Source organism: Narcine bancroftii, chromosome 3, assembly GCF_036971445.1.
Source record: "Narcine bancroftii isolate sNarBan1 chromosome 3, sNarBan1.hap1, whole genome shotgun sequence".
NCBI lineage: Eukaryota > Metazoa > Chordata > Chondrichthyes > Torpediniformes > Narcinidae > Narcine > Narcine bancroftii.
The window spans coordinates 363,136,069-363,208,157 of NC_091471.1; the positions used below are offsets into that span (position 1 = coordinate 363,136,069).

The following is a 72,089-nucleotide window of genomic DNA, read 5'->3' on the forward strand; positions in this document are numbered from 1 at the left end:
GACAGGGCAAAGGTGCTTCATGAAGTGATCTCCCAGTCTGCGTCCAGTTTATCCAATGTAGAGGAGACCACAACAGGAGCACTGGATGTAATAGATGACCCCTGCAGACTCGCAAGTGAAGTGTTGTGCCTACAACTCCTCCCTCACCACCTTTCAGAACCTCATCGATCTTTCCAAGTGAAGCAACTTGTGAATTTGCAGGGGTCATCTATCGCATCCAGTGCTCCAGTTGTGCTCTCTTCTACAGTGGAGAAATTGGACACAGACTGGGAGATTGCTTCAATGAGCATCTTGGCTCTGTATGCCGCAAGAGCGTGGATCTCCCAGTGACCACCTATTTCAATTCCCCACTCCATTCGCTTGCCAGCACGTCTCGTGCACTACTAGACTGAGACCACCCACAAATTGGAGGAACCACACCTCACATTCTGTCTGGGTACCCTCCCATCAGATGGCATTAACATCCCCTGCTCCAGTTTAATTAGTCCCCTCTCTCTCATCTTTCCCTGTCTCCTTTACTCTGCCTGTCTTGCCCTGCCTCCTTTCCTCCCACTTCCGCTCTCCCATCAATTTTCCCCCTTCCTCTCTCCAGTCCTCCTATCCATATCTAATTAACACCTTTTGTCGGATGGCCTGTACTCGTCTCCCAGTCCATTCTTTTGTTCTCCCTAGCCTTTCAATTCAGATGCCTGCCTGCTTCTCACCCATACCGTGAAGAAGGGCTCAGGCCCGAAAAATAGCCAATAGATCTTTTCCTCCTATGGACCCTGTGAGACCTGCTGAGTTTCTCCAGCATTTCTGTGTTTTCACTGGAGTTTTATGTCCAATTTTGCAGTGGGGGGGGGATCAACAGGAATCATTTAGGATCATTTTGTCAGTGGTGTAAATTGAAAAATTTCTTGTTCAAAAGGTGAGCCAGCCAAGAATACGGACTTCATGTCGCTTAAAGAAGGATCATATCTCAATCACGCATCAAGTGAGCAGGGCTGTGGTAACCGTGACTGAGTCACTGGAGACTGAAGCTGGTAAATATAAAAGTTATTTATTCATCATAAGGAGATCTCCTGGAGAATGTTGTTTCTCCTCCCTCTTGAACTCTTGTGAAATACTTTTTAAACGCAAAAGCAATAAATGATTAACTACAGTTTCAATGGCAATAATTACCTGGTTTAAATATTTGAGATAGCTTTTCAGATTACATCTGAATTACATCTTTACAATGGGATTTGCTGTTACATATTAGACTCAGTCTGCTGAGATTTAAGCCCATGCCTTCCTTTGACCTGGCTTCCAGTAATTGCATTAGACTGATGAAAATTACCCCAGTTTCTGGTACTCCCTGTATCCCCAAGTATAATGAAGTCCCAGAATTGTGTAATTCAAACATAGACCTGTTCTTTGTCGTATACAGTCTGCGCAAATGAGTCAAAATGGCCTATCTGTTAACGTATAACAGAAATGAGTTTTCCCCTTCCTATCTTTAGATTATAGCCTTGCCCAAAAGGGTAAATATTCCTTGCTCTTTACAGGTCATTAAAGGACATCATCGCATTTTCACTTCATCGTGTGCTGAAAGCTTCTGATGACTCTCTCAGGCCAAAGTGCAGTGATATAGGATGGAACTTGAGTCAATTTATAAGTCATTGAAATGTTTCTGTTCTTACACAATTTAATGCATTTGTATGTAAGGATTGATAAATAAGTGAGTAAGAGGGAGGAAATTCTGGAGCAGTGTAAATGTTTGTGAAAATCACATTTTCCCTTTTGATGCTTTGATTACACGTAACTTAGAGCAGATCCTTGGGAAGGTCTACTTCATGATGTCTAGTGCGCCAAAACAATTCATTGTTTAATTACATGGTGATAAAAATTCTTTTAGTCATCTCCAAAAAAAATTATGCGGTTGAACTTCATATTGACTTAATTCTCCACATTTCTGTGTGTGTTTAGCATTACTTGTTAATATTATATCCCCATTTTTCTGTTCACAACCAATTTTGTCAAACTCACTCAAATGGCATCACTCAGTGCCCAAAAGCAGCCCACAGTGAGATTTCCACCCCACAACCATCCTGAAAATAACAGAGGAACCAGCTTTTACTGAGGCAAAAGTTCAAAACAATGTAATTTAACGGCCAATCACCAAATGCACACACTCGCAGCTCATTCTGCACATGGTTTACATCTTGTTGCGATTATAACTGACTGACGATGCCCATTTGCCTAATTTAACACCACTCTTCATGAACAACATGGGGATGTGACAGGTGTCCATGGGAATCATTTCAGGCTCACAGGGACTGAGCACCTTATCCTCCCAGGTATCACATACTCTCTTAAGCCCCTTTTACATAGAACCCTCAAGCCAGCTTTCCTCTGGCTTTTATATGCTTCACTTACCTGGACGAAAGCAGAAAAGTTGGATTGGCGGGTTCATTTTGCTCCGTCTTTCCTCCGCCAAGGGACCTAGTGTCAGAGGTGGAGCAAAGTCGCACCGCCTCCTGTGTAAACCGCAGAAACCAACTCGAAAGGGGGATGGCAGATGAGTTTGCAACGATGTCCTCAGCCTGAGACCGAAGCGGACAAATTTTAAAATGAACTATCTGCGAACTTGGCAGCTAACCCATTGCGAGCCCAGGAACGAACTGGTTCTTACGAGCAAGGCTCATCCAGTATGTCTGCGAACTGGATGATAGAATTCGTACCTGCTGTTCAGCCTCCATTATTGTGTTCAGAGCGATTTCACTTCCTGCCACGTAAGTTCTATATCACAGCAGAGGGTGGCGCTGCTGTGCTTCACGTCCTGGCCCTTTTGCCCTGGGAAGCTCCCTCGCCACTTAAAGGACTCAGTGATCCACTTTCAGCATGAACACTGAATCCATCTTTCCAATCCCCCTTTAACATAGATTGTGAGTTGGACAATAAGGCGGTTTCTCTATGTAAAAGCCCCTATAATGTGCATAGTTTTCACTTGAATGTCACCTCATGCAACCTGGTACAAGCTCATGCGCATGGCTTTCATATTCAACTCTCTCTAATTCTCAAGATGAAGATGCTTTTGTCAGGATCACTCCAACAACCAGCTGCTAATATATACTACAGATCATAACTTGCTGGTCTCTGCTCTTTTTGGGAGGTCATTGATGGACTGGGCTCAACCAAGTCAGATTTCATAGAACCCTAGAGGTCAGTACAGGCCCTTCAACCCTCGATGTTGTGCTAACCCATATGCTCCTTTTTTAAAAAAAGCACTGAACCCTCCCTACCCCGTAACCCTCTATTTTTCTTTCATCCATGTTTAAAGGGGTTTTCAATAGAAAAGTCGCGTAATTGCCCTACTCGCGTTGTGTGTAAAAGTGGGAGAAAAAGGGTGGATTCAGTGTTTGCGCTGAAAGCTGAAAAGTCAGATCGCTCAGTCCTTTTACATAGCCGAGATTAGCGAGCCGGCTTCGCAGGGCAAAAGGGGTGGGACGTGTTGTGCAGCAGGGCCGTCCTCTACCGTGAGGCACACTTCTGCATTGCTGCAGACTTTTCAAAAGGAGCTTAAATATTAAAGCAAGAGTTTTACTGTACGTCTTATATTGCTTCCCAATCAACAAATAAATCACAGTATTTAAGCCTTTACTTTCCTCTGTTTGAATAGGGTAGGATCCACACTCAGTATCAGAATGGACAGTGATTTTCCAGTGAAGTAAATTGCCAACAGAAGCAAAGCAAACTAGCCTATAAATCTTGTTTAAAATTATCTGTACACTAATTGCTACAAATGCCTTGCTCTGTACCTCCTGAGATCAACCCAATAATAACATAAAGCAATACATAATAACAATGAATATTGGCGCAGGGGAGATGAAGATTCCTTCAGACCATTGGTAATGCATTTGGTTCATTTTGGTTTGGGTTTGATAAAGTTTTGTGAAAATATATTCAAGGAACAAACTTATAAGAAGATAAAGTGAGCTCAGTCAAAAAAGTTTATTACAAGGAGAGTGTAGACCATTTGGGTATATTTTGATGCGATTATTACTCTGTCGCGGTGATCAGTCTCCCAGACGAAAGCCTCATTGTCACATTCAACTAGTGCCTAGCTCTGTGCTCACGTCAGCACCACATATACAACTAGTGTCCAAGAGTCTCTTAAATGCCCCTAACGTTTCAGCCTCTACCACAACCACTGGCAAGGCCTTCTGGGCACCCACAACTCTGTAAAAGGCCCACCCCCCCCCCCCCACTAAACTTCCTCCCTTCACTTTGTCCAGATGTCTTCTTAAGCAGTGCCATGTGATCAGGCAAACTCTGATCACGTGGTTTAAAGGAGGAAAAACCCAACACCCAACCCCAACCAACCAATTTTCCCCTGCAGCCGCTGCAACCATGTCTGCCTGTCCCGCATCGGACTTGTCAGCCACAAACAAGCCTGCAGCTGACGTGGACTTTTTACCCCCTCCATAAATCTTCGTCCGCGAAGCCAAGCCAAAGAAAGAAAGCTCAATGAGGAAAGCACAGGATTTAAGTTGTGACTTAGTGGAAGTGCAGAGAAACGGCCTCATAGACTTTTTCGGTTTCTACTATCTCTTCCTTCCCAGTTCTCCTGTCTTCTTTCCTCCAGCTCTCCATCCCCTCCCCCTGCTCCCTTATCACCTCCTGCCTTGGGACTGTGTTCTTGCCCCTGCCCCTCCCTCCCCCACCACCATTTTGTTCAGAGCCTACCCACATTTTGTTCATACCTTGATGAAGGGCTCATCCCCGAAACATTGGTTCTGTATCTTTGCTCCATAAAGGACACTGTTTGACCTGCTGAGTTTCTTCAGCTTTGTGTTTTTATTACTGCCATCAAATGCCTTTTAGTGCAGCCACTTACAATTAAAGAGTAATCTCCAGTAGCTGGAAGAGTACTGGTGATAATGGTGTGTGTGTGTGTGTGTGTGTGTGTGTGTGTGTGTGTGTGTGTGTGTGTGAGTGTGTGTGTGTCCCCGATCGAGTGATAGCTGCATGGCTCAATATCAACAGCTCAATGAGATGAATTGTAGTGTCTCAGTAGTATCCACTATTTCTGAGATGGCATTGTGTTACTAAATCATGAAAACACTTTTCAAAACTGTGCTGTGCAATATTGCAGTCTCTTTTAGAGTTTTTGAAACAGAGTAAGACCTGCAATCATATTTTAATGTTTAACAACTAGCAAATATCTCATCTATAGGCTGTGTTACATTGCTTGCCAGCCCCTAGGAATTCTCCTGCATATGGAAATTGCATTATCTGATTCCATGGTAAAAGTGCTAAGATACTTTAAACAAATTCTCAGTCAAGAAAAGAATGATGTGTGAACTGAACCACATTTAATTCAGGTGAATGGATCTTTGTCTCAGCTCATAACAAAGTGAATATTCTTTTTAGCAGTACAGTGAATGTGGCAGATTGGGTGACATCAAGTAAGCCAAGTCATCTCAATTAACATGGCACTCTCACGTGTCCCTTCCACCATTCCAAAAGCAACAAAGTAAATGCGGCAGGCAACTTTCTGATGGCAGTGACTTCTGATGAAGCTGAGCCAATGAACGTTTGGTTAGGAATCATTCATCAGATATGGAGCTATGTAGATAGCAGTTATTAATTCAGATGAAATTCAGTCTTCAAAAAAAAAGAGCTGTTCAAATGTAAATTGCAAGCAGTAAATGGTTTTGAAATTTAAAGGACAGTTTTGTAAACAAGATGGTCCTGTCCACAGAGCACAAACTCTTGGTCTGCAACAGGAGTTCAGCTCAAGAGATACGGTTTGCAAACTGACATGACCATGAGACATTTTCATATGCATCAGCCAAATAGAAGAGAATCAGGCTGTGTTAATTGGTGTACATCAATCCAAACTATATATTACGACTGATATCAGACCAGATTTAGTTAGTCACTTGTAAAACATGGTCATAGGGCTCAGTCTATCAATAATTGGATTATTTTTCTGCCCTTGCAACACTAATTTTCAATGACTGGATTCTCTTCGCCCAGAGCTTTTGGACTGTCCATGTGCAATACTTTGCCCCAGCCAATGTATACGGACATTCAGAGGTGCCTTGTCAGTTGCAGTGTGCTCCCGTTGTCAATGTGTTTTCAATGAGACCACTTGTCAAACACAGAGATTGAAGTGAACAATGTTGCTGCAGTTATTGAAATTATATTGAATCACCTATTATCTTTTTACAAACTCAATGTAATTTGAGTAGAGTGACTCCACTAAGAGGGTGTCCAAGAGAATGCCAATTCTCAGCTTCAGTCTCCATTGACTTAGTCACAACACTTTCAGATTCTGAGGTTCCTATCAAATTGACAGAATTTGAAAAACCATTGATTTCTCAATTACTGTCTTAACATACAGTACCTAGAAGATTACTGTCACAGAACACCACATCTGATATGATAACTTTGTTCCTTCTCTGCATTGTTCCTGCATTGGGAACTCAGGAACTTAGGATGGTCTCATTGGACTGTGAAAATTGTTCAGAAGCATGTGCTTGCATAGCCCCGTATTGTGCATATGGCACCAAGCCACAAAATGACCCTCCAATTGGCAAGCCAATGTTAACTGGTGGGTAAACATGCCACTTTCACCGAGTTAACCATTCACCCAGTAGGGCTGCTTTGGTAGATCTGAGGCTTTTGGAACCTGCTTTAATTGGATCCAGTGAATTAGTTTCAATGCTGCAACTTACAAAGAGCTTCAGCAGCTTTGAACGTCATGCTGTATAACTCCATCTTGGATTGGATTAGTGTTGCATCATCAGCGAGAAATGGGGAAAGAATAACAACCTGTCTCATGATGAAGGAGATGATCATGGGCTTCACGAGGACCAGGAAAAATCACCCTCCACTACACAGTGGAGTGGAGAGCACCAAGTTCCTTGGAGTTCACTTAACTAGTGACCTATTGAGGACACACAACATCTCACTTGTCAGGAAGGCTCTATTTCCTGAGAAGACTGAAGCGGGTAAGGTTACTGGCCAGCATTATGTCAACCTTCATCCTGGCCGGCTGCATCACAATGTGGCACGGTTGCTGCAGAGAAATGGATCGGAGATCAATCCATAGCACCATAAGAATGGCAGAGAGGATCACTGGAGTCTCCCCCCTCAGTTGACATGATCTACCTGAATTGTTGTCTGAAGAGGGCATGCAAAATCATTGAGGATCCCTTCCACCCTGCACACAGCACCTTTCAGCTGCTCCCGTCGGGAAAGAGATCCAGGAGGATCAGAGCCAGCACCCACCAGGCTGAGGAACAGCTTCTTCCCACGGGCAGTGAGAACGCTGAACGACCAAAGGAACTGCTCACATTAACCATCCGAGACTCCCATATTCATGAAACAAAATCTATGAATTTGTATATATGAAGACTTGTCCTGCATATGTGTTGTGGTTATGTCTGGTTGTTTTGCACTGAGGACCAGAGAACAGCGTTTCGTCAGGTTGTGCCTGTCCAATCAGATGACAATGAACTTGCCTTGAACTCTTGATGAATAGTTTCTTCAAAAACAGATCTCCCTTTGACCAATGCTTAAAGATGGACTTTTATGGTTCTGATGCATTTTCCGTTTTGCTTAGGCCCTGATTATGCATGGATTGGTTTGTCTCATCCAAATACAGAGCCATCTTTAGTGGCCTCAGGTTTCGCGGATACCCTGAGAAACTGGCGGTCTCCCTACAGATGCTGTGAAACATTTGTGGTAAGGACTGCGCCAACGAAGATTGTGAGATAATCAGCTGTCAATAGCCAACTGACTGACAGTCACTATCTTGAATTTTTCCGCTGTTGGATTTAGCACCATGTAAATGACCTTGGTGGAGTGATGGGAAAAATCTGGTTGAAAAATGTGCCCTTATTTAAATCATGCAGAAAATGTGGATTTTACAATTTCAGGCTTGTTTATTTTTGGAGTCATCCAAATCACTCCCAATTCTGAAATCCTTGACCTCCCTCTCAGCCCCTGCAGCTTGTCCGTCCTATCCTATAGCCCAGAACTATTCATGGAGAAAAGAGATGAATGCTGTAAGGGACAGGCATTAAAAAACAGAACAGGGTTAAACAGGAAAGTCTGCATACGCTTTATCACCACCAGCCTACTGTAGGGGGCGATCTCTGTACCTGCAGGAAGACCACTGAAGGGGCTGACTCCACCTGGCCGACTGTCAATCAGCCAACCTGACTATAGACCTGAACCAGCCTCTCCTGAGCCAGATGCACGGGAAGCCACCAAGGCACGAACTGGTGTTCAGACTTTTACTGGAATAAAGCCTGTTGTGCAGTCTTTTAAGTTTTGTGCTTGCTCGCTGCTACCTCAGCGCATCAAAACACTGTGTAATAGTAGCACAATGTACAAAAGTATGTAGAAACCCAGCAGATCACGCAGCATCTATAGGAAGCATGCTTAGTCCACTGCTCTACTCATTCTACGCCTGTGACTGTGTGGCCAGGCACAATTCAAATGCTACCTACAAGTTTACTGATGACACCACAGTTGTCGGCAGAATCACAATGAGGAAGTGCACAGGAGGGAGATAGATCAGCTCGTTGAGTGGTGTTACGACAATTGCCTTGCACTCAACGTTAGCAAAACCAAGGAGACGATTATGGGCTTCAGGAGTAAATCAGGGGAACACGAACCAGTCCTCATTGAGGGGTTAGCAGGGGAGAGGGTCAAGAACTTTAAGTTCCTGGGTATCAACATCTCCGAGGATCTGTCCTGGGGCCTCCATGTTGATGCAATCACGAAGAAGGCTCTTGAGAAGGAATACTTTGTGAAGAGTTTGAGGAGATTTGATATGTTGCCAAAGACTCTTGAAAACGTCATTGGAGAGCATTCTGTCTGGTTGCAACATTGTCTGGTACAGAGGTGCCAATGCTCAGGACAGGAAAACACTCCAGAGTGTTGTAAACTCGGCCTGTGATATCACAGGCACCGGTCTTCACTCCATCAAGAACATCTACAAGAAGTGGTGTCTTAAGAAAGCAGCCTCTATCCTTAAGGACGCCCACCACCCAGGTCATGCCCTCTTCACTCTGCTACCATTGAGAAAGAGCACTCGGCGGAATAAGGACGGCTTCTTCCCCTCTGCCATCAGATTTCTGAATGAACAATGAACCACAGACATTTCCTCACTTTGTCTTTTTCTTTAACTTGCAGTATTTTGTAATGTGGTTTTATATAAATATTTGCCCAGTGACGCTGCTGCAAAACAACGAATTCTATGGCATGTTCATGACGATAAATTCTGATTCTGAAGTAAAGCCCTTGACGGAAGGCCCAGGCCTGAAATGTTGGTTACTCTTTACTTCCTATAGATATCATGTGACCTATAACCATATAACCATTTACGGAGCAGAAACAGGCCATGTTGGCCTTTCGAGTCCGCGCCGGTTCACTGATTTTGTGCGCCCTCTTCAGGCATTGGTCCCGGTAGATCTTCATTCAATAACGATGGACAAATTCCTTCTTCAGCTCCCTGAGCAGCGCTCTCTCCTGCTCCAGAGTCACCTCTGCACGCTGGCGGTCCCTCTCTCCTTCCTCCCACTCAAGTGCGGACATCATGCTATGCAGCTCCTTGGATATTCATTCAAATATGGCACTTGACCTGCTGAGTTTCTCCAGCATTTTTCTGTATTGCATTAAAAAAAGAACAGTGGTCGTTAAGGTAAAACACTCCGCAGGCAGGGTTTCAGTGTTTTTTAAAAAAAAGTATAAAAAGTGCTTCCGCCATTTAAATTGTCTTATCCCTGCCAGTTATAGAAAGGAAACATTTTCACTAATTTTGCCTCTCTTTAATGTAACTCAATGACAATGTCTTGAAGTTCATCCCTTTTTCATGGATCGCTGTAGGTCAAGCTACCAAAGGGGGTTCTGTACCCACAAATCTCTAGACTGGTGTGGACAGATGTCTTCTATCAGCAGGAAGCTGTGCTGTTGTTCATTGATCGCTCATCTCGTATTGGCTATTGTCCTCAGAAGCTGTGCTGGTTCTCATTGATCTTTTGGTAAGTGTGGGCCTGTGTCTTTTCTCGGGTTAGGCACCAGAAGTCATTCTGTGCACGTGGACTTCTATACGACAGTGTTCTTGGTCAGGTGAAGAATCAAAAACTGTGCGTGAGTTTAAAGTTAAACAAATTGTAATACAAATAGAAATAAGTTAGGGTTCAGTAACTGCCAGGAGACCACTTGGCCAAGCACATCTGCCATCTCTGAAAGAATTATTCTCAAAGCCATTCTTTTTTCTTTATCAGCCCCATTCAGAGCTGATATTCGCACCTTCTTGGTATTTTTCGATGCTGGCACAAAAAACCCTCTCTCTTCTTATTAATTATATCGACATGACTCTTTAGTGCCATCAGAGATAGGATGATAAATTGAGGTTCCGCTCCCAATCGACCACTGTCCGTTTCTTCTTTTTGAGGGTAAGTGGCAAAAGAATCAAAGGGAGTTGAAAGGTATGTGAAAGAAAAGGGTACAGGATGGTGAGAAATATGAGGAGTAATTGTCTGCAAAGAGCAGAAGGGCTGAATGGCCTCTTTCCATGTAAGTAAAAGAATCCTTTGTGAGAATCTGAAAAATGGAGTATTTTTGGGGATACCACTAGAAGTCATTAGCTCCCAACCAATGTAAACATAACTGGTTATATATAATTCTAACAATAATTATGACAGGTTCGAGTTCATGCAAGAGTCCGTTGTTTCCTGGCTTACAGCAATGACTACATTTGGAAAGTACTTAACTGATTTTGAACTATATAAATGCAAGATTTCAGATCTTTTTCAGTTTTTTGACCAGGAGGAATAGATTTCCCTAAATTGCATTAATAAAAATGTTCTCATTTTGAGCACAGCTATTAAATCTTGTCACAACCTTCTGTACTAAATTTCATTCTATTTCGCTGCCCTTGCTTCTGTTTGTGGAAATTCTGCGGGATGTCACTTGAAGTTAAGTGTGGAGGCTGCATTCTGAAACTGTTAATAACCGGTTTTTTGCCTTTTACTGTGCTCTCGAATCGCAAGAGGGTTTTGGTAACATTATCATTTCAAAAGGGGACCCATTTTTTGGTTGCTCTTGTTAAATACACAATCTAGCACATTTAAACAAATAATTGTGCAGTCAGATTTAGATGTTTACAATGTGTAAGGAAGCCATCCAAACCAAGGTGCCTATGCATGATCTCTGCAGCAGCAGGTACAGATATCTTACTCTCTGCTTTTAACCCTCCACTATGATCTACTCTCTGCTTATCTACTGGTAAAAGGATGAAGTAATGTCAAAGTAATCATTGCTCCCATTTCCGCTCTCTCATCTTTCTCATTCTCTCACTTTTTCAATTGGTAATCTTTCAATTAGAACACATTTAAAGGGATAAGTTCATTCCATCAAACCCCACTCTTGTGCTTAAATAGAAATCATTAAAATTTGTGAATCATAATTGCATTCTTGGATGTCCTCAAACCTCCCCACATTCCTCGGGAAAAAACTTGTTTGATTTTTTTTAATCTGAGAAGAGGGTACTAAAGGAAATGCTGCTCAAAATCTCTGGAGCAAGCTTCTAATTTTACACTAAAATTGCAGAGCATAACATCTGGTACAGATATGCTACAGTTTAAAACATACCTCCTAATCTTAGTGTCCCTTTATCAGACTCTTTATCGAAACTAGTCTATGCATAATTATTATGATTAGTAATTTCCTCTGGATGTGTCCCCCAATTAACTCAATCTGTAAATGCATAAAATACAGAGGTGGCCTTCCTTATTTGGACTTTGCCTGCATAATATTTGTTCCTGTTCAATGAATCCAGTCAATCTGAAAGAAGAATGCAGCCTATGAGCCAAATACAACAGAACGACCCTGCAGAGAATTTGTTGCATTGCACATTCAATTTAAAAGTCAACAAGTGACACATGGTGAATCGCTAAAAGAAAACATATGAATTACATGGTTCATCTTCTGCAAAACATAGAGGAGGAAATGATTTCTACGCAAGTATTGATGACTAGAGTGGACAGACTCTATTTTTTGTAACCTTCAGAGCATTGCTGCCATTCTCCTAATTAGCATCAACGCTGGTTGACCTGCCACGCCCCCTGCTTGCTGGCCTGCATAGGCGCTGGCAGAGGCAAGGTCCTGATCTTAAAATTCTAATCCAATCCCAGTTTTCCAATACCTCCATGGTGAAATAATCTCCCTAACTGGAATCACAGTTGTATAGCCCTTTGGGATACCTGTCCAATTCTGATCCGTTGAGACGCCCTGCATATATTTCTCTGCTGATATTTATACCAATATCCTAAATCACCATCTCTTCTTCTCTCTTTCATTCTTATAGCATACCTCTTTGACCAAGCTTTTTGATACCTATGCTAGTATCTCTTAATATGGGTCCACATCAACATCCTGGACTCGGTGATAGGTGCAAGTTGAAGATTCCTGTGCCCCAAGGCTCTGCTGTTACTTATTTCACAGAGAGAGAGAGAGAGAGAGAGAGAGACAGAGAGAGAGAGACAGAGAGAGAGAGACAGAGAGAGAGAGAGACAGAGAGAGAGAGACAGAGAGAGAGAGACAGAGAGAGAGAGACAGAGAGAGAGAGACAGAGAGAGAGACAGAGAGAGAGAGACAGAGAGAGAGAGACAGAGAGAGAGAGACAGAGAGAGACAGAGAGAGAGAGACAGAGAGAGAGAGACAGAGAGAGAGAGACAGAGAGAGAGACAGAGAGAGAGAGACAGAGAGAGAGAGACAGAGAGAGAGAGAGACAGAGAGAGAGAGACAGAGAGAGAGAGACAGAGAGAGAGAGACAGAGAGAGAGAGACAGAGAGAGAGAGACAGAGAGAGAGAGACAGAGAGAGAGAGACAGAGAGAGAGACAGAGAGAGAGAGACAGAGAGAGAGAGACAGAGAGAGAGACAGAGAGAGAGAGACAGAGAGAGAGAGACAGAGAGAGAGAGACAGAGAGAGAGAGACAGAGAGAGAGAGACAGAGAGAGAGAGAGACAGAGAGAGAGAGACAGAGAGAGAGAGACAGAGAGAGAGAGACAGAGAGAGAGAGACAGAGAGAGAGACAGAGAGAGAGAGACAGAGAGAGAGAGACAGAGAGAGAGAGACAGAGAGAGAGAGACAGAGAGAGAGAGACAAAGAGAGAGAGACAGAGAGAGAGAGACAGAGAGAGAGACAGAGAGAGAGAGACAGAGAGAGAGAGACAGAGAGAGAGAGAGAGAGAGAGAGACAGAGACAGAGAGAGAATCAGTTTGGTGAGAAAAGCATCAGTGAAGCCTTTTCTGCACCTCTGCCTTGCTGACTGGTTGGTTTAAATGCATTGCAGATGCAAGAACCTGCAGAGATAAATATGGATACAGCATTGAGTATGAGAGTAAGGGAGTCATAAGCCCCTTTTCCACTGTCATCTCATCCCAGGAATTAACGGGGAATTAATCGGTTAAGGGTCCAATGGAAAAGGAAAGCATGGCGGCATCAAATCCTGCTGGGGATTGACAGCCTCTACCCTTACTGACGCAGGCATGCTGATTAAACCAGTGGAAAAAGGACAACTTCCATCCATTCGAAGGTAGATTCTCTGATCCACAGGGATGAATGGGTTCAATGGAAAAGCTGTCAGTGTCCCAGTTAAAGGTGGCCCATTGGAAACAGCACAAACAGCTTCCTAACCCGGGACACTGCACAGGCAATTAACTGGGATGCCAGTGGAAAAAGCTATATAAAACTTTGGAGAGGCCGCTCTTCGAATCTTGTGTGTATTTCTGGTCACCCCATTACAGAAAGCATGAGGAGGCTTTGGAAAGGATATAGAAGAGATTTCATGTTTTTTTTAAAAATGTAGACATAGTGCATGGTGACAGGCCCTTCCTGCCCAATCAAGGTGTTGCCTGGATGAGAGAGGATGAGTTATGAGGAGTGGTTGGACAAACAGGGGTAGTTTCTCTGGAACGTTGGCTGAGGGAAGATCTGATAGTTTATAAAATTAAGGTAGGCAGTCAGAATCTTTTTCCAAGGATAAAAATGTCGCACAATGTCATTTGCATTTAGAATGAGTAGGGGGGAAATTTTCAAGGAGATGTGCGGAGAAAATTTTACATAGAGATTGACAGGTGCTGGGATTGGATCACCGAGGGCAGTGGTGGAGGAGGCTTCCAGACAGACACTGGTATACAGGGAATAGAGGTACACTGTTCATATCTTTAGCAGGCAGCAAAGATTTAGTTTAATTTTGGAATCATGTTCAGTGCAGGCATGAGGGCCAAAGAACCTGTTTCAATGCTGTACTGCAGGGTGAAAGTAAGAGCCACATACAATAAACTTTAGATGTTTGAGAACTGCCAGACATGAAAAAATATTACATACACGTTTTTTACTCTTACATGCACATTTTGTTACAAAACTTTTATATAGATTAAAAAAAATACATGAGCATAATAATATTTATTCATGTATGTTATTTTTTAAACTGCTAATTTTTATTCATTTCAATAATCAAATAGTACACATACCATGTTCAGGGAGTCAGGAGCTTGGATAGGCAGGCGGGTGTCCGGGACCGGATGGTGAGTCTGCGTTCGTGGCATCGGGAGCTCAGGAGGGTGGGCTGGTGACCGGGGCCGGATGCTAGGTCCGCAGTCAGGGCATCAGGGGCTCATATGGCCTAAGCCAACAAATTTCCGTGAGTCGCAAGTTATATGTCAAAGAGACGCACGGTTTGGCCACCCCTGTTCTACTAAATTATGTTCAAATTAGCTTACATTGCAAAGCTGTTGAAATAATCCACAAAATTCCTTGATCCCTTTATGAAGACAGTTACCACATTGTTGTTATTTTATCATATGTATAATTATACATGTATTTTTTAATGTTCCAAATATCTCCAAAAACTAAACCCAGAACAACATCAAAATCATTACCACAGGATTCTTCTGAATTATTTAGCTAACTAAACAGGACAGAGCCTTGTTGAAAACATGAAATAGTCGAACAATATAGATCTGCACTGCAATGTTGTCTGTACCACCAAGTGACTCATGCAGTGTTTGAACAAAGTACATTTCCATTCTACATACAAATGGACAAAATTCTTTGTGGAAAATGATTTAAATGTGAAATTGTTGAGGGAGAAACCTGCTAGTAGAATCAGAGGTCATGTTTTGAATCACCAGGCCACTGGCAGGCCTCCTGTACCATTCATCAGTGCAATCAGATGAGTTATTTTGGAACAGCAAAGGATTCATCTACAAAATGTGGTGGGAAATGAGAATTAGAGCCTCATGCAAGTCTTTTACAATATTACTGTTTATACTTTGACTATATTACTGTTTGGAGACCTAATAAGGTACAATGAGTATGGGATGCCCTTCTGTATCTGGCTGATGTGGCCACTTACCTTAAAAGATGCTTGATTGTGTAAGCATTGTGTCTGAGATGAGATACACTATATATGCAATTGTTTATCATTTGTTCCCAGGCTTTACCAGCGGAAGTATATATTATCTAATCAAAGGTCAAATAAAACTTTGTCATATGTACTTAATTAGTATGATTAAGATAAAATATTTTTCTGTATTAAATGCTGGAAATTGAAGCGTACAAGTAATCGGTAGCTCGGTTATTGTAGAGGTCAGCCCAACGCTGTTAAAGTGCCGGTGACCTGGGTTCAAATCTGGCACTCTCTGTAAGGGAGTTTGTACGTTCTCCCTGTACCTGCGTGGGTTTCCTCTGGGTGCTCTAGTTTCCACTCACCCTTCAAGATGTATGAGGGTGGGAGGTGGGATTGAAGGTTAATTGGGTGGATTTGGCTGGCACGACCTGTTACCGTGCTGCATGTCTAAATTTTAAAAAAAAATTATCTTATTTCTGACTTGAAGGATACAATAATGTCAAGTATGTAAACCAGTTGATATCTTTAATGTTTATAGAGTGCGTTTTAAAGGGGTCCCATAGTTCAGATTACAACATGAAAATGGCAGATTCCGAACAAATGACCATCCATCTACAAATTTGTTGACGATATCACAGTTGTGGGCTGTATAAAAAAGGGGAGATGAGTCATCATACAGGCTGAATGGTGAACCAACAAACCATCTCACAGTCAATGTCACCAAAACTAAGGAGCTGATTGTTGACTTCAGGAAGGGAAAGCCAGAGGTGTACGATCCAATGATCATTGGGAGATCAGAGGTGGAGAGGGTGAGCAAATTTAAATTCTTGGGAGTCACTATCTCGGAGGATCTTTCCTGAATCCAACACAAAAATGGCATTGTGAACAAAGTATGCTAGTGCCTCTACTTCCCCAGGAATTGGCAGAGATTTTGTATGACCTCAGAAACCCTGGCAAATTTCTACAGAGGTGTGGTGGGAAGTGTGCTGACCTGCAGCATCACAGACTGGCATGGGGACACCAATACCCCTGAGCATAAAGCCCTGCAAAAGGTAGTGGACACAGCCCATGATAAGGCAATCACAGGCAAAACCCTCCCCACCATCGAGAACATCTATGGGGAACGGTCCCATTGGAGAGCAGCAGCAATCATTAAGGAACGACACCACATGTGCTTTTTTCTTGCTGCTACCATCAGGAAGGAGATATCGGTGCCACAAGACTCGCACCACCAGGTTCAGGAACAGCTGCTACTCCTCCACCATCAGACTCCTCAACAACAAACTCAATCAAGGACTTATTTAAGGACTCTAACTTATGCACTTTATTGATTTTTTTTTCCTCTATCCCTGTATTGCAAAGTCAGCATATTTACATTTCTTTATTTGTTGAGTATGTGTATGTTGAGTCATTTTTTGTTTGCACTGCCATTAAGTGGTAATTCTGCCTCGCCCACAGGAAAAATCTCAGGGTGGTATGTATGTACTCTGACAATAAATCTTAAATCTATTAACATTTAATATTAATTTCTGCAGATTGTCCTACAATTTTCACCTACACATCCATTATATCATACATCTAGAAATCACATAGTGTACTGAGACTGAGTTCATCCTTTAATATTCCCACAGTGTAGAACTGTCCACTTCATCTGCTTCTGCCCGAAGTGTGCCTGCCTGGTTTCCTCGCACATATTTTTCATTCTTTCCCTTGATAGCTAGTCGACCATGATCTCTAAATTCTAAGTAAAAGTCTTCAGGAACGATACTGTCAGTGCGGATTGTACCAGTACTGGATATGTACCAGAATTTGCCATCAGACCCTATGACAAAAGAACAAAGTTCAGATTTGTTATGGGATAGAACCTGTTGTAAAGTCAACAAGCATCCATCACACTTTACTTCATTGTTGATCAATGAAAAATTTTCTCCAGGAACCTATTGATACATGGACAGGTATCTGTAATCAAACATTTTACATTCAATTTTCTTTACCCTTTTATTGCTTATTATTCAAGGTTTCCTCATGCTATTTATATTTATATATCCATCCTTTTACATTTAATATCTCCTTTTTCTTCATCATGACATGATCATTTAATTTATACTCTTGCTATATCATTTGTATCTATATGGCTGCAGCAAGTAAGACCCTAACCCTAATGTACATATGTACTTGGTATAGAATTGGGTGGAAAGAACAGTGGATTAAAGCATAATAATAAATGTATATAAATTCCCCCACTTCATTGACCTTACTTGTTCCAGTATTTGAAGGGAATGGTTCTCCCCACTATCTAATGCATGAAGTATTTTGTTTATCTAGAATGAACCTCACAAGGGTGTTTGTTGGATCAGCGCAATTTTGTCCTCAGCAGTGAACCCCTCCCTGGAGACGGGAAATGTAAACACAGTAACATGGGGTGTGCAGAAAAGGTCAGCCCTCAAAATTGTGGCAAACAATTTTCACAGGCAGTTAAACTTCAAGATCTGACTTAGCCACCTATCAATTGTCCAAAGCCTGGAATATTTCTGAATGTTGGGTTTTAGGTTTTTGGTCAATGTATTCCCTTTTAATTGGGAATATTCCTTGGGCACAAAATTCCCCATGACATTATTACTGTAATTACTACCATTAAATTAACGAAGACGGGCCTCTTCATATTCCAACAAGAACATCATATTTATATATGAATTTTTTTAAAAAGTCCACAGAAGTCTGAAATAAAAACAGAAATGATGGAAATGCTCATCAGATGAAGCAGCATCTGTGGAGAGAGAGTTAATGTTTCAGTTCACGTTCAAGTTTATTATCATCTGACTGAATCTATACAACCAGACAAAACTAGATTTCTCCAGGAGGGTGCACACACACACTCACAGTACACTGCACATAATGATCACATATATACCTAAAGACAATTTAAATTAAAAATATATAAATATTTTGGGATGATTTACTCGACTTCAGGATGCTGTTTGTCAATCTCACAGCCTGTGGGTAGAAGCTATTTCCCAGCCTGGCAGGCCTGATTTTGATCCTCCTTTACTTCCTTCTTGATGGTAGTGGGTCATAGATAGTGTGTGTCTGAGGAAGGGCCTTTGACCTCAATCATTAACTCTGTGTCTCTTTCCACAGATTCTGCCTGAAATACTGACCATTTCCCACAATTTCTTGTTTTATGTCACAATTAAGATTTTTATTTATGTTTATTTGTCATGAAATACCTACTGTGATGAGAAGGGTTCCATCTCATGTCCTCAGGCTTTTACAAACATATCATACACATTGACTAATTTTGAAATAAAATTAAAGCCACAAATATACAGCAGCTGGATATGGCAACAGGTTTTACAAAGCAAGCTCTACCAAACAACAGTGAAGTGACTGATTGACTGATCCATTATTGGTTGAGGACGAAGTGGTGGCCATTACACTGGAAAGCTTCTTCCCTACTTTATTGTTAGTCTTACGATGGTGGTTTAATTTTTGGCTGACATAAAACTTTGTGGGAGAATGGGGGCTTCAGTATCATACCCAAAATGGAACTCTTTTAATCTATCTTGAATTTAAAGCTGTAGGCAGAGCTTGAAATTTATTCAAAAACATGCTCAGAGAATCCAGGTGCTCACCCTTAATATGATAGGCTCCATTTTCATATTCTAACTGAAAGACATCATAAGCTGAACGATTGGCATCAAGTGTGCTGGAGCTTTTGTGGTAAGAGACAAATCCATGATCTCCTCGTAGCACCAGGATAGGTCTATTAATCAGTCTCAATGTAAACTCTTCATCTTCACCTAATGTCACAGACAAGATAAATTCAGTATATTGTAGTAAAATATTATTAATTTGTGGAGGTTTCTAAATTGTAGAGTTGAACAGATTTACTTTCAGTATAGTTTTTTAACAAAGCTGTCAACAGGAATTTCTTGGAGAAATATATTTCTCATTGAACAATTAAAGCTAAATGTGTTCAAGCATGAGACTTGGAACATGCCTTTGATATCCTTAGAGTGTACACCTTGAATTCCCTGCAGAGAAACATCTGATACATTTTATATTGTACTCAATAAATACAAAATAACATATTGTTCAAAATTTGTGTTTCTTGATCACTTCACTTGCTTATAGATGGTTTAGCATAAGTTACTTGCTGAAAGATTTTGGTTAATGAGGCTCTTGTCTATATTGCTTTGAAAAGCAAAAAAATTAAGCTGAAGACATTGAGACAATTTATAAAAAGGAGCATTTAGCCATCCATGAAACCACTTATTGATTGTGACCATTGAAAAATTGTATGTCAGTTGGCTGTGGTCCATGCATGTTGTTGCTACCAGAAAATAATTCCTTCCAGATTCCTCACTCTGGATGATGTACAGTTTGCTGTCCTCCATATATGGAGTTTGAACTGTTTTCTCACTGAAATATGCGTTCTCCATTAGGATAGAATATCAAGCAGTATTTTAAAGAAAGGCCTATATTTATGTACTGCCTTTCAGATGCCATTGAGAACGTCCCAAACCATATGTCACCCAATGAATCTTTTAAAAATCATGTAATATAAAAGGCTGTTGTAAACTTGCACATGGTAAGCTCTAACAAACAGCAATAACTGGATGATCCACTTTTATGATGTCAATTTGTTGTCCGGCACACTGTATCACAGAATCTTTTACATCCATTTGAGAGAGGACATGGACCTTCAGTTTAATGACTCATGAAAAAGAGAGCATTTCTGACACTGTGACTCTCCCTTACTACTCCACTAGAGTGGTATAAATTATTTTATTCCTAAGTCTTAGCACATTTTTTAATGTGGAATTCTAAATGTAGTCCTGAACTTAGTGGCGTTATCAGTCAAATTGCACCATATAACCAAATTTGTTTGCATATTCATGAATTCTAACCTACGATTTGATTTGAGGCAATTAACCTGATCAAGTTATACATTGTCAGAATAGATTGACTTTGGAATTGATGTTCATAATTAGTGAAAATTACATAATGAATCCCATTCCTACATTTCTCATAGTTTAAAGTCTCTCTTTGCTTGACTCACCAACTGAATCACTCACTGATGCAAGCTGTCCATTTTTCTTTGTACAGATGTATTTGCCATTGTTGGCCTTGAGTGCAATTCTTCTCCCACGCCACACCATTTCAAACATACAGTTGGCATCTCTGGAATGGAAAACATTAAAATCTGTTAAAGTAGCTGTGTGTATCGCTGACATTAATCCCTCTCCAGATCCTTGTGTTTGGGCAATTGCTTTATATGGGGAACTGAAGCTGAAATATACATGGTGAGACACCAAAGTGTGGAGGCGCTGTGATCGAAGTAAAAACACAAATACACAGGAGGAACTCAGAAGGACAAAACTGCTGGAGGAATTCATAAACTGTTGTGTTTTTATAGACATTTCTCTGCCTGTTTTTTGAAGTTATCCTGCTGCACAGATGCTGTTTTATTCTGTTACAACCTCAAATTATAGTCTTAAGCAATATCTTCCCATCAAAATATGTAATTGAAGGAGAACAACGTGATCCAGGTAAGTAAGGGGTAATGCACTGAAGGAATGGAAATGTTCGGATCCGAAATGCCAGTAAAATGAAAAAAAAAATAGAAATGGTCCTGGCAACACAAAAATGCATCATTATAGTGGGTACTGAAATAATACGACAATAACTCCGAAATTATGTTTTTGGGCGATGGAATAAATAATAAGATTGCTATTCACCTTTTCCAATCTTTCATTTTGTTGCCCTTGTGATTTTCATTTCTATGTAATGAGTTGCTGCAAAAGTCACCATGCAGAGCCTAATATTCTTTTTATTCTTTGCTCTACTTCCCCTGACCTATTGTATTACCTACTTAGCCCATCACCTCTCCCTTCACCCCAATGGACTCACTATTCCTCCCATCCTTTGCCTGCTGAAACATGATGATCTTCATTTCTCCTCACCAGTTTTTCTGACATCAAACTGCATTGTACCAGAAATTGATGGCTCACACCTTTGATTTTACTAGTCCTTTCCATGACATGGTCAGCAGTGGTTCAGCCAGCTCATCTTTTAACCCACTGTTAAATGCTTTACTGCCACAAACTATGGTTGGACTCTGCTCCTCATACATCCCTTTTTGTTCATTCCATCTTTGGGGGGGCTGTCATTGAATCACAACATTTCTGATCAATTCTCATCTTCATTTACTCAGACTCTTCCTTTGCTTTCAGAGTTTCTCCAGCATTATAACAGATGTCTAAATCGATTTCCTGAGAGTAAGATAACTCACACTTCAGTAGCCGTGGATTGGATCCCTCCATGAGCTACCAATGTCCAGAAGTTTCCTGTGTGTGTTCGTAAGATGCACTTCTTAGTCTCTTTATCAATTTCCATCTGATATGTTTCCTGATGTGTTTCTTCATCTTGGTTGGCTGAGATATTCATACCTAGAAAAAAAACAACCCAATTAGATTAAAATAGGAGTAAAACACAAAAGTCTGAAGATGCTGTGATTGAATTGAAGGAAAAACACAACACTGGAGAAACTCAGCAGGTCAAACAGCATATTTTATATAGCAAAGATAAAGATACATAACCAACATTTTTAGCCTGAGCCCTTCACCAAGAGGCCCAAAACGTTGGTTATGTATCTTTATCTTTGCTATATAAAATACACTGTTTGACCTGCTGAGTTTCTCCAGCATTGTGTTTATAGATTAAAGTCACATCTCTTCGAAGTTTCCTGAATATCTACTGGATCACAATAATATGATAATGACTAAGAAAAGAGTATGATCTTGGATGAATTAAAACTGAATGAAGACTGTTCTCAATAAAGCATCCCAAACTAAACTGATGACTGACCATTTCTACCCTCTAGCAGCTCAATGTTTGCACAAAAGCTTACGGAGACTGGAACGAAAATTCCAGTACTATCAAATTCAATAATTAATTCTTAAAATAACTTGTTTGCACCTTTTTAAAGTGAATGCAAAGCGAAAAAAACTTTGGTTTGAAATTACATATTCCAGCTCCTGATCCTACAAACATTTCCCCCCTCTTTATAAGATGCGCCCCTCTTGGTTTTCCAAACATCTTTGAAATGTGAACTTGTGAAGATGCACCCCTCTTTGTAAGATACACCCCTCTTGGTTTTCCAAACATCTTTGAAATGTAAAACTTGTGAAGATAAGATGCGCCCCTCTTGGTTTTCCAAAATCTTTGAAATGTAAACTTGTGAGGATAAGATGCGCCCCTCTTGGTTTTCCAAACATCTTTGAAATGTGAACTTGTGATGATGCGCCCCTCTTTATAAGATGCGCCCCTCTTGGTTTTCCAAACATCTTTGAAATGTAAAACTTGTGAAGATAAGATGCGCCCCTCTTGGTTTTCCAAACATCTTTGAAATGTGAACTTGTGAAGATGCACCCCTCTTGGTTTTCCAAACATCTTTGAAATGTAAAACTTGTGAAGATAAGATGTGCCCCTCTTGGTTTTCCAAAATCTTTGAAATGTAAACTTGTGAGGATAAGATGCGCCCCTCTTGGTTTTCCAAACATCTTTGAAATGTGAACTTGTGATGATGCGCCCCTCTTTATAAGATGCGCCCCTCTTGGTTTTCCAAACATCTTTGAAATGTAAAACTTGTGAAGATAAGATGTGCCCCTCTTGGTTTTCCAAACATCTTTGAAATGTGAACTTGTGAAGATGCACCCCTCTTTATAAGATGTACCCCTCTTGGTTTTCCAAACATCTTTGAAATGTAAAACTTGTGAAGATAAGATGCGCCCCTCTTGGTTTTCCAAACATCTTTGAAATGTGAACTTGTGAAGATGCACCCCTCTTTATAAGATGCACCCCTCTTGGTTTTCCAAACATCTTTGAAATGTAAAACTTGTGAAGATAAGATGCGCCCCTCTTGGTTTTCCAAACATCTTTGAAATGTGAACTTGTGAAGATGCACCCCTCTTTATAAGATGCACCCCTCTTTATAAGATGCACCCGTCTTGGTTTTCCAAACATCTTTGAAATGTGAACTTGTGAAGATGCGCCCCTCTTTATAAGATGCACCCTTCTTGGTTTTCCAAACATCTTTGAAATGTAAAACTTGTGAAGATAAGATGTGCCCCCTTTATAAGATGCGCCCCTCTTGGTTTTCCAAACATCTTTGAAATGTAAAACTTGTGAAGATAAGATGCGCCCCTCTTGGTTTTCCAAACATCTTTGAAATGTAAAACTTGTGAAGATAAGATGCACCCCTTTTGGTTTTCCAAAATCTTTGAAATGTAAACTTGTGAGGGTAAGATGTGCCCCTCTTTATAAGATGCGCCCCTCTTGGTTTTCCAAACATCTTTGAAATGTAAACTTGTGAAGATGACCATAAGTGTATCTGACCAAAAAAAACCACTAATACTTGATTTAAGTAATCGTTTTTTTTTAATATTACTCATTATATAGACCAGACATTCTCAACCTTTTATTGATTATGCCACCGTGAGGTTTCTGCTCAAAGTTTATGGGGCCCCTTCCCTGTGAAGCAGAGGTTTTGATTTCTTCTGCATTTCTCCTATGGGCTACATAAAAGAAAGGGAAAAAAATTGTTACGTTAAAAAGAAAACAAAGCTTTTACTTAAATAGGCTGTGGCCATTAGGAGGGCAGTAGGCCCCCTGTTGAAAATGGCTGATATAGACAATCATTGAAAAAAATGATTTTGATACGCTCTGAGTAATATTTATGATTTAATTTTTGTAAATGCTTCTACCTTGAGAAACCTGATTCAGCTCTTTGTTCCTGCAGTAGAAATCTCTGGTGTAGATTTTCCTTCACTGACTCGATAATGAGCACCCTCAGAAGATACTTTGAACATTCACAGATGGCTGAACTGGTTAACTCAGCAGTAGTCATGGCAGCAAATTGGAAGCATTAAAGGAATTGTTGGAGGAACTCAGCTGCTCAAACAGCATCTATGGTGGGAGGAGGTGGGAGTGTTATTAGCCCTTTACAAATTGCAGCACCTGGACCCTGGGTGCAATTACTGGGGCAAAGGTGATCTCAGGGGGATCTACTCATTAAATTGCCAATCCGGTGATTTAAGGGGGATCTTGCCCCACAGTGACGCAGCACGCACTCACTGGAAAAATTCCCGCATGTTCAGATGCTGGCTGCGCATGACACGCGCTCGCGGAATAAGTGAGTTGGCCATTTTCACTTTCAAATCGGCCGTGGATGAGTCCTAAGTAAGCTTAACTGGGTTCCCTGACTACCTCTGAGATAGGAGGGGAGTCCCGGTTGGGTTCTGATGGAGATGGCCTGATTTGACCCTTTCAAACTGCCACATAACTGGACCGCTAACCGTGCAAATTGCCCATTTTAGACGGAAGTTTGAAAGGGCTTAGATTCAGCATTTCAGATCAAGACTTGCTTCAGGACTGATTGGAGAGGGAAGATAGCAAATATAAAGAGGCCAGGGGCTAGTGTCTCACCCCAACTGCTATCCTCTTTACATTGAGTCACTCCTGGTCCAAAATATTGACAATTCATTTTCCTCCACAGATGCTGCCTGATTTCATTTGAATTCGTCTTGCAATTTGTTTTTTCACTCTGTATTTTTGCATCTGCAATTTCTTGGTGAAGCAAATTATGAACTAGAGTCTGGATACAAGGTCATTATGAAACAATATCAGTAAGCAATAAACACATTATTTTTCACTTAAAGGTTTTTTTTATAATTTTTTAATTTTCACACTGTGAACCATATCAACCAAAATATGTACAAAAGTATCTCATTAAATTTACACAGTGGTCTTTTCTCCCCTTTCCCTACCCCTTTCCCTCCCTCTCCTCTACCCAGCCCCCTCCAATATTTTTCTCTTAAAGGTTGAGGTGATCCGTAACATTAATGAACCATTCCTTCCATTCCACTACAGCCAGAACATCTTCAGCAAGGGGGTTTTCCCCACCCCACTATCATCCTGATCTCCTCATGGGCCAAATGAAAGAGACCTGGATAAACTAAAATGGATTTATTTGGGATGGAGAAACACAATAACTACAGATGCTGGAATCGTAAGCAAACATTGAGAGATGGGAGGGGTTCAATGGGTCAAGCAATGCTCATGGAGAGAGTAGGCAGTCAATGTTTCAGGATGGGACCATTTTCCAGATTTGAATTGGGCTGGGTGACTTTGCAGGAATTCCAAACCCATAACCATTCGTCACTAAGAATCCTACCTTCCATTTCTGCATCTAATGGACAGGAGCCTGGCAATCATTCCCAACATTCACTCTTCTGGTGAAGCTTTGGACCTGGAAAGCCGTTGCTATTTCAATATCTGCACTCATCTCAAATAATGAAAAAAAAAGCTGATGTTCTCTGGCATTAAACACTGAACAATCTCTCTATGAGAGTTTATATTACAGGGTCAGGAACATAACAATTTGTTCCAACAATAGTCAAAGAGAATCTGCATTTGGTCACCTTATGCTACAATTATAATAGCATAGGAGGCCATTCAGCCCATCAGGTCCATGCCAATTTCCATTCCCCTCACTACATTTTCCTGTACTCCTTGCCCACCAACTCCTTTTATTTCTTTTTGGCCAATTTTACCAATTCATTCAGTTTACCTACCAGCACATCATTTGAAATGTAGGAGGAAACTAGATCACTCAGGGGAAACCCACGTGTTTGGAATCACTGATTAATTGTGACTCAGTATGATCAATGTAAATTTATACTCTACTAAATTACACCTCGTATGCTATAAAAAAAACATTCACAGCTTTCTATAAAATTATTTTGAACATTGTGTTGGCAAAGATACGTTTGGGGGAAAATCATGAAATCTAGTGATTATGGACAAAGTGAGAGGGACTTTCTGAATTTAAATGAATCTTTAAAACAAATAAAAGATTGAATTTTTTCTTGAGGGAAGTACAATGGCCAACGCTGCATTAGCTCCATGTGCTGACCGGCTGCATCAAAGTCTAGCACCCCTGAACATTTCTTTGGCTTGGCTTCGCGGACGAAGATTTATGGAGGGGGTAAAAAGTCCACGTCAGCTGCAGGCTCGTTTGTGGCTGACCAGTCCGATGCGGAACATAAAGCTTTGTAAAAGGTAGTGGACGCAGCACAGGACATCACAGGCAAAACCCTCCCCACCATCGAGAACATTGACAGGGAACGCTGCTGTTGGAGAACGGCAGCAATCATCAAGGATCCTCACAACCCAGCATGCGCTCTGTTCTTGCTGCTACCATCAGGAAAGAGGTAAAGGCGCCACAAGACTCGCACCACCAGTTTTCCTCCACCATCAGACTCCTCAACAACAAACTCAATTAGGGACATATTTAAGGACTCTTAGTTTTGTACTGTACTGATTTTAAAAAAAAATCTCTGTATTGCACAGTCAGTTTGTTTACATTTATTTCTTTTACATGTGTACATTGAGTACCGTTTTTATTTTGCACTATTGATAAGTGGTCATTCTCAGGGTTGTATGTGATGTATGTATCACATGTATCGTGTATGTATCTGACAATAAATTTGAAATCTAACTTTTTGTTCTAATTTTAATTTCATAAATTTCAGGTGGGAAATGTGGTATCATCGCTTTCCTGCTGCAGATAATGTTCAGTTTATGTCAATTGTTCCAGGTTGTTCAACAAGTGTGATGAAATGAATGGAAGAATCTGCCAGGCAATTTACCCAAGTTCAGACATGACCTGTGCTCAGGTAACTGGTCTTAGCTGGTCTGGGCCTAGAGCTTATAATATTGGTTTCATTGCTCCCCTTCAGTTTTGGATCAATGATAGCACTTCACCCGAGTTAGAAAGTCTTTTGGCACAATTCCATTCAGCAGACTTCTTCAAGACATCATCTAAACCAGCCATTCTTAATGGGGGGCCAAACACACATTTAAGGGGGCCATGGAGTGAAATCATTACATTTTTAATGTTTTTTTTAATGTAGTTGGTAGGAGAGAAGTATGGAAGAAACCAACTAAATGATTGCATCATAGGGAAGGGGGCAAATAACCTTTGAGCAGAGTTCTAAGGGGACCAAGGTCAAAGAAAGGTTGAGAATGGCTGATCTCGACTGATGTTTGAATGTTGAAGGGGTGCTGCACTATTGGTAACATTTTAAACTTAACTCCTGCTATGTGCTTATAAAGATTCCCTGGAAATATTTGGGAAAGGAAAGGAAGGGGCTAGAATGTCAAATGTGAGGAGGAGCTTACTAACCCTTCCACCTCCCACATACCTTACAGCTGATTGTCTGGCACATGTCAGTAACACTGACATGTCAGTGTCAAGTGTTGGAAGACAAATTCTGCCTGTGGAATTGTAGCCCAGAAATGATCAAACCCACAAAGAAAGAAGAGGAAAAAAATTAGGGGTAGAAACAAAAATATAAAACAACTGGACAGTGAACAAGCCGAGCTATGAAATGCCAGCTCCCACTGACACATTGCACATTTTGGTTCAATGCCTATCTTAACCTTACGTTATTCATGCATTGACAAAGAAGGAGGCCATGTTTCCTGTTGGGTACAGGAGAATTCTCATCAGCCCCATTCCTTATCCACTTATTTCCCTCCATTCATGCAATTTATTCTCTCTCAGCAGCTCTTTGATTCTGTTTGCAATTCGCCTATGCTTAAGTAAAACAATGAACCCTACCAGCATATCTATGGGTTGTGGGAGGAAACCAGAGCAGCCAGAGGAAATCAGTGTGACCACAGAGTGAATGTGCAAACTGCACAGATACCTCCTGAGGTCAACATCAAACTCAATCTCCAGAACTGTAAGGCACTAGTACTAACTTCTGCATTTTTTGATGGCTAATTATCTGATCCAAACTATTTTTTTTAAGAAGCTATCTGAAGACGATAGGCTTACAAATTTGTTCTGTTCTGAGATCCACTCCTTCCTGATTGTTCCCACAGTAATGATCAGTGCAGACTTACATTCTTTGCTGTGTCTCAGATCAGTGAAGTCTCAAGGAAGAAAGTACAAGACTTTTTTTGTGGGAACATATAGGGATCAGATCCAATAATTGGCAATTAAAAAGAATGTGGCATCTGATATTGTTTCTAATCTAACAGTGTAGATTAAGTTCAGACACAATTCCAGTCATTTACAACTCAAAAAATCATTGCTATGTTTTTGTGAAAAGTGGTATTCAACAACATAATGAGGTGTTACTAAGCAGTCAGCAACAAAAATAATTTGTCTTTTTTACATGTATGTTGCAGAAATGGAAGGATAGAAATACTAAAATGAACCAGAAGCTAAACAGTGGTCCTTAGGTTGGACTTGCTCCAATGAGTTCAACATATTAATACAAAAGGGCCTGTTATTAAGATACCTGTTGAATAGACCTGGTCGTGTCTAATTTTGAAAACGTTGTTCAGCTGCAACAGAAGATGTTGATACATTTGGTGTAGTTTTAGTAATTTGTGTTGTCACCAGCTGTGATTCTGAATTTAGATCAGGAGTATTTTGTTGATTGTTAACAATAAATGCTCGTTTTTTTTTCCCATCTTGTGCCTCCTGCTGTGCTATCTTTATAAAGTCATTGTCCATTTGGATAGCAATGCAAGTGAGAAATATGCATGAACATTGTTATTCCAAACTATTCTCCTGACAATTATTTTCAGTGTAGGACTTGTCCACACTTTGATCTCTTCTACCCATCTTCCACCCACACCCCTCTCACAACTACATCCCCTTTGCCATCTGGATATGAAGTGACAGTTGCCATAGTGCATTCTCCTTCAGTTTCATGGTGACCCCCCCCCCCCCCCCCACCCTCGCCTGGATACTGGAGAGCCTACCCTTTTTCTTCAGCAATGCTTTCTCAATGGCTGCCAAAATCCTAATCTGATTCTCCTTTGGTAATGAAACCAGACAGGAGGAAATTCACCCTAACTCTCATTTTTGGTTCCTGACAAATTTTTGCTAAGTTAATGAACCACGTTTTTAAAAAAATTCTCTTTTTTTAAAACAATAATCTGAACCAAATTTGGCTAGATAGGTCTTGAGTGAATTACAGTAGGCTGCATGCAGTGACCATACTACAGCAAATAGAGAGGTTATTCCCTGGTTAAGTGAGCTTGAGACTACATTGCAGTAAGCAACTGAAATTCTTGCCAATAATTTATACTATCCTCTACTTACTGCATTTCAAATGAAGAAATTAGTCTGGTGTAATTGGGAGAAGCTGTTATAGCTGTCATCCAATCTTTAGATAGAGTGTTTTCTCATGAGAGTTTCCTCGGTGTAAAAGAGATGTCCATCGAGAAACACAAAACTGAAGATGCTGGAATCTTGAGCAAATAATCAGAAGCTGGAGGACTCAGCAGGGACAGGCAACATCCGTGGATGGAAATGGCCAGTCAGCATTTTGGGTCAGAGCCCTTTATCGAGACAAAAGAAGGAAGGAGTGATATCAAGAGAGGAAAGAAAGGAAAGAGATAGAGGCTAAGGCATGATAGGGTGTTGGACAGAAGGTGGGATGGAGAGATAGAGATCTCTGGGGGGAAAAGGTTTTTTTTACACACGAACAACCTTTATTGCATATTGCTAGTGGGAGTGGGGAGCAGAAAGGAGGAGTAGCTGTTGCTACTCTAACAGTTCAATCCCTTATCTCCTCCTAACCGCTCTCCTGCTTCTCCGTTCCCTTTCCCCCTTTGATATCACCCCTTCCTACTTTAGTCATGATAAAGGATCCCAACCTGAAACGTTGATGGACTACTTCTACCGAAGGATGTCGTTGAGTTCCTCTAGCTGTTAATATCTGCTTATGCTATGTTTCTCAATGTCACTCCACTTCCTGGTCATAGGCTGAAACATTTTTATCCATAACTACTTTCATTAGAATAATAAAGATGGGTATATTTCAGTGGTTCTCAACCTTTTCTCCCCACTCGCATATCACCTTAGGATCCCATAGATACTCTGTAGTTAGTAAGGGATTTATCACTGACAAAAGGCAAAGGAGGAAAAACCCAACACCCAACCCCAACCCACCAATTTTCCCCTGCAACCGCTGCAACCGTGTCTGCCTGTCCCGCATCGGACTTGTCAGCCACAAACGAGCCTGCAGCTGACGTGGACATTTACCCCCTCCGTAAATCTTCGTCCGCGAAGCCAAGCCAAAGAAAGAAAAAAATATGAAGGAAAAATAGGTTGATAACCACTGGTATATTTTCTTTCAACTGAATTGTCTAAAGGTTAAGTAGAGGTAGAGTGAGTGGTTAATGAGGTAAGAGATGTTAATCCACGCACTAATACCATTAGTTGGAAGAGGTCTCTTACGTATACCTACATATGCGTATAAGCCCATTACCTTTGGACAGAATTTGATGTGCAATGCAAAATTATAATCACCTTTGTCATGGGGCTGGATTAGTCCTTTCTTATATTAGGCCCACTGACTGTAGTTGGCCTGCAAATCAGTGTGCTATTGGAGAAAGCGTTTTACATTGGAAATCTCTTTAATAATCACTGGCTGGTAAATCTGTAAGCTCATTCTCCCTTCTCACACAGAAGAAGAGCTCGAGCTCACTATATGCAATGTGTAATAAAATCACAGTCAAAAGCACAGAGGCATTACCGGAAGAAAAAACAAAGACCTGGCAATTGAACGGTTAGACAGATAACCATAGATGGTTCCACATCAGGAAGTTATAATTTATGGGTGGGATATGGAGGGGACCAGTAACGTGTGCCCTTTATGCAGAGATTGAGAACAATGGTATGTAAAAGCGACTTGAGTAACAAGTGGCTTTTACCATAAAACCCAGAGCAAACAACCCTGTTGCTTGGAAACAACATGATAAACATAACCTGTTATCCAAGATATTACACTTCAGGGTTGATTAGTGTAATCTGCCCCAAATCCGTGACTGTATGCATCTCCTCCTCCTATCCCTAACAAAATCCTGTCTTTATACCTGCTGAGAACCCAGCTGAGTGTTGACAGAACTCGTTATCTCTTGGCGGGCAGATTTGCCTATAGTTAAACTCACAAATTCAGCAATTTGCAATTGGAGCTCTAAGTCCCTTAGACTGCAGAAGTGAATGACCTTGACCATGAAACTATAATCCTGAATATTTCTTTCAGGAATCTCAAAGGTTGTTTTAGTTATTATTGAAGCTAAGGATAAGAATTGAGCTGAATGAAAAGAAAAAAAACCAAACATTGCAACGGGAATATGGAGTAATAAAGCAACCAGGAGTAATTTGGTCAGGAGACAGGAACTATGTGGGCATATGGGAATTACTATAATCTTATGCGCTCCTTGACTCAGATTTTCAGTCTGCAGAGGAGTCAAGTTATCTGAAAAGGACAGGAAAATGGTCAATGTCAGATTAGCCATGATCTTATTGAAAAGCAGAACAAATTCAAGTGTCCTAATGGTGTATTCCTTCTCCCATTTATTATGTTCATATAGTCAAAGAATAGTATTCCAATAATACAGAAATCTCCCACCCAAATTGGGGTATTTAAATTAGATTATTAGAATAGTTATTGAGTATTTTGTGAAGAATATGCTTGTATCCTGGCAGGTAAATAGAGTTAAGGTACATTGAATTGTGGAGAGTGAAGGGAGCTATCAAAGAATACAACAATTATAGATATGGTCAGATAGGATTAATCTGGACAAGTGTAAGATGTTGCTCTTTGGGAGATTAAATGTGAGGATAAATTATATACTTGATGGCATGACTCTTAAAAGCACTGATGTGCAGAGGGGATCAGGAGGTCCAGATCCATAGCTCCACGAAAAATGGTTACGCAAGTAAATAGGGTGGTAAAGAAGGGTCATGGCATGCTTGCCTTCACTGGTCGGGCATTGTGTATAAGAGTAAAGAAGTCATTTTGCAGCTATATGAAACTTTGGTTAGGCCGCATTTGGAATATTGAGTCCAGTTCTAGTTGCCTCATTCCAGGAAGAATGAGTTCAGAAGAGATGTACAAGGATGCTGCCTGGATTAGAGTGTATGAACAATGGAGAAAGTTTGGACAAACTTGCACATCGTTTACTCTGAAGTGTCAAAGGCCAAGACCTGATTGAAGTTTATAAAATTATGAGAGGCAAAGGTAGGTTACACAATCAGAATCTTTTTCCCAGGGTAAAACTATTTCATACTGGAAGACCTGCATTTAAAGTGAATGAAGGAAAAGTCAAGGAGATGTGCATGGCAGGTTTTACAGAGAGGAGTGGATGCCTAGAACAGACTGCCAAGGATAGTAGAGGCTTTGAGATGAATTGCAGGGAATCAAGGAATAGGTATTGTGTGCAAGCTGCAGAGATTTAGTTTAATTTGGGCATAATGTTTGGCACGGACATCATGGGTCGAAGGACTCTATACCAGCCATGTCTAATGGGGCTAATGATCTAATGCAGCGCCAGTGAGCTGGGCTCGAATCTGGCCCTGTGTGTGAGGAATTTATACATTCTCACCGTGTCCATGTGGGCTTTCCCTGACTGCTCCGGTTTCCTCCCCTCCTCCAAACTGTACGGGGTTGTAGGTTAATTGAGTGTAATTGGGTAGCATGGGTTTCATTGATCAAGTTGTAAATAAAATTTGCAATTTAAATTTAACTTAGTTGCTGAACCCTACTTCAGGAAAGCGAACAGTTTTCATCAAGTAGTTAAACTGATAAATTATTCAGTGTAAGGTGAACCAGGAGGATGTTGGTGTGTATGAAGGACTGTTTCTGCTCACATGGACTTTTAGCCCTGGTTTATAATATTTTCTCAGTTAACGTTTCAGGAGTATAGGGAAGAATTCGGCCATGTTTACAGAAAAACTCATTTGTTTTGTTATGCTTCACTGTTTTATTAAAATAATCAGAAAGAAAATTGAGCTCTGAAATTTTAGCACATTGGACTAGACATTAGTGTGAGGAATCCAGACATGCAATAGACTCAAAAATAATTTTGTCCTTGGTATTTTATCAATAGCATAAACTGGTGAAAATATTGCAGGGATCAGATGAACACTAAGATTTTGCATGTTGAACATTGCTAACCATTGAGTCATAGACATAGAACACAGAAACAGGTCTTTTCGGCCCATCTCTTTGATACTGACTGTGAAGCTTAATCCCATTAGGTTCGTGTGCCTTTACATACTTCCTATCCACGTACCTGTCTAAACGTTGTTTAAACATTGTACTTTTATTTGCCTTTATGACCTCCTCTGCCAGTTTGTTCCCTATATTCATTACCCTCTGTGCAGAAAACCTAACCTTTACATTTCTTTTAAATTTCTTCCTGCTTGCCCTAATCTGACTCTCTATCCTAATCTAGCCTCCTCATAATTTTATAATTGTCCAGAAAGTCACCCATCAGTCTCATATATTGTAATGACAATAAACCAAGCCTATCTGATTTCTCCATGTGCGGGTACCTGCATTTCAGTGAATCTCTTTTGGGATGTCTCTATCACTACCACATTCTTCCTGTGGTGCAGCAGCCAGAAGTCTACACAATACTCTCAGTGCACATTTTCTCACACTTATCTAAAATAAATTCAATCTGCCACCACTGTGTCTGACTTTTCAGTTGATCTAGGTCCAGCTGTATCCTCAGTAATACTGGAAGAACTCAGCAGGTCTTGCATCATCCATAGGAAGGAAAGATATTACCAACGTTTCAGGCCTTCTTCAAGGTATGAGTGAAAAGCAGGCAAGCACCTGAATTAAAAGGATGAGGAGAAGGGAAGAATGGGCAGGAGAAGTTAATTAGATAAGGTTGGGACACAGGAGGAGAAATGGTGAGAATTGACTGGGAGTTGTTTTTGGAAGCAGACCTGGAGGAGGATGACAGAGGGATGAGGGCATGTCGGCAAGGGAACGGGGCAGGGAATTGAAATGGATTGCTTCACTCGGAAGGATTGTTTGGGGCTCAAATGGTGGCGAGGGACTAGGTGTAGGCTCAAGTGGAGTTAGTATGAGAGAGTATTACTGTCTACTTAAAATCTTAGAACTTTTCTGCACCTCATTCTTAGGATCAGGGTAACTTTAATGAATTATAATGTGTTTCATGAATGGAAAGGTTCTTCAAAACCTGGTAGCAATTTTGAAAGGGAAAACACCATTTTTACATATTCCTAAAAAAATATAATTTTTAAACAGAAGTTTTTGAAGTTTAATCAGAGGGGCTTTAAAAGTTATCAGGCAGGTGCAGCAATAAATGATTAATGCAGAGAAGCAAATGATTGTCATTTGCATTTGTAAAAATACCTTTTTATTTATATGTAAAGTACCAACCAAAATTTAACCCTAATATTTAGGAAGATGTTGGAGCAGCTGATGAAAGAGGTTAACCATTAAGGACTGTCTTAAAGAAGGAAAGGGAGACAGAATTTCAGAGGTTAGGGCTTTGGTAGCTGAAGACGTCTCCAAGCAGTTAATGACAGGGACGATAAAGGGGCCAGAATAAGAGGAACACACAGATTTCAAAGGTCTGGAAGAGGTTACAAAGACAGGAAGTGTGATGACATCAGCTATCTGAAAATAGACCAATGTATGACTTATCACGGAGCTCGCCTAGGCAAGACTTTATGGCTGAAGTGCTTTGGTGTGTTACAAAATTTACTGAAGGATTTTCACTGAGCTTAAGTCTGTGGAGAGTGGCCAGTTTATAGCACGTTTTAATCGTCACATCATGGGATGATAAAGGCAGCAGTAATTGTTTCACCAATAGAAAGTTATGGAGGTAGGAATATGTACTCCGCCAGGACAATCGAGATTGATAACTGTGACAATCCTTATGGAATGTGTTGCTCTCGGAAATTATGTTTCTGCTACACTATATGAAACTATAATACTATTTTTAAAAAATCCCCATCTATTACTTTTTAATTGGTTATTATTTTCCTAACTTAGCTGGATCATCTGATCATATACTCATTACAAATCTTAGTAAATAATATATTGTTAATGAATGAATCAGATTGTCAGAAAAAAGAATTCCTGTTATTGAATGCCCTGATTACAGACTGATGAGGAACTTTGTTCAGGGTGGCATTTAGGGAAAAAAAAACCACATGAGGGCAATTCATAGGGCAGAATATGGAAGGTGGGCTTCAATAGTAAAACAAGCTATTAACATGCCTGCTGCATTTATAATGCAGTTTTTTAGGAAAGTTTGCTCCAAGATCCTAGCACAATTCTCCATTTGTCAATATCACATGGAATACTTTAGATAAAAATAATTGAACTTGAAATGACTCCACCTAACTGTGATGTCTTCAGAAATGTTTTTGAGTTTTTCTGAAACACAAAGTTGATGCTTTTCTCCCGACATATTTCTTCAGTAAATACTAATTTTTGCAGTGAGGTTGTCATTGAATTCATGGCACTAATACAGTAAAACCACTGTTATCTGGATTCAAGCAACCAGCAGCCTCAAGCAACGTCAAAAAAAGTGGCAGACAATAAATAGGTTAAAATTGGCACATTTCACTGTTAATTCACCAATCATGCAACAAGCCATCTCAGCCAACTGGAAAATCTGGCATCTACCAATCCCCAAGGTGCAAGATACCAGGGATTTTACTGCAATATGTTCTTTATAATGTGGAATTATATTCCACATTATTCCGTTTCAACCTTGTCAAAGTAATGCAGTGAAAGATCTTACCTTGTCTGATTGATACCAACCGGTTGTTGGAGGCTCGTAAAATCACTTGGGGATGACTCTGCTCCAAATCAAAAAGATCATCCTTGCCAGGTTTGGAATTTCTTCCAGATCTCAGAGTACCGCTTGGCCCCATTGCACTCAGATATTTCCCCTCATGATCCTTGAAGGCGATTTTCCCAGCTTTAAATTCCAAAGTATAGCTGGTGCCCGGGTCTTGCTTCTTTGTTAGCTTTCCATCATTACGCAGAAACCTATTGTCGCAGGTCTGGATACTGTACTTCTTCTCTTGATAGATCAAGGTGATGAGAGCATCCACCCCCCAAGGAATGTTTCCATCAGTGGAAAGCTTGTCTTCTTGCACTGAGAGATGGGCATATCTTTTCCGACTTATACTTAAAAGGTTGGCTTGAGGGTGGCTGTCCAGATGAATTGACCATAGTTCCGACTCGGTAATAGTCTGGGCAAAACACGAGAGATGGTCTTCAGTTCCACCAAAGTACCGCTTGTGGGGTTCAGATTGCAGAGTCCACCTGCCGTCAGCATGTGCAATCACTATGAACCTACAATCCACATCAGGTTTCTCTGTCTCACATGACACACCGCCATCCTTATTAGCCAACAGGTAGCGCCCAAGATGACTCTTGAAAAAGACTACGGAATTGTTGCCATCATCTTGTTCCAATGTCCAAATTTGTTTCTTCTTTAGGCTGACACCAGATGCATTGACTTTGAAACCAAATGCCTCTGCTGTCAAGTACTTATTGTTGCAATTGATTAATCCAAATTGGATCTTTAGAGCCTGCTGTGTTCCGTTAGTGGGCATTTCTTTTCCTTCTCGCCAGGGAACTTTAAAAAATGTCTTCCAGTGGGAGCTCAGAAGCACAAACAATACAGACACTTTTTGTTGATCTGTTCCTTGCAGACTTAAAGAACACTAAATAGCCAAAATATCCCAATCCAAGAGAAGCATTCGGTGACGTCAGCTTAAATGCCCAGTCATCTAACCTCTTAGCTCTTCCACAATCTTCTATAAAGCCTATAATAATTCACCAAAAGGTACCTCAGCAAATAATTTAAATATCATCAAGCTTTCCACTTCAAGATTTGCTTTTGTATAATTAATATTTTTGTGCAAAATAAGTGCTTGTCAACTGCTGGAAGCTGTTCTAATTGTTCACGCTGAGGATTACAACTCACGGATTTTAATAAACTGCCAGTGTTCTGTAATTAATAGCAGAGCCTGATGGAGCAACAGAGGGAGTTTAGGTCAAACAATGGTCCTTTATACGTTTCCTTCCCTCGAGTCAAACTAGAAACATTTCTTCATTCTTAATGCTGTTGATTGCAGAGTCTTTTCTTCTTTTCAGATCCTCTTTGGATACCAGCTTCTCCAGCCTCATAAATACATCTCTCAAACCCTGCTCACCAGCTACCGGTCCCTCTGAATTATTGCGCAGTCTTTTAGGTGTAAAGCCGAATGAAACGCGATAGCATTCCCCGCAGTAGAGATGTCTCGGTGTCCTCTTTCTCTTTGGTTGGAGTGTAGAGTTGCTCAGTTCTCTGATTCTTTATCTTGGGGTCACCTACAGCCGTTTCCAGTTATACAGTGTAATCTTCTTTGCAATTATCCCAGAGCCTCGATTTCTCAGTTTTAATCCTTTCATCTGGCACGGATCCAAAACACATACCTCCATCTGCCCTTCATTTTCCTTTCCTGGTTAAAAAAAAAAGAGGCTCGTTCTAAAATAAGGGAAGATAAAACAGATATTCAATTAAAGAGCAGATAAATGAGTGTCTCATTGTATCGAGTCCTTTCAGCTATTCGTCTGGGGCAAATGCCTAAACCTTCAATTTTCACTTATATCAAAGCAGTTTCTCTGCCAGCCTTTGAAGAGTGACAAGACACTGTTTGTTTCTGAGTTAACTCAGTTACAAATCTGTGACCAAATCAGACTCATTTCCATTTCCCTAAAATAATCAACAGGCATGCCAAGATTTATATGCAAACAGAAAATATTTTCTTCTTTATCCCAAAATAATGGGAATCCATGAAAGAAAAACTAGAAGTAAAATATTTATTTTCCTTTTAGTAATAATACAGCCATTTTCTGTTTTTCAAGAATGCTCCATACCACCGTGTCATTCTACTGTTGTTCATACAGTATCAGCAAAGTCTTAAGAGATATTCCATCCATCTGAAAACTGACATAATCTTTTAAAGAGGAGTCAACAATCAAAAACAGAGACCGATACAGTCACCGTTCTGATCTGAAAAAGGGCAAGTGGTCCTTCACGTGTTGAGTATCGCTGCTCCACATTGATTAGCAGATTTTGCTCAGGTATTTGACAAATGACTGTAAAATGGTTCACGTTTAATTTATTTAATTAGTGGCTTCCAACCACCCACAGAAACTAAAACTGTAGTCTGCAGATTTGATAATGCTGATGTTAATCTGTCTTCAGCCTGTATTGTGGTTAGAGCACTACTTGCGGGTGTAGTGGGTGGGTGGATCGTTTCCTAGTTCAAGGAGAGGGTTGAAATGTCACTGCTCATCATCTGTTGTATCCAACAACTCATTTTGCTTTGGTTGTTACATATTTTAAATTTGATTTACTAAAGTTTCAAAACATCCCGCTTTTAAAATAAAACCCAATTTTTCCATGCAAGCATGCTGCATGAATGTTCTGTACATCTTTCCTGAAGCCACTGAGTGGAGACCTTTCATCAAGTGTGCTGAGCGGCTGTATCACTGTATCTATTTAAAATTCTTTATTTGTTTACCTGTTTTCTTGCATTATCAATAAGGGATAATTCTGCCTCTCCCACAGGAAAAAGAATGTCATATATGAACTCTGACAAATCTGAAATCTGATCTTCTCATACTTGTTTTCATTTAGAGAAGTGATTTTCAAACATTTTCTTTCCACTCACATACCACCTTAAGTCTTCTTCTTTGGCTTGGCTTCGCGGACGAAGATTTATGGAGGGGGTAAATGTCCACGTCAGCTGCAGGCTCGTTTGTGGCTGACAAGTCCGATGCGGGACAGGCAGACACGGTTGCAGCGGTTGCAGGGGAAAATTGGTTGGTTGGGGTTGGGTGTTGGGTTTTTCCTCCTTTGCCTTTTGGGCTCTGCGGTCTTCTTCAAAGGAGGTTGCTGCCCGCCAAACTGTGAGGCGCCAAGATGCACGGTTTGAGGCGAGATCAGCCCACTGGCAGTGGTCAATGTGGCAGGCACCAAGAGATTTCTTTAGGCAGTCCTTGTACCTTTTCTTTGGTGCACCTCTGTCACGGTGGCCAGTGGAGAGCTCGTCATATAACACGATCTTGGGAAGGCGATGGTCCTCCATTCTGGAGACGTAACCTACCCAGCGCAGCTGGATCTTCAGCAGCGTGGACTCGATGCTGTCGACCTCTGCCATCTCGAGTACTTCAACATTAGGGATGAAAGCGCTCCAATGGATGTTGAGGATGGAGCGGAGACAACGCTGGTGGAAGCGTTCTAGGAGCCGTAGGTGATTCCAGTAGAGGACCCATGATTCGGAGCCGAACAGGAGTGTGGGTATGACAACGGCTCTGTATACGCTTATCTTTGTGAGGTTTTTCAGTTGGTTGTTTTTCCAGACTCTTTTGTGTCGTCTTCCAAAGGCGCTATTTGCCTTGGCGAGTCTGTTGTCTATCTCGTTGTCGATCCTTGCATCCGATGAAATGGTGCAGCCGAGATAGGTAAACTGGTTGACCGTTTTGAGTTTTGTGTGCCCGATGGAGATGTGGGGGGGCTGGTAGTCATGGTGGGGAGCTGGCTGATGGAGGACCTCAGTTTTCTTCAGGCTGACTTCCAGGCCAAACATTTTGGCAGTTTCCGCAAAACAGGACGTCAAGCGCTGAAGAGCTGGCTCTGAATGGGCACCTTAAGTAATCCCTTACTAATCGCAGAGGACTTGTGACATGTGAGTGGAAAGAAAAAGTTTGTAAACCATTGATTTATAGGGACTCAGCCCTCCCTATCTCCATAATTTGCTTCCCTTTGAGCTCTTTAAAATCTGACCAATTCCACAGCCTCGATTTTCTTTATTCCAGGATTTCTGCCATGCTTCTGGCTTTCCTTCCACTAAATTCAGGTTACACTAAATTACAGTAAATTCATCCTTTAACCTTAAAGCTACTTTTCCAAATCTACCTTTTGGTTGTTTTTCAACTCCAATTCTTACATAGAATTTCATGGCTTGGTTTCAGTTTTGTATTTATCAATCTCAACTGTGAAGGTAGTTTTATTATAGTTAAATAAATGAAAGTTAATCTGATAAAGATAGTTTTTATAACTTATTGCTTGGAAAGTCCATCCCTAATTACCCTCAAGAAGATACCCCAGAGACATTTTTTTGTTCAGTTTAAATTTGTGTAGGATTAGTATCTGCCATCAAGCAGTAAGGGTCATTTGGATCTACTACAGAGCTGGGAGCGGCATGATAAACCCAATAAATGACACTCCCGAGAGAGGCTGTTAGCTTGCAATTGCCGCCCACTCTCTCCCTTCCCCAGCACGTTGTATTCTTATTTCCAAAGAATTATCAGCAAGGCAACTATGTTGCCAATGGAGCTACTAATATAAAACAAAAAATGCTTGGTAATACTGATGATTCTGTCATGCAGCAAATGGAGAGAAAGAAATAGAAATTGAGCAGCACGGTTAGCGTAGCAGTTAGTGCAATGGTGTTACAGCCCCAGTGACCCAGGTTTGAATCCAGTGTTGTCTGTAAGGAGTTTGTACATTCACCCCCGTGTTTGTGTGGATTTTCCTCTGGTACTCCGGTTTCCTCCCACCCTTCAAAACATACGGGGGTTGAAGGTTAAATGGGGGTAATTAGCTGGGATGGGCTCATGAGCTGAAAGGTCCTGTTACTGTGCTGCATGTCTAAATCTAAAAAAAATAAAATTAAAGATAACATTTCAGGTGCAATACATATCATCAGAACGGAAGCTTTCATTTGCATTAAAACTGTCTATCCACAAATGCTACCTGGCCTGTTCATTCCAGAATTTTCTTGTTTTATTTTGGATTTCCAGCAATTGAATTTTTCTCTTTGATAGACCAAGAGATGCCTGTTGGTCATTATAATAAAAAATTCAAAAGATTCCATTTTTTGTTGCCTCGGGCGCAGGCTTCTTGCAGCACATAATCTATTTTGGTCCTGAACCAGGCCAGAATCAAGTTGTACCTGCCGTGCATCTGCAATTCGCACAATTTACCCAGAGGAATACTTCTAAGATAGAAACACTTTGCAAGAAATGTTATATTAATTGTCGTGACATGAATGTTATTCCACATTCAAACTTTTCCTATTCATTTTATTGATAAGGTGGAGAAGAAGTGAATTTGAGAAGAAAAGTAATTAAGGCACGTATTCTTTTGTAAACAGCAAATAAATCATTTTTGGGGGAAGAGGAATTCAAGGAATTGTTTAGTCTAAAATTAAGTGATATTTATCTCATTTAATTGATTAGGAGAGGAGAGTGATTTCAAATATAAGGTAATTAGGGTATTGACTAACAGCTGGGACATAGAAATAAAGACAGAAAATGTGTAAGTCAACAGATCAGGCAGCACTTGTGGTAATAGCAGATCACACAAGTGCTGGAGGAGCTCAGCAGGTCATGCAGCATCCATGGGGAAGCAAGAGGCAGTCTTGACATTTTAGATTTCAGGTTCATTTCAGATTTCTTCTCAGAGCACATCCATGACATCACATACAACCCTGAGATTCTTGTTCCTGCAGGCCAGGCAGAATTACCACTTATTGGTAGCGCAGAAAAAAACTGTCCTCAACATACACAGGTAAACAAATAAAGAAATGTAACAAACTGACTGTGCAATACAGAGAGAAAAAAAAATCAATAAAGTGTAAAAAGGGCCCTTAAATGGGTCCCTGATTGAGTCTGTCGTTGAGAAGTCTGGTGGTGGAGGGGGAGCAGCTGATCCTGAACCTGGTGGTGCGAGTCTTGTGGCACCGAGACCTCTTTCCTGATGGCAGCAGTGAGAACAGGGCCAATTGGAATTCCTCCCTTCTGTACTGTGTTGCAATTCAGTCCTTTAGAGCTATTTTACCTATCAGTTACCAGATGTTTGCAAAAATAAGTTTATTTGCTAAAATTATACAAAAGGTGGAATTTCACTTCTTGCTTGGCGAAGAAGAAATGTCAGTTTTCTCACCTTGAAGGAAACAAAGAGAATTGAGAATAAATCATCATGGATCATATTATCACACTTACAATTAGTCTGTAGAACATTGAGGTCTTTTATGAAAATAATGTCCTGCCATCTCGGTCAGAGAGAAGCTGGATTTGATCCAGAAATATAACTGCCCTAAACGTGAACATATTACAATTCATAATTCTTTAAATAAAACATCTAATTTTAATATCATAACACTAATAAGTATTTATTGTCAACACATAGTACAATTTTATAGCTATTTCTGGAGCCCAGTGAGAATTATATCTACTTAAGAATCCTTTAATTTTATTATGTGTTTAATCTTTTCAAAGTGGTGGTTAGGTTCTGATTTGCAAGTCGCATTCCTATTTTCCTAACAGCACAGATTAAGTTTCAACTGTGTTGGAATAAATTCTATACCGCTAGCCTTAGTGGATTGATTTTTAATGATTATTTCATACTGAGTCTCATGTCATTAGTTTTACTTACACACTGCCTTCTTCTTTACTTGGTTTGGCAAGGCATCTATTACCTAATCAATTCTAGAGATAGTACAATCAAAAAGCTGCAGGACATGAAAACAAATCTTACCAACATAAAAGATCTTGTGTTTTGATACCTTGGTAATTAGAAACCCTGATCAAAAGAAATTAAGGGTTGTATTTATCTTCTGACAGAACTCTAAGCAAGATGGTTTTATCCTGATGGTATTGGCTTATCTTGGGGAATGGATACCAACCTTCTCCAGAACATTACAAGAGATTTTCACATAATCCTTCCCTTACCTACAATACAGTCATGCTGACTCCCACGTGGGGCAGAAACACAAAAAGGAAAACATACTCATTAGTTTGGGCTTCTTGCTTTACTTTTACTGAGCTTTCTTGTCCTGCACTGTCTTTTAAATGTTACTATAGGTTTCTCACCAAAAATATATCCTAGCTGAGCTCCTAAGAAAAGACCCATTAAGTTTCGTTAGTTACAACTCTGTCTCTGGGGAAATTGCAGAAAAGTTAATCACTCAAAAATGTGCAGTAACAGTAATTCATAGCAAATGTGCTTAATTCATAATCAATCATTCTAATTATTTTACATGAAACGCATTGTGAGTCTGCTGCACTCCATATCTTAGGTGGGGAGATCAAAACTTACACAATATTCTGGGTAGGGTCTCACCGAGACTGTACCATTGCAATTAGACTTCCTTACTATTCAAACTCCACTCATATTAAAGGCTAGTATACTAGTTGTATTCCAAATGATTGCTGCACCTTCGTGCTGGTCTTCTTTCAACTGTGATCCCTATGAACATCAATACTTCCATTCTCTCACCATTTAATATATGCTCAACTTTTTATGACTATTTGACCAAAGTCGATAACTTCACACTTTTCCACCATGGATTCCATGTTCCTTTATATCCTCCTCTCTACTCACTAAGCTTAGTGTCATGAGCAAACATAGAACTATGTCATTTCATTCTCTCAGCCAAATGGTTGTTATGGGTTGTAAATAACTGGGGCATAAGTACTCATCCTGTGGGGCTCTGAGAAATTTATGTCTTATTTCACTCTTTGCTTTCTGCCTAATATCCAATTATCAATCTCTGGTAGTGCATTATCCCTCAGGTCTCGTTGACAACAATGAGATAAATCCAATAGAAGTCCAAAAATCTGGATGCCAGAAATCCAGACCACCTGAGAATCTGGATTTTTCAATTTAACGGGCTTTCGCGTGTGCTTTTCTTTAAAACTGCTCATTTTGATAAATGAAGCATACTGTATAGGCTATCAAAATTTACCTGTTCATCTCTTCTTTATTCCTCCTTAAATTTGGATTTTAAAAGTTGTGCCCATGGAATCTGGAAAATCCAAAAATCTGGACCAACGGAATCCCCGAGCAGTCCAGGTTTTCGGGCCTACAAAAAGAAGGTAGTGTGGAGGTGAGACAATAATGGACTCAGTATTATATTTGATCATTTACATGCATCTGTGAGAGATTTTAGGTGTTGCAAAGTCGATCATTAATTGTGAATCAAAACAATGACTACACAGTTATTTTTTAAATAATTATGTAAATTTATAAAACCATGCAAACAAACTAAAATATGACTGATAATGTAAATGAAAAATTGTATGATAATGGAAATTACATAAGTTGAATACTATTTTTAAAGATTTGTTAATGCAAGATTTTCATGCTTCTGAGAAATGGATCCAACATTTCAAACTATCAGAAATGGTAAGAATTATAATAGAAACAGCTATAGAGGCATGAAGAGTTCTGGGTGTCACAGAGGAAGACTGAACAAATGGGAAACTCTGTGGTAAGTTGGGGGAGAGGAGTAATAGGGCATTTTTCAGCCCTATCTGCTGAAGTTTCCAGCATTTTCTGTTTTCTTTCAAACCTTCAAAATGTTTGCATAATTTTAAACTGAAGATTCAAATTTGTCCACTCTTTATTTCAATTATTTCAAATACAGCTGAACTAAGAAAGCATTTGTGCCTCCAAAAAAATGTTTTAAAACAGCACCTACACAATCTATGTTAAAACACTGCCTGTTGGCAAGGTGATTTCTCAGTGCTGTCTGGTGGTAATTTATTGAAACAACAGTAGTCTGCCTTCAAACACATTTGTTCTACTTGAGCAAAAATTGTCTGAACATCCTTACATTTAGTTGTTCAATTTAATCCAATGATTCTCAACCTTCTTTCCCACTCACATACCTCTTGAAGTAATCCCTTACTAACCACATGGGATGCCTAGGTCCTCTGTGGTTAGTAAAGGATTCTGGGCAGGTCACGTCTCCAGAATGGAGGTCCATCGCCTTCCCAAGATAGTGTTAAATGGCGAGCTCTCCACTGGCCACCGTGACAGAGGTGTACCAAAGAAGAGGTACAAGGACTGCCTAAAGAAATCTCTTGGTCCCTGCCACATTGACCACCGCCAGTGGGTGATCTCGCCTCAAACCATGCATCTTGGCGCCTCACAGTTCGGCGGGCAGCAACCTCCTTTGAAGAAGACCGCAGAGCCCACCTCACTGACAAAAGGCAAAGGAGGAAAAACCCAACACCCAATCCCAACCAACCAATTTTCCCCTGTAACCGCTGCAACCGTGTCTGCCTGTCCCGCATCGGACTTGTCAGCCACAAACGAGCCTGCAGCTGACGTGGACATTACCCCTCCATAAATCTTCGTCCCTGAAGCCAAGCCAAAGAAAGAACTTAAGGTGGTATGTGAGTGGAAGGAAAAAAGTTGAGAATGACTGGTTTAGTGGAATGTACTGTATTAGTTCTTGAATATGTAATGCTCAAACTAAAATGAAAATTTAATATTAAACACTGGCCCTGCAACTGTTTTATCTTATTGGACAAGTCAAAGTTTCAGCATTTAAATTAAAGGCTAAAAGTTATGGTCAACTATATTAGCATCAAATTTATTGTTCTTTGAAACAAAAGTAACATAATTAAATATTTTAAATTATATTGAATAAAATTATAAGAAAATTAAATTCATGGTTTATTAGGATTTAATAGCACCATTAGGGTAACAGCCTGTAAATCAGAGTCCTCTGTCATGGATGTACCATGGCAAGGACCCTTGCATCCTTCTCCACACACTCTTAGCGAATCTGCATTCAGCAGATACCATTGCCTGGTAACATCATTCCTCTTATGCCATCGTCCTTCCTTCTTGAATTTGGCAAAAGGGCTATCTGCAATGCACAAATAAGACTGGAGAGAACAGGCAGCCTTACCTAATTCTAGACTTGATGGGGAAGTTATCTGTTTCTCACCCATTGATTTGGACTGCACTATGGATGACTGAGTGGAGTAGTTTAATCCAATTCCACGTTCCCTCCCCAAAGCCCATGTCATCATGTACATGTGTAATATCTGGTTGAAGGTTTTCTCTTGGTCTCAGCTGTTAAAGAAGCAATGTTTCTATCAACTCTCTACTTTGTGTGTTGAGGGTAAATGTCCTTACTATGAATCGTACAATTTGAGTCAGCTCGTAGTTACATAAAATTAAAATTGTTAAACTGCTAATGCCCCTCTCCTGCAGAAGAATGAATGATAAGGATGGCAAAGCCGTATGCTTTCAGAATTTGGGAAATAGCATGAATGCCTTTAATGCAAATGACAAGATTTATTCATAGTCATCCCCTTCTTGGGTTTACATGATATTGTAAAAAGATAGGAAATTATTTGAATTAAAATCTATCGTTGAAAGTCATTGGGGAAATGAACACAATTTGGCAAATAGTAAAAGCATATTCCAATTATTCTGAGTTCATGTACATACATATTTTAGTTACTGTGGTGTACCAAATCACTTAAGCTGAAAGCAATTCATAAATAAGTAACATTAAGTGTTTACAAGGTCATTTGCAATACTGTAGACTTAGCCCAATGAATTACTGGTGCCTGTTGAATATCTTGGAAGGTCTGAACCTTATAAGAAACCATTGACATTTACATTTTAAAAAAAACATATTTCATTGTTTGCTGAGTGATATTTTTGGTCATTCAGCCTAACAAGTATCTGCAGGGTATTTGTGGAGCAATCTAGTTACCATGTTTCTAGTAGCCCTGCAAATTCCCTCTGGTCTGTAAATTATTCCCTTTTCGGCCTGGTTTTTGCTAGTCATCCTTTTATGTTGGAGTTTGTGAAATTCCATCTTTGAAAATGTGAAATCTCCTTACCAAATATAAACTCCTTCATTCTCATGATTATCAATTTCCTGTTTTTCATTTTCTCTGGAATGATCAGGTTATGCCAGAGATACAGATGTAACTCGACATGTTGACAGAAGTAACCACATAAGACCAGTCAGAAGCAGGATGACATATTTGTTCTCTTTTGTTCTGATACTCTTGAGATCCAAAGCCACTGCTTCAGCGACCTGAGCTAACTCACAAATCACCCTGCAGGATGGGAAGCATCTGTGGAGAGAGAAAGTTAATTTTATAGGTTTAAGATCCTTTGTCAGAACTCTGTTTTTCTTCCCAAATGCTGCTCAACCTGATGAATGTTTTCAAGCTTTCAGTTACTTTTCATAACTCCAGCAAATTCAATTTATTTTTAACCTAGCCTAGGAATTAAACTTGGTCTTTACAGCTCAACCCACTATGAGTGGTTGGCCACTTGATCAATAATTAATTTGCACATAAAGTAATCTAAAGTACAAAACAGTCTAGACACCAATTTCCCCGAATGTTCCTGCACTTGAGAGGAAGGGTAATCTACCAATGTTCGAGTTGATGATTGTCGACTAGTAACCCATTGTAGAAAGTGATTATGGGTTGGATGAATTCATTACAATGTTTCTGTAATAGAAGATGATCATGAAATCTGCAGAAGATTTCTGACACAATAAGCAATCATTTGTCTGACTGCTTTTCACAACATGTCAATTCTCAGCCTTCAGGAGATATGAATGTCCAAAGCTTCCCCAAAATCTGCCATTGTTAACACCGACCAAAACTCTTGGTTTCTCTATCAAGAAGAATCAGAACTACTTTGATGAGAAGAACCAGAAGATTATGTAGCTGGTTAGCGGCATATATAAGCAGTTCCTGGACTAAAGCTCTACCATTCTTCAATGGCTAGACAGGTATTTGAAGGTAGAAATCCAGCAGACATGTGTACTAAATAACAAATATTGCATGAAAAAAGGAGGGGAAGGTCAGTTAAAAATGGGAATGAGTTCATCTGGGACAGAGGGGCAGTTAACACCCACTGGAAAGAACAATTCAAAGACATCCTGATCTACAACTCTGTCCTTGATATAAATGCCCTTGACTCCATCACACAGCAACCTACTCAAGCCACTGGTCCAGACTGACAAGAAGTTGAAAGACCAGATCCCAACTAAAAGAATAACAAGAGCTTCGCCACAGATAGTAAGTAACCCTGCTATTCTAAAACTCATTACTTAAGTGCTTCAGTCACAAATCCACAATCTTATCATCCACATCTGAGAAGAGAATGTCCAAAATAAATGTTGGAGGTAGCACATCACATGCCGAGGAACTGTGGAACATTGTTCTCAAATTCAGCTGTCGACCAATATGTGTCTCCATCTTACACTTGCTCTGTGACAATATGCAAGGTCAACCCATCAAAGATCGGTACTAAGCAAGACTATGTCTTTGCCCCAACATTTTTCTTGATCTGTTTTTGGACAGTGTTGCGTCTCATCTTCAAAATTAATGGGAAACGGTTCAAATTGTTGCAATGATACCCTAAAGGGAAAGTTACTGAACCTCAGTATTCCAGTTGTAATAAACAGATACACAGATGGTGCTTAGAGGTTGAACTCCAAGCCATTGTCAACTCATTCACCAAAGATGGTGGGCCTCACATGCAATATCAGCATTAACAACATGGACTCAGTAGGATGAAGAGCCTGTTTCTATGCTGTGTGATTCCATCTATCCCCTGACAATAGAGGTTCATGGAAAAACCTTGGAATACTTCTCATATCTTGGGAGACACCTTTGGGTGAAGGCAGATGTTAATGATAAAATTTCACTACTGCCTTCAATGTAGTAGCACTGAACTGAATAAAAGGTGATTGAAAATCAATACTTCATACCTAGCACAAATCACTTGGTCCATGGAGCATCAGTGATGCATTTCCTCGTATATGCTCTGAGGCCTAGAGCACCTCAAGATACTGGAAAGTTACCATCATTATCATCTCCATAAATTTGTCCAAATCCATCTCAAATACAGTACAACTCCGATTATCTGAAATCAGATTATCCAAAATCCTCATTTGTTCAATGTTTTTTGAACCAGGAATTGATGTCTGTTCAGCTCCGAATTTTTTTCAGAAAAATCAGAAATCCTCATTTATCCAAAAAATTTCGAACCCAGAAATTTCAGATATACGAGGATCTTTGAAACAATCTGAAATCCTCAGTTTTCTGAAAATTCTTTTTGGAGCCAAACTGAGTCACATGGAAAATATGGAAAGTCTACATAGATGAAATGTCTCAGCTCTACAAGCTGCATCTCTGTGCTGCCGAGATCAGTGGTTTTCAAACTGTCCCCCTACATTCATATTCCACCTTAAGCAATCCCTATGCCATAAGTGTTCTGCGATTAGTTAAGGTGGGATGTGAGTGGGAAGGGAAGGTTGAGAACCACTGCTCTAGGCCCAATAGTCACTGAAATATTTTGCTTGAGAAAAATTGTCATTGGCCCATTTCCTTTGGAGTTATGAAACTGTGCACATAACGAGTCAATGAGGTACAATTAAAAGTGGTTTTCAAACCTTTTTCTTTCCACTCACTGTGGTGATATGTAATTACACCACTAGGTCACCAGGGTTCATCTTGGTGACCTTGTCTATAAAGCAGTCCAGAGCTACAGTCTAGCCTTCCAGGTTGGTCTTGCAGAGAGACAAGACCTCTTAGTGTACATATTAGTTTATTAAAGATGTATTATACTCGCACTGCTGTGGTTATTGTCAGTACAATTTGTGTACTTCTGGGCTCATGAATGCAGCACTCACATACCAACTTAAGCAATCCCTTACTAATCAAAGAGCACTTTATGACATAGGGATTGTGTAAGGTGAAATGTGAGTTTTAGGGGGGGCAGCTTGAAAACCACTGGATGGTGACTGGGTCTTGACAGTGCAGTGCTCATACAATAAAGGATTCATTTATTCAAATGGCTGAACATTGGCTGCTCCCTCCAGCAAGATTCAGCCCAATCTCTTTACATCCAACAACATCTTTTCAGATACAGATAGTAACTGTATCCAACCAAAAATACACCCCTTTAACCCAGAATCTTTCATCCATATTCAACACAGGAGCTCTGAATGTGCCCTTTTGCTAGGATGTTCCCACATAGTATTCCAGGTCCATTGTGATGAACTGAATGCAATTGGAGGCACTGTAGCAGCGACTACACTGAAGGGTTGAGTTCAGTTAGCAAAAACTGATTTATTGCAGGCTGCCTGGCTAGTCTTATTCTCCCAGCTCGGACCTGGCTAAGAACCGCGCTGGGGGCTCCCGACGTCTCCACGGCGTCACGTGGGTCCCCAAGCACGGGCATCTGAGCCTGGTGCTGAGGTCGGGAGGAAACCCCCGACAGTGCCATTTTGGCCGGCTGCCCCGCCGCATGCATGACAAGAAGGGCTGGTTCGCCTGCCTAATGGCGAACCGCCACACAGCCCCCCCTTCCCCAGAACCGGCGCCAATGTCCTTTTTTGCTGGGCGGCCTCACTTCTTGGGTTGGGCCACAACTACTGGATCAGTGGGGTAGAGGTGGGCTGGCTTTAACTTGTCCACCGTAAACAGTACCCTCTTACTACCGATGTCCGGTGTGAAAGTGGATCCTGAACGCTGGATGACTTTGTAGGGCCCTTCATATGGTCTTTGTAGAGGTGTTGTGGACGGGCCCCACCTGATAAAAATGTATTCTGCGGAGTACAGCTCGCTGGAGACATAAGAGGCCCGTGTGCTATGTCTGGGCGGCGGTGGGGGTGTGAAGGAATCCAACTGGGCCCGGAGGTGGGGAAGTAGACCGTGCGGTGACTGCTGGGGCTTGTGAGGTGTGTTGATGAACTCACTGGGTAGGGCTTGCGGTGCACCGTAGACCAGCTTGGTTGATGACGCCTGTAGTTCTTCTTTGGGTGGATGCCCAGAAGCACCCGAGGCAGCTCATTCACCCAGTCCGGGCCGATGAGGTGGGCCATAAGTGCCGACTTAAGGTGGCAGTGCCATCGCTCGACTAGTCCAATGGCCTGTGGGTGATAGGCTGTGGTGTGATGTAGCCTCAATCCCCAGCCTGTTGGCGAGCAGTACCCAGAGCGCAGAGGTGAACTGGGTGCCCCGATCACTAGTGAGGTGGTTTGGGATGCTGAACCGGGCAACCCAACCATTCAAAAGCACTAGGAAGCAGGAGTCCATGGAGGTATCTGGCTTTGGGATCGCCTCGGGCCAACGAGTGGTGCAGTCTACCACTGTGAAAAGGTAACGGTTACCTTGGGAATTGGGCAAGGGTCCGACGAAGTCCACATGTACTTGGGTGAACCATTCCTGGACATGTTCGAAATCTTGTACAGGCACTCTGGTGTGCCTGTGTACCTTGGAAAGCTGACAATGGGTGCAGGTTCTGGCCCAGTCCGCAATTTTCTTCCGAAGCCCGTGCCAGATGAAATGTTCTGCCACCATATGGACTGTGGACCTGATGGAAGGGTGGGAAAGGTCAGGGATATGGTACATGTTGCCTGCACCACTGCTGGGGAACCACTGGTCGCGGGGTGCCCATGGAGACATTGCACAGGACGGTGCCCTCACCGAGAGGAGTCGGGAGGTCCTGGAACCGCAGGCCCATGATGGCAGTCCTGAAGGCCTGCATCTCCTCGTTGGACTTCTGGTCCCGGGCGAGCTGGGTGAAGTCAAGGAAGCCGGGTGTCACCGTGCAAATGGCCGGTCGTGAGAGTTCATCGGCGACCACGTTGTCTTTCCCCGCCTTGTGCCGAATGCCGGTGGTGAACTCCGACACGAAGGAAAGGTTACACTGTTGGTGGGCCAACCAGGGATCTCTTGCCATCGCGAGCACCAGAGTGAGGGGTTTGTGGTCGGTAAAAATAGTGAAAGGCCTCCCCTCCAAGAAATAGCAGAAAAGACACACCGCCAGGTTCATGCCCAGCAACTCACGATCGAAAGCGCTATACTTGCGCTCTGGCGGGCAAAGAAGTCGGCTAAAGAATGCCAGTGGTTTCCACTGTCCGTTCACCTGCTGTTCCAGGACGGCGCCGACGGCTGTGACAGAGGCATCGACGGAGAGCGCCATATGCAGTTTGGTGCATGGGTGGACAAGCAGGGTAGCCTTCGTGAGGGCATCTTTCGTGGCTTCGAATGCCCTGCTGGCCTCTGGAGTCCAGGCGAGTGTCTTGACTTTGGCTGCGATGAGGGCGAAGAACGGCTGCATGATGCGCGCAGCGCCTGTAATGAAACAGTTATAGAAATTGACCATACTGTGAACTCCTGTAGCCCCTTGAGGTTGTCCGGGTGTGGGAACTCCCTGATCGTAGCGACCTTCATAGTGGCGGGTGTGGCTCCTTTGGCCTTGATGTTATGGCCCAGGAACTGCATGGACTCTTTCCCGAAATGGCACTTGGCCGGATTGATCGTTAGGCTGAAGTCGGCCAGTCGGGAGAAGAGGATGTTCAGGTGAGACTTGTCTTTTGCCCCATCTCTGCTGGCGACAAGGATGTCATCCAGGTAAATAAATACAAAATTCAAATCCCTGCCCACTATGTCCATAAGGCGCTGGAAGGTCTGGGCAGCGTTCTTGAGCCCGAACGGCATACGTAGGAACATGAACAAGCAGAAGGGGGTGACGATGGCCATTTTGGGTATGTCCTCAGGGTGCACCGGGATTTGGTGATACCCGGGCACCAAGGTCGACCTTGGAGAATACCCTCCTGTAGCCCCTTGAGGTTGTCCGGGCTCCAAATTCACAAAAATATACCATATTTATTTCTCAAGTTGTATGTGATTTTCTCTAAAAGGATACAGCTTTGAATTCCTGCATTCCATCATCCCATACCTAAATGTGAATACAATTTCCAAGTCACTGCAATATATTTTCTTCCCACTGCTAATGCTACTTAACAAGTTTTGTTTGATATATTGATAATTTCAACTTAGGTCTTGTTCCTTCTATATTGCCCAACAGGAATAAATCTGCGTTTAGTGGAAATAATGCCTGTAACCTGTTCTAAAAAAAATCCCTAAATCCACCCAAAAAGGTCTTACCTTGGGACACACGTAAAACATTGATCTGATAAATTGATTTCATTCTATTCAGTTTTTGTGGAGTCAAATATAACTGATGTAAAAACATTATGAGTTGGAAGGCCTACAGCTTCCTAACTTTATTACCAAGCATCTCAAATGAGATTCTTTACTTCTCTTTTTGAAGTAGAAAAACCAGCCTGGTTAAAATAGTATTCAGCCATACAAATAAATAAATAAACAGATTTTGGTCAGTAGTGCAAATAGAAATGGGATGAGCACTTCTAAGTGGTGGGATGGGTGCAAATGGGGAAAAAAATGGAATTAAACAATTAGATCTTTTATTAGAATATTGGGGAAATCACTGGGGGTCAGTGAAGATAGAAGTAACAGATGAGGTACAAAAGGCATTAAATATTTGTGAGGAAGGAGCTTACAGTAGATGGCACTGCTTGATTTGCCAGTGATCTGGCAGGGTATGTTTGAGGCAATTAGTTGGAAAGACAGTGATGGTGTATAAAGCTAGAATATGCAGTGATGTGTAGGAGAAAATAACTGATTAGATGTTTAAAATATTCTGAATGGGGTGGCAAGCCAGTAATGTTGCAGGAAGAGAGGAAATAATGATGATTTTTATTGTGGGAGAAGCTGAATTTACTGGTTGAAATTAAGTAAGAAAATTACTTAGTGAGCTGACACCAGAATGATGAATTCAGATGCAGATCAGTGGATGAGCCAGGTAAGTGAAATGGAATGGAAAGGAATGTAAAGAACCATAGAAATCAAGATCAGGATGATGTGTATGAAATCAAATCTGAACTGTTGAACAAAGTATGCAATCTTGTTTATCAGTTTGGGTTACATTATTGATTCTTGAATAATGCTGAATATTGCAATAAATTGAATTAAATTTGTATCAGGAAGTAATGTGTACATGCACATGGTAGTTACACCAGGATGAGCTTTTGATTTTTCATCTCTGAAACAACACCTTTACAATGATGTTTGTCAGGGGAGACAAATGTTACAGACTCTTAATTACCAAGGTTGAAATGTGATATTAAAACAAGGATATTAGGGTTCATCCCAGCAATCCTGGAAAATATTAAAGAATGTTAGTGCACGGCTCATTTTTCTTTAGAATTAACAATTTTTTTTCTCTCTGCTTCTCTGCTTTAATGCTCCTCCAGTTGTCTTCAGGTAGCTCAGAAATGTTTGGTGACCTCAGATCTGTGTCAGATATTAAAGCAGCCAATTTGAGTGAATCCTATTTCTTCGCCTATTGGTAAAACGCTAAGTTAATCTGCACAATATTAATCAATTCAGCACAAATGTGGAATTGAAATGTGGCTTTGATGTGCACCAACTAACTACAAAATGTGATGTACTTACTCACCGTGACTATCTGAAAACACATCTCACACTTTTTTTTTAAGTTTTTATTTTTCACACCATAAATCACATTAGCCATGATACACACTTTTTCCTTTTCACACATATACAGTGACATTTTCTCCCCCCCACCTCCCTCCTCCCAACCCACCCCCCCCCACCCCCCCCTCCCATCCATTTAAGGTATACAATCTAGGATACATTAAACCAGTCAGACAATGTTGTCACTCAACAAAAATACACCAGAAATTCTACTGAGTCCATTCTTTTCTTTCCTTCTCCTTCCATCAACTTAGGTAATGATTGTCCCCAGTAGGTTTTCGCTATTGTATTTAATGTAAGGCTCCCATATTTGTTTGAATATTTCAATATTATTTCTTAAACTATATGTTATTTTTTCTAATGGAATACATTTATTCATTTCTATATACCATTGTTGTATTTTCAAATTATCTTCCAATTTCCAGGTTGACATAATACATTTTTTTGCTACGGCTAGAGCTATCTTAACAAATCTTTTTTGTGCATCCTCCAAATCAATTCTAAATTCTTTGTTTTTTATGTTACTTAGGAAAAATAACTCTGGATTCTTTGGTATATTGTTTTCTGTTATTTTATTTAATATCTGATTGAGATCTTCCCAAAATTTTTCTACTTTCTCACATGTCCAGATTGCATGAATTGTTGTTCCCATTTCTTTTTTACATTGAAAACATCTATCAGATACTGTTGGGTCCCATTTATTTAACTTTTGAGGTGTAATGTATAGTCTGTGTATCCAGTTATATTGTATCATACGTAACCTCGTATTTATTGTATTTCTCATCGTTCCAGAACATAATTTCTCCCATGTTTCCTTTTTTATCTTTATATTTAAATCTTGTTCCCATTTTTGTTTAGTTTTACCATTTGTTTCCTCATTCTCCTTTTCTTGCAGTTTAATATACATATTTGTTATAAATCTTTTGATTATCATTGTATCTGTAATCACATATTCATGGTTACTTGCCTCTGGCAAACTCAAACTCCTTCCTAATTTATCCTTCAAGTAGGATCTCAATTGGTAATATGCCAGCGCTGTATCTTGAGTTATATTGTACTTATCTTTCATTTGTTCAAAGGATAAGAATCTATTTCCTGAAAAACAATTTTCTATTCTTTTAATCCTTTTTTTTCCCCATTCTCTAAAGGAAAGGTTATCTATTGTAAAAGGGAGTAACTTGTTTTGCGTCAATATTAGTTTTGGTAATTGATAATTTGTTTTATTTCTTTCTACATGAATCTTCTTCCAAATATTGAGGAGATGATGTAATACTGGAGAAGTTCTATGTTGTACCAATTTTTCATCCCATTTATATAATATGTGTTCAGGTATCTTTTCCCCTATTTTATCTAATTCTAATCTCATCCAGTCTGGTTTTTCCCTTGTTTGATAAAAATCTGATAGGTATCTTAATTGTGCGGCTCTATAATAATTTTTAAAGTTTGGCAGTTGTAAGCCTCCTTGTTTATACCATTCTGTTAATTTATCTAGTGCTATCCTCGGTTTCCCCCCTCTCCATAAAAATTTCCTTATTATTTTCTTCAACTCCTTGAAGAATTTTTCTGTCAGTTGTATTGGCAATGCCTGGAATAAGTATAATATCCTTGGAAAAATGTTTATTTTAATACAGTTTATCCTTCCTATTAGTGTTAGTGGCAAATCTTTCCAATGCTCTAAATCGTCCTGTAATTTTTTCATTAGTGGATAATAATTAAGTTTATATAGTTGGCCGAAATTTTTGTTTATTTGTACACCTAGGTATCTTATTGCCTGCATTTGCCATCTAAATGGAGATTCCTTCTTAAATTTTGAGAAATCCGCATTATTCATAGGCATTGCTTCACTTTTATTTACATTTATCTTGTAACCCGACACTTCTCCATATTCCTTCAATTTCTTATATAATTCTTTTATTGATAGTTCTGGTTCTGTTAAGTACACTATAACATCATCCGCAAATAGACTGATTTTATATTCATTGTCTTTTATTTTTATTCCTTTTATATTATTATCTATTCTTATCAATTCTGCTAGTGGTTCTATAGCTAACGCAAACAATAAAGGTGATAGTGGGCATCCCTGCCGCGTTGACCTGCTTAAGTTAAATTGCTTTGATACATGTCCATTTACTGTCACTTTCGCTAACGGTCCCTTATATAATGCTTTAATCCAATTATATACTTCTCCGGTAAATTGAATTTTTGCAATACTTTGAACAAATAATTCCATTCTACTCTGTCAAAGACCTTCTCTGCGTCTAAAGCAACTGCTACTGTAGGTGCTTTATTTCCTTCTACTGCATGAATTAAGTTAATAAATTTACAAATATTGTCTGTTGTGTGTCTTTTTTTGATAAATCCAGTTTGGTCTAAATTTACCATTTTCGGTACATGTTCTGCTAATCTGTTTGCTAATAGTTTAGCTATTATCTTATAATCTGTGTTTAGTAAAGATATTGGTCTATATGACGCTGGTGAGAGTGGATCTTTCCCTTGCTTTAGTATTACTGTAATTATTGCTGTTTTACATGAATCTGGTAAGCTTTGTGTTTCATCAATCTGGTTGATTACATCCAGGAGGGGCGGAATTAATAAGTCTTTAAATGTTTTGTAGAATTCATCTCACACTTTGTTCACTTGAAAGCAAAAAAGCAGCAGAAGTAAGTTCCATAACCAGCAAATTCCAAGGTCTGCCTCGAAAATATTATCATGAGCTTAAGTCTTTCATTCACTACCCCACAAAACTGACGGAGTTCCTTCACCAGAAGAACTGCAGTAGTTCGAAAAGGTTGATCACTTTAACTTGCCCAAGAGTAATAATGACACAGTCTGTAAATGAATAACACTTGAATGTGCATTCCAGTACAGGTGGATTAGCTCCACAACTGTCATACAGTTACCCTTTTAGATATGGGAAAAGTTGATATTTTAGAACATGACAAAGAGTTTTGTCAACGTATCTCAGATCTCATTCATTGAAAATAAAAGCTATGTCTGTATATAGTGCCTTTCCCACTCCTTCCAATAGTCCCCAAAGCACTTTATATCCTATGAATAGTTGACGTGTGATGACTGCTACAATTTAGGAAATGCAAAAAAAAACAATTTGTAGAGTGATTATACTAGATTAGCCTGAAGGTAAACTTGCATATTGAGATTGTGGTGAAGAAAGCAAATGCAATGCTGGCATTCATTTTGAGAAGAATTGAATATAAGAGCAGAGATGTGATGTTGAGGCTTTATAAGGCACTGGTGAATCCTCACTTGGAGGATAATGAGCAGTTTTGGGCTCCTCATTTAAGAAATGCTGAAGTTGGAGAAGGTTCAAAGGAAGTTCATTCCAGGAATGAAAGATTTATCATATGAAGAGCATTTGATAGCCTTTATTTGTTGGAATTTAGGAGCATGGGAGGATCTCATTGAAACATGGTCACAGTAGATGTAGAAAGTTTGTTTCGCATAGTGGGAGACTCTAGGACAAAAAGGCACCACTTCAGGATTGAAGGGTGTCCGCTTAGAACAGAAATGCATAGGAATTTCTTCAGCCAGAGGGTGGTAAATCTGTGCAATTTGTTGCCAAAGGTCATTGGGTGTATTTAAGACAGGGTCTTGAATAGCCAGTGGGGCTAAGGGGGAAAATTATTAAATAGCAGGGAAGACTTGATGGGCTGAATAGGCTATTTCTGGACCTATGTCTTACAGTCTTATTACACTGGAGTTAGTGATATAAGGTTGTGTAATTTATTAATGATAAAACAGTGTAAGATTTAAATGTAATGACTGAACAGTGACAACAAAAGAAGAAAATAGCAAAGAGAATTATTTAAGAATGAAAAGAAATGGATAACAGAAAGGAATGCAGATAAACATTGATTGTAATACACAGGATGATTAGCAAAAACAGAAAAGGTGAATGTATGAATAACTTGAAAGAAAAAACTCAAAAGTTTGAAAAATTAACAAGTACTGTGGTGTGACAAAGATTTTTGTCTTTGCACAACTTTCATTTTTGGTTTGCAATTAATCCCATGCAAAGCCACATTAAACCAGTGACCAAATTTGAGTGAGAGCAAGAAACAAATGCAGGAATATGTAATTTTCCCCCAACACAGTGTCATGGAGTTGAGCCTGGAATTATTCAGGTAGTGTAAAATTGGTTTTGTACCAATGGATTTAATATAGTATGAGGAGCTTGACTCAAATAATATGGAGTTCGGAGAGTTGGAAGGGAACAGAGGGGCGGATGTTCCTTTTACAAGTTAGTTCAGCCCTGGGTTCGGACTCCCAAGCAGTACCTTTTTTTCCCCTCTAAAATCCAACTCTGTCTGAATCGATGATCTACCCACTTTTCTGCAAGAGTTCTCTGTAAAACAACACAGAATGACCCGTGTTTTACTTGTATGGTGCCTCGCGTGATCTCTGAGCTCTAACAAGGTGCCAAAAGTGACCCATATAACCTGATGCAAGGGTACATCTGAACAGGAACCTTGATGAAGGGACTCAAGCCCAGAAGGTTGGTTATGTACTTTTATCTTTGCTGCACAGACTGTTTGACCTGCTTGAGTTTGCAGGAGACCATTTGAGATGCTTTGAGTTTGCAGGAGACCATTTGAGATGCTTTGAGTTTGCAGGAGACCGTTTGACCTGCTTTGAGTTTGCAGGAGACCGTTTGACCTGCTTTGAGTTTGCAGGAGACTGTTTGACCTGCTCTGAGTTTGCAGGAGACCGTTTGACCTGCTTTGAGTTTGCTGGAGACCGTTTGACCTGCTTTGAGTTTGCAGGAGACGGTTTGACCTGCTTTGAGTTTGCAGGAGACGGTTTGACCTGCTTTGAGTTTGCAGGAGACGGTTTGACCTGCTTTGAGTTTGCAGGAGACGGTTTGAGCTGCTGAGTTTGCAGTAGACCGTTTGACCTGCTTCGAGTTTGCAGGAGACCGTTTGACCTGCTTCGAGTTTGCAGGAGACGGTTTGACCTGCTTTGAGTTTGCAGGAGACGGTTTGAGCTGCTGAGTTTGCAGTAGACCGTTTGACCTGCTTTGAGTTTGCAGGAGACCGTTTGACCTGCTTCGAGTTTGCAGGAGACGGTTTGACCTGCTTCGAGTTTGCAGGAGACGGTTTGACCTGCTTCGAGTTTGCAGGAGACCGTTTGACCTGCTTCGAGTTTGCAGGAGACCGTTTGACCTGCTTTGAGTTTGCAGAAGACGGTTTGACCTGCTTTGAGTTTGCAGGAGACCGTTTGACCTGCTTTGAGTTTGCAGGAGACCGTTTGACCTGCTTTGAGTTTGCAGGAGACCGTTTGACCTGCTTTGAGTTTGCAGGAGACCGTTTGACCTGCTTTGAGTTTGCAGGAGACCGTTTGACCTGCTTTGAGTTTGCAGGAGACCGTTTGACCTGCTTTGATTTTGCAGGAGACCGTTTGACCTGCTTTGAGTTTGCAGGAGACGGTTTGAGCTCCAGCAGGATTGTGGTTTTTGCAGGACCATCATATGCCTGAACGGTGTGTTTTTTTTCCAATTGCATTCTCCTTCCCCGAGAGCTTTGCTGCTGCAGTTGGGGGGGGGGGGGGGTTGATCAGTGTTGAGGGGGGCTCCATCATCACCGTGGCCTCCTTTCTTTGTGTGGGAAGGACCACCCTTCTGCACCGTCCTGCTCCTCTCCTCGTCCCCATCCCTCTCTCCCACGCAGTGTCTTCTCGGCGTGGTTCCGAGGCAAAGCCACTCGAATTGAGGCTGCCAGCCCGCACCGCCGAAGAATTCCTAATATGGTTACAAGCCGCTGCTCCGGCCTCTCCGCGGCCTCCCGGCTTGGTCCATCCCCACTCATTTTTCCGGGAGGCCCGGCTTCGCCTCGGCGCCTTCCCCAGAAGCAGCCCCCACGGGAGGCGCATTCGGCGGGCGGGACGCAACCCCGGGGCGCGCATATCTCATCACGGCCCCGCAGCCCGAATCCCGGGTTCATGCCGTAACCCGTCCCCCGGGCCTCGTCAGGTGGCCATTCAGAGGCCGGGGTGGCGCGCGCGGGAGGGGGGGCGGGGTGTCGGGCGGTCAAACCGGCGGGCGCGCGCCGCGGCGCCTCCGACCAATGAGCGGGCGAGCTGGTGAAAGATCCCCAAATATGGGCCTGTCTGCGCAGTGTGCGCGCGGCCCCGGGGACGGGGGGGGGAGGGGGAGGAGGAGGGGGGCGGAGCTTCGGTCCATTAGAGTGCGGGGCGACGGGGAAAGCGGTCACAGTGACTCCGGGAGCTCCAGGGAGAGGACGCGCTTGTGGCTGGTGGTCGGACTGAGATCAACTGAAGAGGTAGCAGTAAGAGTTCGGTCTGGGGGGGGAGGGGGAGGATGGAGGAGCATCTCCTCTCACGGCCCGTTAAATCTCTGCAATTAAATCTCTGGTGCTTTATAATAGCCCAAATTTGGGGGGGATATACTGGATGTAGAATTTACAAATGCATGAGATGAGGGAGCTTATTTGCAGCAAAAGTTGGCGGGAAAGGCCCATTAAGGGGCTTTTTTTTTAAAAAGAAACCTTGCAAATGTCCTTGACTTTTGCAACTTGGCTTTTTTTTTAAAAAGAAACCTTGCAAATGTCCTTGACTTTTGCAACTTCCAAGGTGTCTCAAATTTGGGAGTATCTTTAAAATGGTGGCTGGAATTGGTGCTCCAGCTCCTGCTCCAGCTCCTGCTCCAGCTCCTGCTCCAGCTCCTGCTCCAGCTCCTGCTCCAGCTCCTGCTCCAGCTCCTGCTCCAGCTCCTGCTCCAGCTCCAGCTCCTGCTCCAGCTCCTGCTCCAGCTCCTGCTCCTGCTCCTGCTCCAGCTCCTGCTCCTGCTCCTGCTCCTGCTCCAATCCACTTTGGGGTTGGGGAAGCTCCTATCTGGGGCTGGCAGGCTTATTTTTTCCCTCTCTGGTTAGGTTTTATTCCCATCATCCACACCAGGGATGACCCAGGGAAGGGGGGGGGGGAATTGACTTGTTTGAAACTCATCCAGTTGGTGAAAAGGGGCTTGGGTGGGGCTTGGTTTGGGGGGTGGTGGAGTTCATTGGAAATTGGTCAGAGTTTAATGAGGGGCAACTTGAGAACTGTGGGGGGGGGGGGAGGTTGGTGCCCAGTTTGGACTGACTGGTACATCTAACGAAAGACAGATACTGTGATTTCTGTGAATGGGAGTTTTATTTAAAAAATGTAGAGGAGTGATCATTTCTGAAGTTCAGGCTGAGTGAGGGGGTGGGGTCTATCCATGCTAGACTCCAGCCATAGCCTTTTATGGAAGTCTTCAATCTGATTAGCTGAGCCATGGAAAACATTGTTCTCTACCCTGCGGACCAGCACATGATTGTTTAAGGGGGGAAAAAATGAGTTTACTCCAAAGTCTCTAGCCCCCTTCCCCCAGGGAAACTGTTCCCTTTTAGTCTTTGACAATTTTGGCTGCAATTATGTTTTACTTTTCTTGCAGTTCATCAGGTTGGTCTGCAGTCTTCCAATAAAAGCTTTTTTTTAAAAAAAACTTCTTTTCAGCTAAAATGGCAGATGATGAGATTGCTGCACTTGTCATCGACAATGGTTCTGGTATGTGCAAAGCTGGTTTTGCTGGAGACGATGCTCCTCGTGCTGTTTTCCCCTCCATTGTTGGGCGCCCAAGACATCAGGTAAGCTATGAATACAAATGGCTCTCATTAAACTGATAAGCCTGCAATCAGAACTAGTTTATCTGAAGTAATAATGGTTTCCCCTTCCAGGGTGTTATGGTTGGCATGGGCCAGAAGGACAGCTATGTAGGTGATGAGGCTCAGAGCAAAAGGGGTATTCTTACCTTGAAATACCCCATTGAGCATGGAATTGTTACCAACTGGGATGACATGGAAAAGATTTGGCATCACACCTTCTACAATGAGCTCCGTGTTGCTCCAGAAGAGCACCCTGTCCTGCTCACGGAAGCTCCACTGAACCCCAAAGCCAACAGAGAAAAGATGACACAGGTGATTAATCTTTTAATAAATGTTTTGTGCACATTCCACAAACTTGGTTCACTTCTAAATTCTCCTGAACCTAATGATTTGTTTTCAATGTTTCCAGGATGCTCTTCTGCTTCTGGGATTTCTCCTTGAAGTCTCCAGGTTTCTTTCTGCTTCATCTTTATTTGGTTTCTGTCTGCCACCTTTTTGAGTTGCACTTTTTAACCATCTTTTTGCATGTTGGCATGCTAACAAATTCCATGAGTGATGCTCAGTTGCCTTACACTGCTAACACTTTCTTCCCTTCCAGATCATGTTTGAGACCTTCAACACCCCAGCCATGTATGTTGCCATCCAGGCTGTCTTGTCCCTATATGCCTCTGGGCGTACCACTGGTATTGTTATGGACTCTGGTGATGGTGTCACCCATACAGTGCCCATTTATGAGGGTTATGCACTTCCCCATGCTATTCTGCGTCTGGATCTGGCTGGTCGTGACCTGACAGACTACCTCATGAAGATTCTAACAGAGCGAGGGTACTCCTTCACCACCACAGCAGAAAGGGAAATTGTCCGCGACATCAAAGAAAAACTGTGCTATGTAGCCCTGGACTTCGAACAAGAAATGGCCACTGCTGCTTCCTCCTCTTCCCTGGAGAAGAGCTACGAGTTGCCGGATGGCCAGGTCATCACCATTGGCAATGAGAGATTTAGATGTCCTGAGGCCCTCTTCCAGCCATCTTTCTTGGGTAGGTATTAAAATGATGGATTTTGAGTGGCTAATCGGCTGATTCTCCTAGGAAGGCTGCTCCTTGGCCCCATGCCACTGGTTCTGGAGCTTTTGTTCAAGTAGTCTGCCATTTTTTGGTAGTACTCCGTAAAGCTAAAAGTTGGGCACAAAGTTCTGTGATATCCTGTCAATGGCGCGCTACTCTATGGTAACATGCTGATTGTCTGTGTTCCAGGAATGGAGTCCTGTGGCATCCATGAAACAACTTTCAACTCTATCATGAAATGTGATGTTGACATCCGTAAAGATCTTTATGCTAATACAGTATTATCTGGTGGTACCACCATGTACCCTGGAATTGCTGACAGAATGCAAAAAGAAATCACAGCACTTGCTCCCAGCACTATGAAAATCAAGGTAAGTTTTACAATGTTGCTTTGATGGCTGTTCACAACCCAAGCATGCCACACTGCAGAGTGATGGATTTGAATTTGGTTCGCTGTTCTAATAAAGCTTGCTTACCAATTCTTGAAGGAAGATTTGTTGTTGGGAAGTGCTTCAGATCTTAAATGGAACTAATTAGATGTGAAGTTCTTCTGAGGAGGATGTGAATTTTCTTAAGTGTTCACTTATTTGCTATTGTCTTCCATAGATCATCGCTCCACCTGAACGTAAATACTCTGTCTGGATCGGAGGTTCCATTCTGGCCTCTTTATCCACCTTCCAGCAGATGTGGATCAGCAAGCAAGAATATGATGAGTCTGGCCCATCCATTGTGCACCGCAAATGCTTCTAAATGAACTGCAAGCAAATGTATAGCATTTGCTGCATAACTTTGAAGAAGGAAAGGTTTTTTGTTTTTGTCCAGGCAAATTACACCTCGTGCTAGCCTCATGAAACTGGAAGTAAGAACCTACTTGTAAAGAAATCTACAACCCCTTCACAAAGCTAGTATGAAGTGTTTTATAAGGAGCACTGTTGGATTGTTGAATAGTCACTTTCTGTCTTGCTGCCATTTTTTTACTTTGCAGGGTTTGAAACATTGCATTTCAGGCCTTACAACCCTGCTGTTCCTATCAGTTCATGGGGCTGAAATTTTTGAGTTGCAAAAATTGCATTTACACCTGTAAATTTATGCATCTGAGTTAATTTATGTAAAATTTCTTTTTGTATGTTGCCTTAATGTTCATTTACGCAAATCCAAATTTGTAAGTCAACTGAATGTTTAATTGTATTGCCCAACTGACACTTCATTTTTGAGGGGAAATGCAAGTAAAAAGAATTATAAAAGCCTGACAATGACTGTTCATTTGCATACTTGTATATGCCACTGAGTAATTTTAGCTTTTGAATACACATTAAGATTGCCTGTCTCTTTGGTTAGAGTGTAGCTACTTCAATGGTTTAATAAAAAACATTTCAAGACAGGTGAAAGTGATTGGTTAATAGGTTTAAGGGGACTTTTTGGAAATGATTAAATGCAGCTAAATAGTAAATACTGATACTATTGACAGCAATGTTTTATTTTTGAGTTTAAAATCAAATGATGAGTTGGAACAATGTCTTGGCCAAGTACCCTTGTTGGCAAATATGGATAAGTGGGGGAAGAAATATTTGTACCAGGACAATCTTGCCTATAATTGTCTATAGATTAAGACTTGTGCAGCTCAAGCCGTCAAGTGTGGAAGGATAATACTGCAATTGGTTGCTGCATTAATATAGTTTCAGTCGCAAGGAAGGGTTGGAGTAGTTAATGACTGCAGACTTGAGTATCAGATTTGTGTGGCTTATGATTGTATGAGGTTGATAACCCCTATCTTAGGTTAATAGATTGAGAAAAGTAGATAAATCTGAACCTGATAAAATGGGAACTATGTTGGAACTTAATTCTGTGTAGCATGCTATCATGAAGGCTAGTGCAAGAGTTGGAGGCTTTAGTAGAATACATCCAAGAATTATTCTCCAGGGTTATTTTAGGAAAAGAAAAGCAGGTTTGTAGTTTTTTCCCTAGTTTAAAAAAAATTTCCAAATGAATTTGGCCCTTTAAAAGGATGTATCAGAAAACAAGTATTCGTACCTTCAATGAGTGGACAGAGATTAAAGTAGTAATTTGCAAAAGTTTTAAGAGCAATGTAACTTGAATGGCCCTTAAATCTTCAAATCTCACTCTTGTAATATTATTTTGGTTAATCTATTAAATACACAGAATGTGCCCACAAGCTTCAATTCCATGTTCATTGGTTTTTGCAAAACTCTTGTGCTCTATTTAATATACTGATTAACACTGTTGATGAGCAGCATTTTTTCCACAGAGTAAGGTTTGTATTAGAATACCAATTCATTTTCTGTTCTTCACGCCTTGTTGTTTTGTACTCTGGCTCTACGTGATGAATCTGCACTCTGGGAACTACTCAGTTCTGGGTTGTAATGCTTTGTGGGGAAGAAAAAGCAGCAAATAGCAATGTGGAGAGCGTGGAAGAGCCAATCTTTTTGTGCAGAATATGCTATAAACAGCTGTCCATATCAATTATGGGCATTTATTTGCATATTTTCTGAAGAATTCCTGAATATCATAAAGCACAATGGCAATTTAACCCAACTATTCAGACTTGAGCATTTGACCCTGAATCTGTCACAATGAATTTGTTTTTTCTCCCAAAGCTGGAGCACATCCAAAATGTACTATAAAAAGGCTTATCTTGTGTACAATAGTGGGAATCAATAATTCAAGGGAAAGCAAGAGCAAATGATCATATCAAGAAACTTCTCTGACAATAGGGGAGAATGTGGTAGGTGTTGGGAGATGATTACTAGGTTCCTCTAGTACAGAAGTTAGAGAAAAGTTGATAATGGGATTCTAATAAAAATAAACCTCTTGCACCATCTTAAGAACCTTGGTGAGACAAGTACTGTGCAGTTTTGATCTTACCTAAGTAATTATATACTTGTGATGGGAGGGCACTAAAACTTCATCAGACCAATTTCTGAAAGTGAGGTGGTCATTGGATTTTGAACAATGGCAGCTATCTTGGAGACATGTTTTGACAGGATTGTGTGCAAGGTGCAGGCTTTCTCTGGTCTAAACAAGACCTCTTAATCTCAAAATATGTGGTACACCTTTTAAGACTGATGGACTGAAGAAATTCTCTACCAAGTAAATTTCTGGATGCATGGGGAGAAAATGGGAAGATGTATTCAGATAGATGATAACCCATGAGTATTGAATAGTCAAGTCAGCCAGGATCTGAGAGTAGTTCCAATGCAGATGCGATATCCAGTTTCATGTAAAAGGGCTCCATAAATACTTAGGAATGTGGAGAAGTTTCCTAGTGTAGAAGATGCTGTCTTCTAGCATATCAACCCCTTTCAGTTTAAACTGGAACAAATCTTTAGAGATCTTTGGCAAGGAACAAGTATTTGATACTGTGGCGGGAATTAATCTACATAAATGAATGGGGGAGGGTGGGTTGTGATGAGTATCGAGGAGGTTCAGGATAATCCCGTGAATAAACTTATAGGTTCACATCATCTCTGATTCTCTAAGGCAGAAAATGTATTGCTTGTTCGTTAGCAAATTAGTAACTACAAATGCTTTGTTACAGAATACCATAACGAATAAAAAATTTGGATAGGTGCTGGCTCATTGCGGAAAGGAAATTTGTTTTTTGAGTCAGATTTTGTTAAAATAGCAGCGATGACTACATACGTCGGAAAATAAGCTGGCAGCAAAACCACTTCCCATTGCCATCTCTAGCTGCCAATGATTAGTCAGAATATACATTCAATGACTATCAGTCTAAAGATAAAATTGATCAGATTTTGTTGCAACAAAATGTAGAGCTGTAACCAGAAACATCATATCAACACCACCTCCAAAATTCATCTGTATGTAAGCTCAGGACATTTTTTTTGCATTTGGCTTTTGCAAATCAAATCTTTTGTTTTGCAACACCTAGAATTCACTCTGGACCTCCAGCTGTCTGTGGCTTATTTCCAATCTTTCAGAAAAGGGATTATGTTGAAAGTGATAACCTCTATAAATGGATCTGCAATTTTAGTTACACAAATGTTAGCAACAAAAAAAACAGTTTTTCTAGAACAATTTACTATAATGAAGAATAGATAGGGACTGTAGTCGCTGGAATTTAGAAGAATGAGTGGATTTTAAGGAAAAGTAAAATAATGAAAGGCATAGAGGTAGGTAAATTGTTTCCATTGGTAGGGGAGACCAGATATATTCTCAAAATTCGGGGTAGTAGATTTAGGATGGGGATGAGGTGGAATTGCTTTTCCCAGAGGATGGTGAATCTGGAATTCGTTGCCCATTGAAGCAGAAGAGCAGGACATCAGGCCCAGACCCTCCCTTCCCCCCACCCCATCCTATATTGCAGCAAATAAAGGCTAACTGAAACCAATCTCTCATAAATCAGTCTTGCTATTTCAGTTTAGTAAACTTTTATCGCATTCCATGGCAAGAACATTTTTCCTCAGATAAGGAAAGGAAAGCTGCACAGATAGAGTATGCCAAGGTCATGTATAGCTGCAGCAAGACATATTTTCTCCTGAACTCAAAACACTTTGCAAAGAAGGCCTTCATGCTGTGGGCCACATACAGAAAAATATAAGGAGTCAAGGGCCAAACAATATTAGGCCCGGCAGTTTTCAATCAGTTACACTGCAAGAAAAACACTATTTAGACTAGAAAACCTTTCTGGCATCGAAAATTCAGAATAGTTTAGATGTTGACATTACAGATGTGCTCATATATTTCAGTTGGCATTTTTGTATCTGTTGATCTTAAACTTAATTTAAATGAATACAAGAAAACTCTAAAACTTACGTTTAAAAAAAAGTGCAAAATAAGAATAGGAAAATAGATCAAGAGAAGGAAGGACAAGACTGTCTCATGTAAATAACCTCAAGAAGGAATTGAATTCAAGAGTAGGGAGGTCATGTTGCAACTGTATAAGGTACTGGTGAGACCACACCTGGAGTACTGTGTCCAGTTCTGGTCTCCATATTTGAGGAAGGATATACTGGCTTTGGAGACGGTCCAGAGGAGGTTTACTAGGTTGATCCCTGGGATGAAGGGGTTGACTTACGATGAAAGATTAAATCGTCTAGGATTGTATTTGCTCGAGTTCAGAAGAATGAGAGGAGATCTTATAGAAACATAGGATTATGAAGGGTATGGATAGGATAGACGTAGGAAGGTTTTTTGAGCTGGCCGGGGAAACTAAAACGAGAGGACACAGTCTCAAGATTCGGGGGAGTAGATTTAGGACAGAGATGAGGAAAAATAGTTTTTCCCAGAGAGTAGTGAATGTTTGGAATTCTCTATCCAAGGAAGTGGTTGAGGCTGCCTCATTAAACATTTAAAATTCAGTTAGATAAATTTTTACATGATAGAGGAATTAGAGGATATGGGGAGAAGGCAGGTAGGTGGAGTTAGGTCATAAATTAGATCAGCCATGATCGTATTGAATGGCAGGGCAGGCTTGATGGGCCATTTTTGGCCTACTCCTGTTCCTACTTCCTTTGTTCCTATTCCTTTTATTGTCACATAATAATACATTAAAAATTGAATGATATTCAATGTTTGTCTGCCCTAAGGCAATCAAACAGTCGGCTGAACATTGCCTGGTGCCTCTAGCAAGAGGACACTGAGTGTCCATGGAATCGCCTCCAACACTCGTACAGTGTTTGCAGCCACACAGACTCCAGTTTAAACCATCGGCAACCAGCGCTCCACATCCAAACCTCCACTACGATAAGACAGTTGCGCCCGAGGTCCTTCGAGAGCCCTTTAGCACCCTCTCGAATCCCAGTTCTGATACCTGGTTCCCATGAGCCAGTCTCCAGCAGCCCACAGTCTGCGAGGGTCCTTGATCACAAATCGCCAACAGCCTGCAGCCTGTGCGATCCTTCAGCCACTGAGCCCCATGCTGATGTGATGCTGCAGTTGCCATCCTGTAGGGTCATTTCCTATGATTGTCCTTTCCCCCCCACCCCCCCACAAAATCTTGTGCCTTAGCCAGTCTGCAACCCCTCGTGGTATGGACTTCCGTGGCTTCAGGATGAAAAAAATACCATGGGCTCCTTTAACAGGTCTTTTAAGGCCATTCATCAGTAGGACCCTGTGGAGCAGCGCTGTGTCTCCACTGCTTGCTCTCCCAGGACCATAACCAGTGGCAGTGGCACCTCCCTAAGCTTCTCTGCTGATTTAACTATTACATCTTCAGCTGAGCTTGCTATGGACAATTTTTTTCTTATCCTTTTCAAAAAATAAATTATGTTGTCAAGTTTACCTGTCTTTCTTTGGTGGCTCTCTGTCCATCTTTTCTGTTCATCACTTCTTGAAGTCTCTATTGGTCACACTGTATCAAGTGATAAGTTGAAGATATGGTGGGGTGTGTGCCATGATCCATAGCAACTCCTGAGGAAGTAGAGGGGCAGACATGCTTTCTTCCAAGTGTGATGGGTCCAGGAAAGATCTTCTGAGATAGTGACTCCCAAGAACTTAAATTTCTTAAAAACTTAAATAGAGAGAGCTCTCTCTCTCTATCTCTGATCTGTGAATGATCACTAGATTGTGACATAGAGTGCAAGGTTGTTATTGGATTTGGGAGCATCTGCAATGTAAGCGATGGAGATTGTGATGAAGGGTAATAAACCGATTGCAGATATCCTTTATTCATTGCCGAACAATAACAATCAAATTCTCCAAAAACCCATCTTATTAAAAGGTGAAGGAATACAGTAACTTAGCCAATAAAAGCATGGTTATTTCCCCAGGAAAAAATCCAATGAGTGAAGGATATCTGCAATCAGTTTATTACCTTTCATTGCAATCTCCATCGCTTACAAAGCAGTTGGCTCCCAAGTCCAACAACAACTTTGCACTTTATGTCACCAATGGTGTACGATCCAGTGATTATTGACAGATCAGAGATAGAGAGAGTCTTGGGAGTCACTATCTCAGAAGATCTTTCCTGGACCCAACACACTAATGGCGTCGGAAGAAAGCCAGTCTGCCCCTCTACTTCCTCAGAAGTTTGCAGAGGTCTGGAGTGGTGGAAAGTGTGCAGACTGGCTGTATCACCATCTGGTATGAGGACATCAATACCCCTGAGTGTTAAAGCTCTGCAAAAGGGAGTGGACACAGCCCAGGACATCACAGGCAAAACCCTCCCCACCATCAAGAATATTTACAGGGAACGCTGCCATTAGAGAGCAGCAACAATCATCAATTTGTTTACGTGTGTACATTGAGTACTGTTTTTTTGCATTACCAATAACTGAGATTTTCTGCCTGCCTCTCCTACAGGAAAAAGAGTCTCAGGGATGTATGTGATGTCATGTATGTACATTGTTGCTGTGGGTAGTCATAGTTGTTTTATGGGAAGATTATTTTCTTTATTTATTCATTTATTGGAATCTGGACAGGATTTATTGTCCATCTTTTATTGTCCTTGTGAAGGTGAGCACTTTCTTGAACTGGTGGGCTATAGGGTAGGGAGTTCCAGGATATAGAGCCAACCAGGTGAAGGACTATTGATATTTTCAAATCAGGGTGGTGCGTGCTGTCATGCACTTACTTCCTTTATCATTCTTGATGAGTTTGGAAGTGCACAGCCTAGGCAAGTAACTGCAGAGCATTTTAGAGGTGTTATGTGCTCCAGCCAGTAGGCACTGCTCAAATAAAGGAATAAAAGTTCGAGGTGCTTGATGTGATGCTAATCAAAAGAGCAGCCTTGCACTGAATGATTTTGTGTTTCTTGAGAGTGTTGGATCAAGGCAAGAGGGGAATATTCTATTATGTCGTGATCTGTGCTTGGTACTGTAGGCCTCTGGGGCTAGGGTGAGAATTCACATGGGAGGCTCAGTCCTGTTGGCCACCAGGGCCAGTGTGGGAGTTTGTATTTGGAGGCTTAGTCTTGAAGGCCGCCAGGGCCAAGATGGTGACCCACGTTGGAGGTCACAGAAATAGAAATCTGCAGAGAGTCAAGCTTCTGATCCTTGGCACTCCAGGTGAGTGCAGAACCAATGGTTGAGTGCTTGGATCTGGAAGGGGATGAAGTGCAGGATGATGAGGTTTTGGGAAGTCACTGGGATGCAAAGAGGTGAATTACTTGTAGGGTGCAGAAAATATTCACAAAGATGTTGCCTGGACTGTAAAACTTGAGTTATAATGAGAGATTGGATAGATTCAGATTGTTTTTGCTAAAGAGATGGAGGCTAAGGGATTTTATGAGGTTATTAAGTTATGAGGAGATGGATAGGGCAGAGTCACAATCATTTTCCTCAGGGTAAGGTCTTAAAACCAGAGGATTTGTCAGAGGGGGAAAATTAAACAGACTCTGAGGAACACATTTTTTCATACAGAGGGTGGTGGGTACCTGCAATGAGCTGCCAAAGAGGTGGTAGATTCAGGTATAGTTACCACATTGAAAAAAACATTTGAACAGGTGCACAGATAAGAAAACTTTGGAACTATATATGGCAAATGCAGGCAAATCGGATAAGTTTAGATGCGCATCTTGGTCTGTGTGCATGATTTGGGCTGAAGTATTTGTTTCCATGAAGCATTACTCTATGAATCTATCTATGTAACCTTGGCATGTATATAGCTGGTTCAATTGAGTTTCTGGCCAGGATGCCAAGAATAAGTGGTTAGATTCTCTCTTGCTTTAGATCAATGGTTTTCAAACTGTCCCCTCTATTTGGAAGGCCTGTGGCTGTCATGTGACAGCACTGCCCCCTTCCTAGTCAGAGGACACACCAGCTGCCAATTAAGGTTTAGTCCCGCCCCACCTATTAGTATAATACCTTGCTGTTGATCCATGTAAATTACCTGTGGTGCACTCTCCAGCCTGCCTGTACTTAGCCATTGGTTGTTGTAATTGGATTAACCCTCCTGGCA

At 41.0% G+C, this 72,089-nt stretch overlaps 2 protein-coding genes and 1 long non-coding RNA gene across 3 annotated transcripts in view; 2 read left to right on the forward strand and 1 right to left on the reverse strand.

Annotated features, from left to right (window-relative positions):
* Positions 1 to 1,900, forward strand: part of LOC138756639 (uncharacterized) — a 19,323-nt gene extending 17,423 nt beyond the window's left edge. The window contains exons 6-7 of the long non-coding RNA XR_011353216.1: positions 911 to 1,025; positions 1,530 to 1,900. This is a non-coding gene — a long non-coding RNA (uncharacterized lncRNA). The remainder of the gene's footprint in view (positions 1 to 910; positions 1,026 to 1,529) is intronic.
* A 13,348-nt stretch (positions 1,901 to 15,248) lies between these two features.
* fscn2b (fascin actin-bundling protein 2b, retinal) lies at positions 15,249 to 36,946 on the reverse strand. The gene is made up of 5 exons (XM_069930127.1): positions 36,075 to 36,946; positions 21,700 to 21,856; positions 20,467 to 20,588; positions 19,037 to 19,204; positions 15,249 to 17,226 (listed from the first exon to the last, which is right to left on the reverse strand). Exons 1-5 carry the CDS (start codon positions 36,895 to 36,897, stop codon positions 17,021 to 17,023), a joined length of 1,476 nt encoding a protein of 491 aa, XP_069786228.1. The 5' UTR covers positions 36,898 to 36,946; the 3' UTR covers positions 15,249 to 17,020.
* Positions 36,947 to 60,678: 23,732 nt separating this feature from the next.
* Positions 60,679 to 64,459, forward strand: LOC138759539 (actin, cytoplasmic type 5). Its single transcript, XM_069930128.1, has 6 exons — positions 60,679 to 60,786; positions 62,000 to 62,130; positions 62,221 to 62,460; positions 62,747 to 63,185; positions 63,402 to 63,583; positions 63,819 to 64,459. The coding sequence occupies exons 2-6, from the start codon at positions 62,005 to 62,007 to the stop codon at positions 63,960 to 63,962; spliced, it is 1,131 nt and encodes a 376-aa protein (XP_069786229.1). The 5' UTR covers positions 60,679 to 60,786; positions 62,000 to 62,004; the 3' UTR covers positions 63,963 to 64,459.
* Positions 64,460 to 72,089: the final 7,630 nt, after the last annotated feature.

Coding starts and splice junctions, on each gene's coding strand:
- LOC138759539 (XM_069930128.1), top strand. CDS start 62,005: ATGGCAGATGATGAGATTGCTGCACTTGTCATCGACAATGGTTCTGGT. Junction 62,131..62,220: donor TTGGGCGCCCAAGACATCAG/GTAAGCTATGAA, acceptor TTCCCCTTCCAG/GGTGTTATGGTTGGCATGGG. Junction 63,584..63,818: donor CCAGCACTATGAAAATCAAG/GTAAGTTTTACA, acceptor TGTCTTCCATAG/ATCATCGCTCCACCTGAACG.
- fscn2b (XM_069930127.1), bottom strand. CDS start 36,897: ATGCCCACTAACGGAACACAGCAGGCTCTAAAGATCCAATTTGGATTA. Junction 19,205..20,466: donor ATCAGTGAGTGATTCAGTTG/GTGAGTCAAGCA, acceptor CTGTGACATTAG/GTGAAGATGAAGAGTTTACA. Junction 17,227..19,036: donor TGGAGCCTATCATATTAAGG/GTGAGCACCTGG, acceptor CTTTTGTCATAG/GGTCTGATGGCAAATTCTGG.